Source organism: Ascaphus truei, chromosome 2 (genome assembly GCF_040206685.1).
Source record: "Ascaphus truei isolate aAscTru1 chromosome 2, aAscTru1.hap1, whole genome shotgun sequence".
NCBI lineage: Eukaryota > Metazoa > Chordata > Amphibia > Anura > Ascaphidae > Ascaphus > Ascaphus truei.
The window spans coordinates 214,245,617-214,317,705 of record NC_134484.1 but is presented as its reverse complement, the minus strand read 5'-3'; positions in this window follow the sequence as shown (position 1 = coordinate 214,317,705).

Genomic DNA, 72,089 nt, shown 5'->3' with positions numbered 1-72,089 from the left:
CTCTGTACTGTGTTTATACTAGCTGCATGCAATAAAGAGCTAGTTGTATCAGAACAAGTGTGAATCACTGTCTTGCTGCTGAGTGAAGAACAAAGGTGTCAGTATGGGCCATCCCCTGCTCATAACAGAGGATCCATACAGTCTGGAGGCACTGCATCGAGGAAGATCAAGGTAATCTGCACCTGTCCTGGTTCTCCCCACACCACCGTGGAGCACTCAGCCCTCCTGTTTGCCAAAAGGTACAGCACAACACCTAGAAAGTAGCCAGATAAAAAGGATACTCCCCCAATATCACTCAGGGTGGGGGTACAAGGGCTACATATAGTTAGGGTACACCGGGTGCACCCTACTTCTACTGTGCTGACAGTAAACTACCAGCCAGGTTTCTAATTGCTCCTGAGATCTTCAGATCAAAGAATATAGGTGCAAAAATGTAGAGCGCACTGCATTTGCTGGTAAACAATGTAGCCAGCTGATTCCTCGCTGGGAGCATTGGAATCATGTGCGTGCCCCAGAGATCTCGGGTGTTTGTGTACAGTCAAATGCAGCATGCGCTACATTTTTGCTCCTGTATGCTTTGACCCGATGATCTGATGAGCAATTAGGAACCTGGCTGGTAGTTTACTGTCAGCACCGTAGAAGTAGGGTGTACCCTAACTATATATATTATATATACAGAGAATTACAGTAGGTAACGCTCAAGTGCCTGGTCCTGTATTCATAATCAAAGTCCATCAACAAGAAAGGGTTGACAAAGCTGGGTACTGTTAGCAATAGATACTACAGATGACTATGGCGCTCCCTGGTGGATACAATGATCAATCTAATACACAATAATAAGGATGAAAACAATCTGTTGGTTGGAAGCTTGATCAGGTCAGGATCTTCCCTCGATCCTTTTGGAGTAGGGTAGGTAGGGTGTATGGTCAGCCATGTCCAAATGCAGTGATATCCAAGGCAATGTATGTGCAGCGCACAGCAAAAACAGAGAGCAGGTCTGGCAAAATTGACTAATTTATTGATTGTGCATAAAAAACGGAGAGTGCAAGCCTCCTATGCATTTTGTGCAGTTAGTGCACTTTATCAAGAAGATCCACACACTGAGACAAACATTCTATTTAAACACAGCTGACTGCCCGTTTTCGCGCCAAACCTGCTGACGTTTCTTTCCTTCTCACTCACAATTATTTTCTTTTGGAGCACGATTTTTACTTACACCTTTGGGGAATGGCAATGGGGACAAGTTTTGCCCCCTCCTATGCCAAATTATTTATGGGTTGGTGGGAAAATAAATGTATCTATAGTAGCACTAATATAAATATATATATATATATATATATATATATACACAATATTTTTTTTTATAAGCGATTTATTGATGATCTACTTATTATTTGTCACGGTGACACAGACACTTTAAATTCAATTTTTACTTATGTTAATAATAACACTTTTGATTTAAAATTCACGTATGGTTTCAATGTGCACCATATCAGCTTCCTGGACATTCTGTTATATATAGATACAAACCTCTAAATTCAAACAGATATATATAAGAAAACCAACTCGAGGAATTATTTTCTTAGAGCGGACAGCTGTCACCCCAGGTCAGTCATTGCAGGGATACCAAAAGGTCAATTCCTCAGACTGAGGAGAAATTGCTCTACCATTAGTGATTTCCGAACTCAGTCTGGGGAGCTGACCAAGTGATTCATAGAAAGAGGCTATGATCGTGAAACTCTCAAATTAACATTGGAAGAAGTTACAAACATTAGCAGAGATTCACTTCTCCCTGAAAAGGAGTCTGGAAGGAGAGAGGGGAGACATAAGAAACTATTTTAAAGGAAATTTAGGGGGACAGAAAGAGATGGGATTGAAGGGGAAGACAGAGAATGTCCCTTGTTTATTACACAATATAGCAAGGCGAGCAACCAAGTTAATAAGATTGTTAACAAGCATTGGGGATTGTTACACTTGGACCCTTTACTTTGTGATTACACGAGCAGGGGACCGAGAATTGTATATCGCAAAGCGAGGACACTAGCTACCTTTATTTCCCCTAGTGTAATATCTACCCGAATTGTGAATAGGGATACCTTTGCCACAAAGTTATCATTCAGATGCAAACATTGTAATACGTGCAAATTTATGAAGCCATCCAATTGTATCTATTCTCACAGTCCTCAGAAACGTTACAGGATTAATAGCTTTATTACTGTAATTGTAATATGACACGTTATTTATCTTGTGAGCTGTGGCTGTGGGAAGAGATACATAGGAAGAACAATGAGAGCTCTTAAGATCAGGATGCAGGAACACTTTAGACTTATTAAAAAGAGAGATTTACAGCATCCTGTATTTAAGCACTTCCCTGGGTGCGGGACAGGGGGTCCTGAGAACTTTTAATTCATTAGTATAGAGAGAATTATGAGAAGGGATAGGGGAGGAGATATTGTAAAAACCCTCAATTGTAGGGAATCCTACTGGATCTTTACTCTTAAGACTCGATATTCCGATGGGATTAACATAGAATGAACTATTAATCATTTTTTTTTAATAGAATATATTTTTCAACCTGTGCATAATATGCGAATATAATACATGGGATAGGGGAATATCATTTACAGTGTATATTATGTTTCCACCTATACTTTTTTCCATCCTTGTAGATGCTCTCTAACCTCCAGGTGTCAATATTCTGTAAGGTCTTACACGATTCAGACTGTCAGCACAACAGCATTTTGATATATTTATATATATTCGCATATGCTTTAAATATATGGATATTAATTTTCGAAGCATTTTTTAAGTATTGGTTGTGTTACAAAATTGGTGTATTTATCTCTCCTTATAATAGCATTGACTGCCTTATTATTATTATTTTTAGTCTTTATCTTCCATGATGTATAAAATCATACGTCTATCTATATACGGTGACATTAAGAGTATTTATTAACATAGAATCAGCTAAATATTATTACGTGATCTCCTTCATGTTAAAATAACTATAGGGAAGTTCTGAATATTAATATTGACAATATTTATACAGTATATACTTTCTTTTTTTCTGGTTGAAGAATATTTTATTTCCTATAATATTTATATATAAATATTATAGGAAATAAAATATTCTTCAACCAGAAAAAAAGAAAGTATATACTGTATAAATATTGTCAATATTAATATTCAGAACTTCCCTATAGTTATTTTAACATGAAGGAGATCACGTAATAATATTTAGCTGATTCTATGTTAATAAATACTCTTAATGTCACCGTATATAGATAGACGTATGATTTTATACATCATGGAAGATAAAGACTAAAAATAATAATAATTAGGCAGTCCCTGCTATTATAAGGATAGATAAATACACCAATTTTGTAACACAACCAATACTCAAAAAATGCTTCCAAAATTAATATCAATATATTTAAAGCATATGCGAATATATATAAATATATCAAAATGCTGTTGTGCTGACAGTCTGAATCGTGTAAGACCTTACAGAATATTGACACCTGGAGATTAGAGAGCATCTACAAGGATGGAAAATTGTATAGGTGGAAACATAATATACACTGTAAATGATATTCCCCTATCCCATGTATTATATTCACATACAGTAGAGGCAACTCTTATTCTAACAAAAACCAGTGGCAATTCCCCAAAAAACCCAGGAAACACCCAGGTACATTCTGAATACATGCCTTAAACTTTCCTTAAACTAGCCCCAGCATTTCTGCATTGATTAAAGGCCTATCAGATTAACAGCGGGGGTCCCTGGCAGTCCCATTCAAACTGAATTGGACTGCCAGGGATCCCTGCTGTGTTAATCCTATGGGTCGTTAGTCAATGCAGAAATGCCTTAAACGTGCCTCAAACTAGCCCAGAACATACCCAGCACATACCCAGCACATACCCAGAATGTAACCCGGCTAGTTTACCGCAAATGTTAGAATAAACGTTGCCTCTACTGTATTATGCACAGGTTGAAAAATATATTCTATTTAAAAAAAATGATTAATAGTTCATTCTATGTTAATCCCATCGGGATATCGAGTCTTAAGAGTAAAGATCCAGTAGGATTCCCCACAATTGAGGGTTTTTACAATATCTCCCCCCCTTTCCCTTCTCATAATTCTCTCTATACTAATGAATTAAAAGTTCTCAGGACCCCCTGTCCCGCACCCAGGGAAGTGCTTAAATACAGGATGCTGTAAATCTCTCTTTTTAATAAGTCTAAAGTGTTCCTGCATCCTGATCTTAAGAGCTCTCGTTGTTCTTCCTATGTATCTCTTCCCCCAGCCACAGCTCACAAGATAAATAATGTGTCGTATTACAATTAATAAAGCTATTAATCCTGTAACGTTTCTGCGGACTGTGAGAATAGATACAATTGGATGGCTTCATAAATTTGCACGTATTACAATGTTTGCATCTGAATGATAACTTTGTGGCAAAGGTATCCCTATTCACAATTCGGGTAGATATTACACTAGGGGAAATAAAGGTCGCTAGTATCCTCGCTTTGCGATATACAATTCTCGGTCCCCTGCACGTGTAATCACGAAGTAAAGGGTCCAAGTGTAACAATCATAAATCATACGTCATATCAAAAATAACTATAGGGAAGTTCTGAATATTAATATTGACAATATTTATACAGTATATACTTTCTTTTTTTCTGGTTGAAGAATATTTTATTTCCTATAATAATTATATATAAATATTATAGGAAATAAAATATTCTTCAACCAGAAAAAAAAGAAAGTATATACTGTATAAATATTGTCAATATTAATATTCAGAACTTCCCTATAGTTATTTTAACATGAAGGAGATCATGTAATAATATTTAGCCGATTCAATGTTAATAAATACTCTTAATGTCACCGTATATAGATAGACGTATGATTTTATACATCATATATTTACATTATAGGTGTTATTGACTTAATAGGTTGTTCTGATTTCTAGGAGTAATGTGCTTTTTTCACATACAAACATGATCAGATCACATGTTATATGTAATTTTCACTTAATGTATATGTATGTTTTTTTAATCTTTCTTAAATTTTTATGTTAGTTTAGGGTTTTAAGGGGATAGGTTAATAATATGTGTTATACAGCTGACTGTTTGTTTTCTACTGCATAGTTATTGCTTGCGCGTCCATCCCTCTCACATAGAGACGTTGCTGTAGTTTTGTGGATGCGCGCTCACTGGCTGGGAGGAGGTGCTCCGCCTCACTGAGTGGCTCAGTGCGTGCGCATGGCGGCAGGGGGGGAGATGATTCTTGGACACCGGACATCACGGACACTCTTGGAGGTATCGGTGGGCACTACAGAATCACATGATGCTCGGAAGTGTGGTTGGGAGTTCGGGTAGAGTGTCGTTTTGTCCTGCGGCTGTAGCGCATCCACGGGTGGTGCGAGCACTCGGAGGGGCATGATGGGATATGACGTCATCAGGTTTGGCACAAAAACGGGCAGTCAGCTGTGTTTAAATAGAATGTTTGTCTCAGTGTGTGGATCTTCTTGATAAAGTGCACTACCTGCACGAAACGCGTAGAAGGCTTGCACTCTCCATTTTTTATGCACAATCAATAAATTAATCAATTTTGCCAGACCTGCTCCCTGTTTTTGCTATGCGCTGCACATACATTGCCTTGTATATATATTATATACATTTACCTCCACAGAGTACTGATCTTTTATTGACCATTTCTGACAACAGAACTAGTGTTTGATCAGTACCAGTATTTACCTCTTCATTTGTGGTTATTCACTACTACTGCAGCAAAAGTAGGTTTGTAGGCGGGCACTGCAAATCAGGATCTCAACCATGTAGTGTAGATAAAATCAGCTTTATTTCGACATATTGCTGGACATCACAGAGACTCCTGTTTCTCTGACGCGTTTTGTTCCTAGTAGGAACTTTATCAAAGAGTAAATGGAGTCTCAACAGACAAATCTTAAATAGGCAGTTTTCTCTCTGCTATTGGCCAATGTTAAGTTGACACATGTGAATATACTTAATCAATAGCTGATTAGAAAATTGAAGCCTCATGCGTAGAGAGATCGTGCCTACAGTATTGTAAAGGTGTATTATACATACATATATAAGCAATGGATAACATACACAAAATACAAAAAATATGTTTAAAAAAATTAAAAACAACTGAATATGAAGTACAGCAATATAGATTTTTAAGAAAATATATATTATAATCCATAGCACAAAATGTTTTTAGCTTTTTGGTGAAAGAGTATGAATAATTCATATTAGATTAAATGTCATAACGTTTATATATATCACATATGAAAGCATAAATGTAGATATAACAACACAGAATATATCAGATGGATAATAGCTAAATTTGAAGCCTTATAGACTAACAAATCCTTAGAGTAATATATGCATGTTCTATACTTAGAAAGCATAAATATTATGATCCAATATATATTGCAAATGACCATACAATACAGTATATATTTCTTTGAACTAGACAATAAAGAGATTCATTTAAAGAAAAATACATGGATAGGTTTATCAACATTGCAAAGATATTGTTCTGAGTCAATAGTATATACTAACTTGTATACAAAAAACATATCTGTGGGCATATACCAACTCGTGTTCTAAGACACAGAACACAATTTCATATACACTTGATGTACACTTAGTGTGGCCCTCTCAAAATAATGAGTAGAGATGGATGGATATACACTCTCAAAGCTCCCACATCTTTTAACCCTGAAGGAAGTGTTTAAGCTCCCAGTCAAGGTTAATGCCAAATGGATGGAGTGTGTTGAGAGTGTATATCCAATACATCTCTTGTTTGTTCAAAACATTTTCCCTGTTGCCACCACGTGGGTGGCACGGTACATGTTCTATTGCAGAGAAAGAGAAATTATTAATTCCTCCCTTGGGACATTGAGCAAAGTGTCTTGGTACTGGATGGTTAAGGTCATTTCTTCTGATTAACCGTACATGCTCAGATATTCTTGTCCTTAGTGGTCTAATTGTGCGGCCAACATATTTTTTCCCGCACCCGCAAAAAAGAACGTAGATGACAAAAGCAATATTGCAATTGAGAAAATGTCTGATATAGTATTTCCTCTGTGCATCATCATACGTGATGAATTTGGTCTGAAATGTATACTGGCACATAGAGCAATTACCACATTGATAGAAACCTTTTGGAATGCCCCTTATCTTAGTAAAGTTAGATGTTGATTTAAACATACTTGGTGACAAGTGTGAAGCCAATGTTTTGGCTTTGCGATATGAGAACCTTGGTCCCTGTTGTACCATGGGATAGATATCTCTATCTAGTAGCAATGTGTGCCAGTGTTTGGATATTATTTTGCATATATCCTGAGACTGCGAACTATAAGTACTGATGAAAAAAGGACTTTTAGTATAACCAGACCTAAACAATGTTTCTTTTTCTTTCTTAGAAACATAGTTCCTGTTTTTCTTACACACAAGAGTCTTCCTGTCAATGATGTCTGCTTTGGTGAATGCTGCTTTAATATCTCTAGCTGAATAACCCCGCTCGACAAACCTGTCAGACATTTCTTTTGCGCGAGACAGAAACACCTCGTTATCTGAGCAAAGTTTTTTTAACCTGATAAATTGTGCTCCTGGTATGTTTTTAATCAAAGAACGTGGATGGGAACTTTGTGCACACAAAAGTGTGTTTCTCGAATTTTGCTTCCTATAAATGTCAGATTGTATAGTTCTGTTTCCGTCAATGTACAAGAATAAATCTAAAAAATGAATGTGATGAATATGGTGTTCAAACGTGAATTTGATATTGTAAGTGTTATTGTTTAAGAAATCAAAAAATAAATAAAGTGAAGTTTCATCCCCCTTCCAAATAAATATCAAATCGTCGATATATCGCCTATAAAAGACGATATTATGACGATAAAGATTAGTGCTGTGAAAAATAAAACGTGATTCCCATAAACCCATAAATAAATTTGCATATGAAGGTGCAAAGCTTGTGCCCATTGCAGTGCCCAAATTTTGTAAATAAAAAAGTGAATCAAATAAAAAATAATTGTGAGTTAATAAGAATAATATAGATTCTAATAGAAAAGTGCAATGTGATATAGAAAGAGTGGATTGATCTAAAAAGTGTTCGACGGCTTCCAAACCATGTTTGTGCTCGATTATGGAGTACAAGGAGGTCACATCCATAGTGACCCACCTGTACTCGTGTAGCCAAGGTAAGTCTTGTACACTGACGAGGAAGTCTGTGGTGTCCCTGATAAATGAAGGTAATTTGAAAACCAGGGGTTGCAGGAACCTGTCCACATACTGCGATAACCCATCTCCCAAAGATCCAATACTCGCAATAATAGGTCGACCAGGAGGGTCTACCAGCGACTTATGGATCTTTGGGAGATGGTGGAATACCGGAATCACGGGATGCGGACAGGAGAGAAATGCGAATTCCTTTGATGAAATAACATTGAGAATTTGACCCATCTCTAATAGTTTCATTAACTCTGAGCGATATTAAGATGTAGGATCGCCCCCTAAACTAAGATAGGTGTTTCTGTCTCTCAGTTGCCTAATAGCTTCAGAATGGTATTGTGATTTAGACAATATAACAAGTGCTCCACCTTTGTCAGCATTTTTGAGAACTATATCGTGTTCTCTTTTGATACATTCAATTTGCTGGACTTCTATGTGAGATAAATTCCCAGATTTAACATGTGAGCTTGTGAAACCTTTTGCTAAAATGCGTAGGTCTCGTTCAACCAATTGTTCGAACAAGGCAATGGACGGACCCCTATTAATATTTGGACAGAATAATGATTTAGGGCGATACCTTGAGTCTTCATGGCCAAAAAATGGCTGACTATATGTGGTAAGGGGTTCCCCTTGCATCTCTAATAGGGAGTCCATATCTGAGAGTGTACAATTCTCCTGAAAATTTAAAGGTGGAACATCAACAATGGGTGGTAATTCAACTGATTCTGCAGGTTCCTCTGAGGGGTCTATCACTTCAAATGTGTTTCTAGTTGACATCATTTTCTTTAGGGATAATTTTCTCGTGAATTTTTGTAAATCTATTACTGTCTGGAATAATTGAAAATGTTGGCTCGGAGCAAAACCCAAACCTTTATTGAGAATGGATAGTTGATCAAAACTTAAGGTAACCCCTGACAGATTAATGATATTATTTGCAGGGTTTAATCGTATTTCTTTCTTTTCGATCTCCCTCTGCCACCCTCGTTTTCTCTTAGATCTCCGCGTTCTCCCCGGCCTTTGTTGCCCATCTCTAAAAAAGCAGAAGATGGTTGCCCTGACCCACTAGAGTTTTTTGATGGAATAACCGGGGTGTGTATATTATCATTGTAATTGGATGCCCCCCGGTCTCTAGAATATTCTCGTGACCTATCAAAAAAGACTGATGGAGCTCTAGATTCTGATTCAGAAAAATCGGATTCAAAACTGGATGTTTCAACTCTTGAATTTTTTAAGATAGACTTATTTGGTAAATTTTCGGTGTTTCTTTTGGCGTATTTTTTGGCTTTGGGAGTACTAGAACCAATATTCTCTCGCACCATTATGGGTTTTTGCCAACAATAAACTTGGTTTTTTACATAATCAATGCGATCCCTTTCAAACTTTAGGTGTTTCTTATCACTAATTGTGTTCTCTGTTATTTCTACATTAGAGGAAAGTGTTTTATGGTTTTTTACAAATTGCTCTCTTCTATTGAATGGCTGCAGTTTTAACCTGAGATTATTAATCTCTATCATTAAACTGGATTTTTCAACAGTTTTTTGCTGGATGATTAGTTTCATCAATTTCACCGAACATGAATCAAGGATTTCAATCCAATCTTGTTCGAATTGTTTGGTCATAAAACCAAAAGATGGGACCTTTTTAATTCTTAAACCTCTTGGAATACGGTTACATCTTATATAATTCTCCAATGAGCAAATGTCCCACCAGAGCCTTATATTTTCAATCAACAATTTTTCTAGTTTCACAAAATGATGTGTCAAATCTGACGGTTCATCACAAATAACCTCTGATATACCATCAAATAGATGTGTGGCCTTTCTAGACCTCTTAGTATCATCCCCACAGGTATATACATATGTATTGTCTATTAGATCATCTGCAACATTCTCTTCCCCACTCAATTCATCCATTTTGTACCAAAATATATTGTAAAAAAATATATTAATGAAAAAACATAAATATATATAAATGTTCAAAGTCTTTGAAGTTAATAAAAAACCATGAAGTAAATAGTTGAGATCCTGAAGACATTCGTTTCTCCTAAGAGGTACAATTGTTCGTATATAATTTTCACCCACTTGTCAGTCCTTCCACTTTTTTTGCAGGTGCGGGAAAAAATATGTTGGCCGCACAATTAGACCACTAAGGACAAGAATATCTGAGCATGTACGGTTAATCAGAAGAAATGACCTTAACCATCCAGTACCAAGACACTTTGCTCAATGTCCCAAGGGAGGAATTAATAATTTCTCTTTCTCTGCAATAGAACATGTACCGTGCCACCCACGTGGTGGCAACAGGGAAAATGTTTTGAACAAACAAGAGATGTATTGGATATACACTCTCAACACACTCCATCCATTTGGCATTAACCTTGACTGGGAGCTTAAACACTTCCTTCAGGGTTAAAAGATGTGGGAGCTTTGAGAGTGTATATCCATCCATCTCTACTCATTATTTTGAGAGGGCCACACTAAGTGTACATCAAGTGTATATGAAATTGTGTTCTGTGTCTTAGAACACGAGTTGGTATATGCCCACAGATATGTTTTTTGTATACAAGTTAGTATATACTATTGACTCAGAACAATATCTTTGCAATGTTGATAAACCTATCCATGTATTTTTCTTTAAATGAATCTCTTTATTGTCTAGTTCAAAGAAATATATACTGTATTGTACGGTCATTTGCAATATATATTGGATCATAATATTTATGCTTTCTAAGTATAGAACATGCATATATTACTCTAAGGATTTGTTAGTCTATAAGGCTTCAAATTTAGCTATTATCCATCTGATATATTCTGTGTTGTTATATCTACATTTATGCTTTCATATGTGATATATATAAACGTTATGACATTTAATCTAATATGAATTATTCATACTCTTTCACCAAAAAGCTAAAAACATTTTGTGCTATGGATAATAATATATATTTTCTTAAAAATCTATATTGCTGTACTTCATATTCAGTTGTTTTTAATTTTTTTAAACATATTTTTTGTATTTTGTGTATGTTATCCATTGCTTATATATGTATGTATAATACACCTTTACAATAGGCACGATCTCTCTACGCATGAGGCTTCAATTTTCTAATCAGCTATTGATTAAGTATATTCACATGTGTCAACTTAACATTGGCCAATAGCAGAGAGAGAACTGCCTATTTAAGATTTGTCTGTTGAGACTCCATTTACTCTTTGATAAAGTTCCTACTAGGAACGAAACGCGTCAGAGAAACAGGAGTCTCTGTGATGTCCAGCAATTTGTCGAAATAAAGCTGATTTTATCTACACTACATGGTTGAGATCCTGATTTGCAGTGCCCGCCTACAAACCTACTTTTGCTGCTGTCTTAATACTCGGTTGGAGCACGCCAACGATCCCCTGTTTTGCAGTCTTCTGGCTACGAGGCTGTTTCCCCCTGCGGTGGTGAGGGTTCGCCACGGTTCGTGACGTATCCAGGAGGTCCCGGAGCAAGCAAGCCGGCGCCAGCGGTGACGTCATTCCGGAGCGCAGCCGCTGTGGAGCACAGACCGGGACGCCAACGAGGGAGCTACACAGACGCCAGGCGGGTAAGGGCAGCAGGCTTAGGTTACATTATCAATACATGACGGTAGTCCTACAGGGCTATATGTCTTGTATTTGGTTTCCTTCCTGCAAAACGGGCCCCCCTCCGTGGCTGTTTCAGTCTGTTTATATGCTTCCTCAGCGTTTTTAAAGCAATATGATATCTTATCAACAGGGGATCATTGTTTTCTTCTTGTTCATACACCTTTGAGGTTGCTAAAGTTCTACACCCAGCATTATACCTTGATTGAGCACCGGACTTCACGGGGTTTACTCCCCATACTAACTATAGACTTCACTACTACTGAGTTGTGGCAGATTTGGTCTCCAGTGTACCAACCACACATTAATTTTGAGGCATTTACTTTGGAGGCACACAAACGGACTACATACTTAGTCCACTCGTTTACCTACTTAGGGGGCTATGCACTTAGCTCCCAGCTTTCGCACCGGCCTGAAAAAAATTAGCACGTCCGATAAAAAATTAAGCCGGCGGCCCGATTCAGTAAGGCCCTGAGCCCATTTTCTATCGGACGTGCCCAAAACTGGCTTATCGTGCGTGCAAGGTTTTTTCCCTCAGCTAGCGCACTGAAACTTCACGTACGATAGCTGATAGAAAAAATACAGGTAAGCCGCCTGTAACATTTGCATGGAGATTCTGTATCTCCATGAAAGGCTGTTACAGGCGATCATACACAAAATAAATACATTTTAATAATAGTGTACGGAAGAAGACGGAGAAGACCCCAAAGAAGAAAAGAAGACCCCAAGACTGACGAAATGGATTACAAATGGAAGAAAGAAGACACAGACGTGGATTGTAATGGTTTATTATTTTATGGTTACCTTTGGATTGGTTCGAGAGCTTCTGGTTCACCTGGATTTCGGTGAATGGGCATCTAATGGTAAGTAAACAAAAGAAAAGTTTATTATTTTAACTTTTACAGGTTTTTTTTATTTTTTATTCATGTGTTTCCCCCCCCCCCCCCCATGTAATGCCCCTGAATTGATCTATGTCCCTATGGATATATATATATATATATTCAGGGACACTGAATGGGTGTATTGTATGTGATTTTTTATTTATAATTTAAATTTTTATTGAGTTTTACAGACGTAATATACAACAGAATAAGACATATAAGTATGTGATTTATTTTGATGGAAATGCATTCTTTTTTATACTCTTTTATTGCCCCTGTATGTAATGTGTATATATATGGATAGACATACAGGGATAACAAAAGATTGATTTGCTAATGTTTATGTTTTTTCATGTATTTCAAATGTATTTAGCTGCTTAATTTATACATTGTTGTCTGTGTACTGTAAATTTTATTTAGTTACATGTCATTATTAATGCTTCTTGCAGTAGTATATTCCAGGGGCTTGCTTTTTAATAATGGCTTATTTCTGGTAGTTAGATTTGTATGATGGTGGTTACTTTGAAGTATAATTATTTTGTCAATGGTTTGGATTTAGGAATTGAATAGTGAATTGTATAATTGATTTGGATTGCATTGTAATTGATTTAGGAAATTGATTAATTGATTGATGTTAAATGTATTTATGTTTACTTGCTTAGTTTCTATTTGATTTTGTAGATGGCATTGTATGTTGTTGTTCATAGTGTATTTTATTTTTAAATTGATTTGCATAGTGTTACATGATGCACAGATTAATTGCATCATGTACACACTCAATGCAATTGTGTGAAATGTGATATACATTTGTCTAGCTGCTGGTTTGTTGGGAGAGGAGGTATAATTTATTTGTAAAAGTGCTGCTGGTTTAATTGTAAGATGAAATGTGGTGATTTTCAGATTAAGATTTCATGTTTATATTTATGCATGTTTTATGTGTTTTATAATGGCCAAATAATCTATTATCCATATCTGGATAATAGTTATTTTACACATTACTGTACTGTATGTGTGTGTGGGGGGGGAGTATTTATGTACTTAAATGGATAGGACAGCTGAAGGTGTCCACGGGGGATACCTACGGGGAAGAACCGATGGCCCCACGTCTGTTAGGAGCACTGCGGACCCATACGGACCATCCGTGGGCCACCAGACACCTGTGGGAACCACCTAAGGCCCCTCAGACACCTGTGGGTCTGACCTGGGGCCCCCCAGACACCCACGGGCCTACCCGTGGAGACCCCATTGTGACCCAGGGTGACCCACGGAGACCAGCTGGTGGACCATGGCATCTGGTGGGGACCACCCGTAGGCCTCCAGACCCTTTTTGAAACCTTGTTCTGGGCTACTGTGAGGTCTACGGACACCCATCAGGGCCACCGGGGACTCCCGTGGGCCTGAGGTATTAACCTTGTATGTTAAAGAATAATTTAAAACCAGAGACATACAGTGGCGACACATTTTATTCTAACTCGGCTAGCTCCGCGAATTTCAGATTATCCCGGTTATGTGCGGTTTTGTGTCGTTTTCGCCCGGAGTGTATTGCGTTATTTTCGTGCCGTGATTTAAGCATTTTATTCCCGCTGTCTGCAATTCTGCAATGCTGTGTAAAAACGCATGGGGGCGTTTGCGAGCTGTTGTCTTTGAAGTCTAATACCTTCGCGGTTAAACCTACACAGTCTGTGCGTGAGCGACAGTAATAGTAAAATTGCATATTTAATTTATTTTAAAGTACAGTACTGTACATGCTCGGACCCTGTTGGGGTTAAGTGAGGGGGTTCCTAACATCTGGGGGAAAAATAAATTTTATTTCTAGGTGCCCTAGAACAGAAGATCCCACGCCAATTGTCCGTGAACTTGACCGAGGCCCTAAGTAGTTCCCACGCCAATTGCGCGAATATAATATAAAAATACCCATTCTGTGGGTCTGAGCGGGTTGAAATTCACCTGGTCCTCATGCGGAAGGACCCTTGCCATAGTGGCAAAATATCAGCCTTGCACGACCCCCAGAACCGGAGATACCAAAAGACAGTTTAAAAGAACATTACCAAAGTGGCTTTTTTTCTTGCCATGCAAGTCAATGGCAGAAACCTGAACTTTAACATTACCCTGACTCCGTTCTGTTGCCACCAGAGGGTCGCAATTTGCCATGCAATCCTGCCGCAACTAGGACTACATGGTGACCGAATCTGAGCCCTCTAGTTTGAACAGAACCGGAGTTGTGGGTTCCAGGTTTCTGCTCATTCTGACTTAGCCGGTTTAAAGCTTTCTCCGCCATTACACTCAATGGTAGGACCCTCCTCGCCGGCGTGACCCATTTTCGTCGCCATTACTGCTCGGACCCTGTTGGGGTGAAGTGGGGGGGTTCCTAACATCTAGGGGCAAAATGAATTTTATCTCTAGGTGCCCTAGAACAGAAGTTCCCACGCCAATTGACCTACTTCCCACGCCAATTGCGCTCTCATTCCTCTTTTTTTACAATGTTGCCGATCTTGCGGTTTTGCAGTCAGGCAGTAAAAAAACAGTGCAGCAAGCCTCGACATTTGTTACACTGTCAAAGGAGCAAATGGAAACAATGTGAGGCAATTCAACATGTTCTTTTATTGGTGGAGTCAGTACAAAAACATTTATTTACAAATACTGTACAATGTTGAAACATATAAAGTGCACAGCAATTCTAACCATCAACACACAATAATACACACTGCAGCCTTGATTACATTCTTCTGGCAGATTGAAATCGGAGAAACATTTACAAAACATTTGTAAAACATGGAGATACATGAAAAATGGACGTTTATGCTGTATGAATATTAATTTATAATACAGTATATATGCAGTATATATATATATACTGTATATAACATCTACTGTTTGTTTAGGTGCATGGGGCACAGGGAGTTAAAGTGACTTGCTTTTTATGTACTGTATTTGGGGGTTGTCTTTGGGGGTTTATTCATCAAATTATTATGATGAACTGCCTTTTGAAATTACAGTGCTGTTAACTATTTCAGCCACACACCTCCAAAGTTTTTAATCCCTCCCTAGCCAAGCGTCAATCGGCTGAGTCACCCTTTCCTACAACCCCCTCTCTCCACTGGGTCGATAATCTTTTGAATATTGCTATTGTGTTCTTAATCCACTCATAGCCGAGCTACAAAGACTCAGTACGCCTGCGTCTAATCACATCATCCCCCTCCCCAACCCTTAGAGGCCTGTTTTGTTAACGAATTTGAAATGTAAATCTGATGTGCACAGCACTGTGAGAATTGAGAGTAAACTGATACTGTATTTCATCAGGGTGTGAAAACATTTGTCAGTCAGTATGGTTTACAGTCACATGTTTTAAATACAATACAGTACATTCTTTAATATCTTTAAAATAAAAATATATAAATATATAAATATAATTTAAAATAACCCGTTCTGTGGGTCTGAGCGGGTTGAAATTCGCCTGGTCCTCATGCGGAAGGACCCTTGCCATAGTGGCAAAATATCAGCCTTGCACGACCTCCGGAACCGGAGATACCAAAAGACAGTTTAAACCACATTACCAAAGTGGCTTTTTTTCTGCCATGCAAGTCAATGGCAGAAACCTGAACTTTAACATTACCCCGACTCCGTTATGTTGCCACCAGAGGGTCACAATTTGCCATGCAATCCTGCCGCTACTAGGACTACATGGTGACCGAATCTGAGCCCTCTATGTTGAACAGAACCGGAGTTGTGGGTTCCAGGTTTCTGCTCATTCTGACTTAGCTGGTTCAAAGCTTTCTCCGCCATTACACTCAATGGTAGGACCCTCCTCGATGGCGTGACCCTTTCTCGCCACCATTACTGCTCGGACCCTGTTGGGGTCAAGTGAGGGGGTTCCTAACATCTAGGGGCAAAATGAATTTTATCTCTAGGTGCCCTAGAACAGAAGTTCCCACGCCAATTGACCTAGTTCCCACGCCAATTGCGCGCTCATTGCTCTTTTTTTACAATATTGCCGATCTTGCGGCTTTGCGGTCAGGCAGTAAAAAAACAGTGCAGCAAGCCTCGACATTTGATACACTGTCAAAGGAGCAAATGGAAACAATGTGAGGCAATTCAACATGTTCTTTTATTGGTGGAGTCAGTACAAAAACATTTATTTACAAATACTGTACAATGTTGAAACATATAAAGTGCACAGCAATTCTAACCATCAACACACAATAATACACACTGCAGCCTTGATTATATTCTTCTGGCAGATTGAAATCGGAGAAACATTTACAAAATATTTGTAAAACATGGAGATACATGAAAAATGGACGTTTATGCTGTATGAATATTAATTTATAATACAGTATATATGCAGTATATATATATATACTGTATATAAAATCTACTGTTTGTTTTTGGTGCATGGGGCACAGGGAGTTAAAGTGACTTGCTTTTTATGTACTGTATTTGGGGGTTGTCTTTGGGGGTTTATTCATCAAACTATTATGATGAACTGCCTTTTGAAATTACAGTGCTGTTAACTATTTCAGCCACACACCTCCAGAGTTTTTAATCCCTCCCTAGCCAAGCGTCAATCGGCTGAGTCACCCTATCCTACCAACCCCTTCTCTCCACTGGGTCGTTAATCTTCTGCATATTGCCATTGTGTTCTTAATCCACTCATAGCCGAGCTACAAAGACTCAGTATGCCTGCGCACCATCACCCACCCCCCTCCCCCAACCCTTAGAGGCCTGCTTTGGAAAATCCCTTTTCGAATTTGAAATGTAAATCTAATGTGCACAGCATTGTGAGAATTGAGAGTAAAAAAAACATTAACTGATTCATGTTGTTTTGTCATTCATTCCTATACTGTTGGGGGGGGGGTTGTGGTTGCTGTCAATGATTATGATTAGCAGGAAAGTAAATAAATATTTATTTTATTTTGTCAGGACCCAAAAAATACAAATATAAAAATAATCATGAATAATACATAATGCAGTATTTATTAAGTTCTTTTGGCAGATGGAAATTGGATTACCATTTAGAAAACATTTGTAAAACATGGGGAAACATGAATAATGCACATTTATAAGAATATTATTTAATAATATATACTGTAATGTACTGTTTAATGTATATATATATATATATATATATATATATATATATATATACTGTATACTGTATATACTGTATAGTAATATTATGTTTTCCGTCTTTATCTTTTCCTCATTCTGTCTGCAGTACAGTAGTTCATTGAGAGAGGAGAGGTTTTGTGTACATCATTACTGCTGTTGAAATACTGTACATTTGACTGTACAAGCATATTTGACTGAACACAATGCCCCCATCTCCCCCTAGGCCACCCTTTTTCCTGGAACGACAAGAAAACAAAAAATTAGTGCAGTTACTGTACTGTATGTGCGTACTGTACTGTATTATGGCAGAACTACTGTAGGTGGCTGGTGCAGCTTTCTCTGGAAAGAAAAAAATGGATACTGACTACTGATATATTCAATGTACTGTAACCTGATGGCTGGTGCTGCTCTCTCTGTAAAGAAAAAACTAACTACTGTATACTCTTACTATCTGGAAAGAAAAAATCTGTGCCATACTTACCTGTATCATACAGTACTTACAATACTACAGCACAGTACTACTTTCCTGATGCTTGCCCCTTACGCGCGATGACAATGGGCAACACAGTGGCAATATGGTCTATATATTTAATGCAGCTTTCCACGGTGAGTACATCGTTCCAAAAACTCATTATGCCTTTCAACAACTCGTCCTTTTTGGAGGGTTTCGCCACTTTCCGGATATGGTCCTTCAGCTGATGCCAGACCATTTCGATCGGATTGAAGTCTGGCGATCTGTCATTGGAAAGAAAGGACAATTGGTTTAAGAGCTAAAAACAGTGGGGAACAAAAATGGGGCACGGTCTACTGCACTTACTCCACTGGCGTCTTCACCCAGTTGATGCCGCGCTCAAGGATATGCGCCGTTGACGCGGTGTGCTTGGGATCGTTGTCCTGGTAGAAGAGGTGACCATTGGGGAAGTCGCGTGGGATGTATTGCACTATCTCGTGCACAATGTTGTCTTGGAAGAAAGTTTTATTCATGATTCCTATAGCAAGAAAAGAAAAGTGCTCAAAAAACTGCACAATAGTACAGTACAGTGCATACGGTAAGGCAACACTAGTCAAGTACAGTGCATTAGGCGACATTATATTTGATAAATTTTAACTTCAAAGATGACAATGCATCCCGGTCCACGCCTAGAGATGGTACCCCACACATGCAGCTTCACAGGGTGTTTTGGCCGCTGCTTCAAAGATATGCGGCCTTTTTTGTGGAACGCAAATCTTGCAAATCTCTCCAGCGACACAGTAGACTCATCAGTGAAGATGCAATCCTGGAAAGTCTCCCCGCTGTCGATCCATGCCTGGGTACGCTCGTAATGACAAGGAATAAAAAATTTAGCGGCACAGTGCAGTAAAGTTTGCGAAACAACACTTTTACCTCCTGTACTGTCCAGTACTAACCTCACACTTCCATATTTCCATCCAATGCTGCGTCTCATCTTCTTTATGCTGCTCTCGGATACAGTCAGATTGTGCTTTTCCTGCAGTGTTTTTAACCCTTAATGCACTCCTCTCATCATTCTCCTCACTTATTTTGTCCACCAGAAGAGTTGTCTCCTTACAATGTAAAGAAATTATATTGTTTTATTAATATGCAGCAATACTGTTGTACTATAAATATAAATATACAAAATAAATATACTGTTGTAATATAAATATAAATATACATCCTATATATACCGTTGTAAGATTAATTGAAATATACAAAAAATGTATACTGCTGTACTATAAATATAAATAGACAAACTATGTTGTAATATAAATCAACAGAAATAACAACAGTATTACTGTAGATACAGAACTGTACTGTAGATGTACTGTACTGTATGAACAGAACAGTACAGTACGTACAGTTTTCTATATTTTATTTTTGTTAAGTTTTATAAATATACTGTACTTACGCGTTAGTTACCATTGGTGCCTTTTCCGGTCTCTGTTTTTTTCCGTATGCATGATAGCACACGGTGGTTAATGGCACAACGAGGCCAGAAGTAGCTAACCAGCATTGGATAGCAGCGAATCCGTGTCTGCTCGTGTACATCTCCTTAATTCGCATGCTGAGATCCTTTGAAATCTTTTTAACAGGCATTGCTGCGAGTAGAAAGAAATACAAACACAAGGATGTATATTCGATGTTTAGTCGATGTGTATTCTATGTGCAGTCAATCCACAAAATGGATGGTGTATTTATACGGTAATGACTCACATTAGAGTACGCCCACTTTCAACACCTGTACCTGGTCGCCATGCATAAAAGGTCACACACTTTGCATAGCCCACCACTCCATGATCTTTTTTCTGAACTTGCCCTTGTCCAGATACTGTACTGCATTGTGCCACCTGCTTCCATGGAACATCCCCGGTTCTATGGACCCAAGAACCCACTCACCTCTGCCGTGCCTGTCATGCTGAAAAAGCGAAAGGCGGTTGCCGTTTCCACGCCAAGGGCAAAGCGACGGGCTAAGGCAAATAAAGAAAACCTTCTGCTGACCCCAAAAGTTAAGGGTTTTCTTAGACGTAAGCCTCATTATGTGAAGAAGATATACGGTGATGTACTCTCGACACAAAACGATTGGCAGCCAACCCATCGGATCCGCAGACCACTTCCTCACATATGCTTCGACGACTCTGATGTAGCTGGCCCGGAAATCTTCATCCCGTCTTCTCCACCCCCATCTTCTCCGGTTCCATCTGCCGATGCTGCCGCCTCAGAAATCCACGGGTCACTGTCTCCTTTACGCTTAGACGACTCTGCTTCTCGTCCGGAAATCCAAAAGGTCACTTTCTCCATCCCTCTTCGAGGACGCTGCCGCTTCTCCTCTACTGGGTATCCACAGGTCACCTCCTCCACTCTCCATCGATGCCGCTTCTGTCCATGGAACCCCCATCTCATCCTCCGTTGCACCCATCCCCCCAGATGTCCAGACGCCATGCACAAGAAGCAGCTCGTTAGACCGGATGCTGAATGGGATAAGTGTGGATCTCCCCGGGAATTCTATTGTGCTGGCAAAGATAGATCTGCTTCTGGAGACCATGTTAAATGTGGAGCAACGGATGCTACAAATGGAACAATGGATGGATCAACGGATGGAGAAGATAGAGGCTGACATTGCGGGCATACATTATTTGCTCGGTGCTAATGCCCCTGTTTCCCCGACGCCGGAGCAGGGGGGTGACATGGATGTGATGAATGGGACCTTCGACCCCCTTCCATCACCAAGCGCACCCCCTCCACCAGAAGATGTAGTGTACATGTATGCCATTGAGGAGGACATGACAACCCCGTCAAGACCACGCCAGGAGACAACACGGCGACCACGACCGGACGAAAGATTCCTCCCAGACAACCTACCATCGCCCGTCGCCTCAAGCATACCCGTTCCCAAAAGACCTACACCCGCTCGCATCGAAACAGTGCCCGACATCACCCTGTTGGATCTGCCACCGGCGCTCAGGGAGAAGTATAGGGTGAGGAGTGCTGGTGTACCCCACAAGTATGCCTTGATCATTTTTAAGCATCATGTTCCCTACACGTTGTACTGCGACTGGGCCTTCAAAGTGAACTACGAAGGAAATCGCGTTAAAAAGGCGCTTCCTTTCAATTTAAGGAAAAACATTGTGGAAGAAATGCAGCGCTTTTATGCAGTTACAGATCCTGTAATGAAAGGCGTTAGAGACTGCATTAATGGCGTTTTGCGCCATGCAAGGAATCGACCATGGATGGACAATGTGGAGGACTTTCAGTGAGACCATACTGTTGTGCTGAACTGTATTGTACTGTACATATTTTGCCCTACAGTACCCGCTGTACTTAAACAAAGGAGATGTTGTTGTGTGTTTTTATACACAGGACATGCACAACTCCAGTCCCTGAGGGCCGCAAACAGTCACGGTTTTCAAAGTTGCCCTGAAAACCTGCAATGTTTGCTGCCCTCTAGGACTGAACTGGTGCAGGTCTGACTGACAGTGTTGCGCACCACCCCACTGTACTGTACTGTATACAGTACTGGGTTTCTTTAATATAGGAGATGTTATTTAAAATGCTTCAACATTGTATTTGTAAATAAATGTTTTTGAACTGACTGCACCAATAAAAGAACATGTTGATTTGTCTTACTGTACTGTGCATTGTTTCAATTTGCTCCTTTGATAGTACTGTATAACAAAATACAGAGTAACAAATGTCGAGACTTGCTGCACTGTTTTTTTACTGCCTGGTCGTGCAATTGGCATGGGATCTAGGGCAATTGGCGTGGGAACTAGGTCAATTGGCGTGGGATCTTCTTTTCTAGGGCACCTAGAGATAAAATTCATTTTGCCCCTAGATGTTAGGAACCCCCTCACTTCACCCCAACAGGGTCCGAGCAGTAATGGCGACGAGAAAGGGTCACGCCGTCGAGGACGGTCCTACCATTTAGCGTAATGGCGGAGAAAGCTTTGAACTGGCTAAGTCAGAATGAGCAGAAACCTGGAACCCACAACTCCGGTTCTGTTCAACCTAGAGGGCTCAGATTCGGTCACCATGTAGTCCTAGTTGCGGCAGGATTGCATGGCAAATTGCGACCCTCTGGTGGCAACATAACGGAGTCAGGGTAATGTTAAAGTTCAGGTTTCTGCCATTGACTTGCATGGCAGAAAAAAAGCCACTTTGGTAATGTGCTTTTAAACTGTCTTTGGTATCTCCGGTTCCGGGGGTCGTGCAAGGCTGATATTTTGCCACTATGGCAAGGGTCCTTCCGCATGAGGACCAGCCGAATTTCAACCTGCTCAGACCCACAGAACGGGTTATTTTAAATTATATTTATATATTTTTATTTTAAAGATATTAAAGAATGTACTCTATTGTATTTAAAACATGTGACTGTAAACCATACTGACTGACAAATGTTTTCACACCCTTATGAAATACAGTATCAGTTTACTCTCAATTCTCACAGTGCTGTGCACATCAGATTTACATTTAAAATTCGTTAACAAAACAGGCCTCTAAGGGTTGGGGGAGGGGGATGTTGTGATTAGACGCAGGCTTACTGAGTCTTTGTAGCTCGGCTATGGGTGGATTAAAAACACAATGGCAATATGCAGAAGATTAACGACCCAGTGGAGAGAGGGGGTTGGTAGGATAGGGTGACTCAGCCGATTGACGCTTGGCTAGGGAGGGATTAAAACCTCTGGAGGTGTGTGGCTGAAATAGTTAACAGCACTGTAATTTCAAAAGGCAGTTCATCATAATAATTTGATGAATAAACCCCCAATGACAACCCCCAAATACAGTACTTAAAAAGCAAGTCACTTTAACTCCCTGTGCCCCATGCACCAAAAACAAACAGTAGATTTTATATACAGTATAAATATACACTGCATACATACTGTATTATAAATTAATATTCATACAGCATAAACGTCCATTTTCATGTATGGAACATTTACAAAATGTTTTGAAAATGTTTCTCCGATTTCAATCTGCCAGAAGAATGTAATCAAAGCTGCAGTATATATTATTGTGTGTTGATGGTTAGAATTGCTTTGCACTTTAAATGTTTCAACATTGTACAGTATTTGTAAATAAATGTTTTTGTACTGACTCCACCAATAAAAAAACATGTTGAGTTGCCTCACATTGTTTCCATTTGCTCCTTTGACAGTGCAACAAATGTCGAGGCTTGCTGCACTATTTTTTTACTGCCTGACCGCAAAGCCGCAAGATAGGCAACATTGTAAAAAAAGAGCAATGAGCGCGCAATTGGCGTCGGAAGTAGGTCAATTGGCGTGGGAACTTCTGTTCTAGGGCACCTAGAGATAAAATTCATTTTGCCCCTAGATGTTAGGAACCCCCTCACTTCACCCCAACAGGGTCCGAGCAGTAATGGCGACGAAAATGGGTCACGCCAGCGAGGAGGGTCCTACCATTGAGTGTAATGGCGGAGAAAGCTTTAAATCGGCTAAGTCAGAATGAGCAGAAACCTGGAACCCACAACTCCGGTTCTGTTCAACCTAGAGGGCTCAAATTCGGTCACCATGTAGTCCTAGTTGCGGCAGGATTGCATGGCAAATTGTGACCCTCTGGTGGCAACAGAACGGAGTCAGGGTAATGTTAAAGTTCAGGTTTCTGCCATTGACTTGCATGGCAGAAAAAAAGCCACTTTGGTAATGTGCTTTTAAACTGTCTTTGGTATCTCCGGTTCCGGGGGTCGTGCAAGGCTGATATTTTGCCACTATGGCAAGGGTCCTTCCGCATGAGGACCAGCCGAATTTCAACCTGCTCAGACCCACAGAACGGGTTATTTTAAATTATATTTATATATTTTTATTTTAAAGATATTAAAGAATGTACTCTATTGTATTTAAAACATGTGACTGTAAACCATACTGACTGACAAATGTTTTCACACCCTTATGAAATACAGTATCAGTTTACTCTCAATTCTCACAGTGCTGTGCACATCAGATTTACATGTGCTTTTAAACTGTCTTTTGGTATCTCCGGTTCCGGGGGTCGTGGAAGGCTGATATTTTGTCACTATAGCAAGGGTCATTCCCAGGTTAATAAGAATCTATATTAGTGTAGGGACCCTTGAAACATGGTCTGCCGTGCAGTTGGCTCAAGGGCTTACAACAATTTGGCCAAAATGTTAAACTAAAAGACCATTTTATTTATTAGTTATTTATACATGTATATTTAGGCACTGTGCCTTATATAAGTTTTTCTGGATGTGCACTGAGCTTTATCTGTGTTTTATGTTATTTATTTATTTATTTATAAAATATTTTACCAGGAAGTAATACATTGAGAGTTGCCTCTCGTTTTCAAGTATGTCCTGGGCACAGAGTAAAACAAAATAATACATGGTTACAAATACAGTTACATAAATGAACAAGGTATACATTATATACAAGACATTGCATGCACAGTTAAAGAAAATATATATTATGAGCGTATGAAACAGTTACAGACCAGATTAAAGTGTGAGACAGCCTTAGATTTGAAAGAATTTAAGCTGGTGGTGGATATTAGAGTCTCTGGTAGGTTGTTCCAGTTTTGGGGTGCACGGAAGGAGAAGGAGGAACGTCCGGATACTTTGTTGAGTCTTGGGACCATGAATAGTCTTTTGGAGTCTGATCTCAGGTGATAGGTACTGCATGTGGTAGGGGTGAGGAGCTTGTTCAGGTAGCTGGGTAGCTTGCCCAGAAAGTATTTGAGGGTGAGACAGGAAAGGTGAACTTTGCGCCTAGACTCTAGTGATGACCAATCTAGTTCTTTGACCATTTCACAGTGATGTGTGTTGTAGTTGCATTGGAGAACAAAATGACAAATTGAATTGTAGAGGGTGTCAAGTTTGCTAAGGTGGGTTTGAGGAGCCGAGCCATATACTATGTCTCCATAGTCAGCATCTGCTGTGCAATACGCTTTCTGACCAGGTGACTTAGGGAGGATTTGTTCCTGTAAAGTACCCCTAGTTTGGCATAGGTCTTGGTTGTCAGGGTATCAATGTGCATCCCGAATGTTAAGTGGGAGTCAAACCATAAGCCCAGGTATTTAAAACTAGTGACAGGTGTTAGGGTGGTGGTAGCGTTGGTTCTAATCAGGAGCTCAGTCACAGGAAGCTTTACAAATTTAGTCTTGGTCCCAAATACCATTGTTACAGTCTTGTCAGTGTTTAAAAATAGTTTGTTTTGGGAAATCCAGTTTTCGAGTCTCAAAAAGTCAGACTGAAGTATGTGTTGAAGGTCAGAGAGGCTATGGCTGTGTGCATACAGGATTGTGTCATCTGCATACATGTGTATTGAGGCTTCCTTACAAACTGTGGGAAGATCATTAATGAACACTGAGAAGAGTAGGGGCCCCAGAACAGAGCCTTGCGGTACACCACAGGTGATATCCAGGGGGTTGGAGTTAGAGCCTGAGATGGACACATGTTGGGATCTTCCTGATAGGTAGGACTGAAACCAGTTTAAAGCATGTTTCCCTATTCCAGAGCTCTGGAGTTTGTTAAGCAGGATAACATGATCAACTGTGTAAAAAGCCTTTGCAAAATCTAGGAATACTACACCAGTGAGTTGTCCCCGTTCCATTCCACACTGGATTTCATTGCAAACTTTTAGCAGGGTAGTTACGGTGGAGTGTTTGGGATGAAACCCAGACTGGAATTGGCTAGGGAAATTTGTCTTGGTGTAGAAATCGCTTAATTGGGAGTGGACACATTTTTCCATAACTTTGGATAGAATTGGGAGAAGTGAGATTGACCTGTAGTTTGAGACAGTGTTTTTGTCTCCACTTTTGAAGATTGGGACAACTCTGGCAGTTTTCCAGGTCTTAGGGATATGGCCTGCAGACAGGATAGAGTTGACTATGGACGCAATTGGTTTGGCAATGGCTGGGGCACCAAGTCGTAGGAACCTAGATTGTAGTAAGTCGGGTCCACATTGGCTGCTTAGTTTTAGTTTGAGGAGCGCTTGTGTAATCTCCTCTTCAGATACTGGGCTAAATTGAAAATTGTGGGCAGTGTTGGGAGGGGGTGGGACTGTAGGGATACTCCCAGGATGAGATTCATGTTTGGGGTTTGTGCTGCGTTTCGCTAATAAGTTAGTGGCACACCCCACAAAGTAATCATTGAATGCATTTGCAATGTCAGTGAGGTTTGTCAGAGTAATATCCCCCTTAGTGATATTACTTGGTTGTTGATGGTTAGGAGCCTGGAATATATTGTTGATAACCTTCCAGAAGTTAGCTGGGTTTGATGTATTTTGGTGGAGATTGTCAGAGTAATATTGTGCTTTTGCATACCTTGTTTGCCTTGTGCACACGTTCCGCAGGCATCTGTAGTGATTGAGTTCCTGGTAGTGCCAGTTACTTTGTAGCTTTTCCACAAGGCATCCCTGAACTGGTAGAGTGCTATAAGGTCAGGTGTAACCCATGGAAGGTGGGCCCCCCGTACCCTTATTCTGCGTAGTGGAGCATGGGTATCGCAGAGTTTTAAGAACTCGGATTGGAAATAGTCGAGCGCAGAATCAGGGTCGGGAATTAAATCGATTCTGTGCCATGGGCAGTTGGTAAGGTCATCCAGAAACTGTTGTGGGTTAAAGTTTTTAAATGTTCTAGTGAGGAGAACTTTAGGGCTTGAATGGGGCGGTTTAATTTTCCTTACACAGTACACTATTGCATGGTCACTGAAAATATCAGGAAGGATGCCAAAGGATTGGATTCTGCTGGGGTTGGAGGAGAGAATCCAGTCTAGCAAGGAATGGTTATGCGACTTCAGGTTTATTCCTTTTGTGTTGGGAAATGAGTTGCGATAGGTTAAGTGACTTGAGTTGTATCTGGATTTTGTGGTTTTTAGGGTCAAGCCAATTGAAGTTGTGTCTCTGGTTTTAAATATATATATTGCCATGCTCAGTAGCACTCCTCTGTGAAACTTATATGCTTATATATATGTTGTGGGTATTTTGGGGTGCAATATGAGCTTGTAGGTGTTCTGTATGTTTTATAATTCTTGTTCAGCTAGTCTTAGCTGATTGGAGGGTGGCAACCTCCTACCTAATTGAAGCTCACTCCCTCCCACATTTAAATGGTTAAAAGCTCACTCCATAGCATCTCCCACTCTCAGGGGAACTTGCCTTCTTACAGTGTGATTGTGACAAATCTATTACAGAGTGCTTTTCCTGGAATGTACAGGTTAATAAAAGCTTCTCTGGTTTTAAATATATATTGCCATGCTCAGTAGCACTCCTCTGTGAAACTTATATGCTTATATATATGTTGTGGGTATTTTGGGGGTTCAATATGAGCTTGTAGGTGTTCTGTACAACCTACAAGATAGGTAGGTGCCTACAAGCTTGTAGGTGTTCTGTACAACCTACAATAAATCAGGTATTTATGGGGGGGCACAAGGGGTGGGTTATGTAGTGTTTATTAAATATAGTGCTGTTTATTGTGTTTAACGGGTGTGGGGGAAGTGGGTAATGTCCCCAAGCCAGGCTGGGTAGGCCTCTTTGTGGGTAGTGGGTGGTTAGACCTCACAGGGTGGGTAGTGGGGAGGGTATATAGGCCTCCCAAGTGGTGGGTGAGGGTGGGTTAACCCCTTAATGATTATAGCGGTTAATGACCGCTAAGGTGATTAAGGGGTTAGGGGACATTACATTGGCTATTTTGATTGTTTTGTATGTTTTGCAGCTTAGGGGGGGACATGGGCAGGATGAAGATGAGGATGAAGACGGCCTTCATCGTGAGTGCCTGGAAAAGGTAAGTGTAATATGTATTTATTGTGATTTATATGTATTTTAAATGGCCAAATGCATTATTATCCATATGTGGATAATAGTAATTTTGCCCATTACTGTATTGTATGTATTAGGGGGGGGTGTATTTAGTTAGAAATATTAATAATTTTTTTGGAGGCACAACATTGGTACTGCAGGCCCGCGGGGACCCCGGGACGGCCGTGGGGACCCCCGTTTGGTCAGCCGGGGACACCCGCGGGACCGTGGGACCTCCGGCCTCCCTTGGGGACCCCTGCGGAGTCAGCCGGGGACACCCACCAGCCTGTTGTATGGGTGTTACGCCTGCAAAAATGTAAACAAATAAATTTTTCAAAGTCCTGCTTTTTTTATCACCTCCCTTTAGCTGATGAGCTTTATTCAGCGCAACGTTCGCGTATGATAAGTTTGCGTTGCTTAGTGAATCCCGAAAAAGGGCAGGATTCAGCGCAAACAGCTGATCGTATGAGCAAAGTTGGAATTTGAAAAATTTCTTGGAAAAAGTCAGTTTTAGAGCGCAAAGTGCCTGTTTGCGCGGCTTAGTGAATAGCGCTCGGCGGAACTTCACGTTCTAAAAGTACTTTGCGCTCTTAAAACGACTTATTACTGCTTAGTGCATAGCAACCTTAGGGCCTCATTCAGAGAGGGTTGATAAAAAATATCGCCAGGGAATTTAAAATGACTGTTTTTTGGGTGTTGCTATCACGGTATTCAGAAAGTCTCGATTACCAGTGATAGCAAAATTCCCAAAACGGGCGAGTTGCTGCCAGCGAGAGCATCGAGCCTCTGAAAAGGCCTAAACCGGCGATTCATTTCTGCTGCAGAGAGAGCGGCTCTGAGAGAGCCGCCTCTCACAGCTGAATTGTTGCCCGAAAATTATTTAAATATACATTTCTTTCATAGTGTAGAGGTGCAGGGGGTCTTCGGAGCTGAACCACGTTGGTTTTATGTCCGGGGACCCCCTGCTTCCCGAGATACAGGCACCTTTATTGGGTGCCGGTATCTCCTATGCAAGGAAATGTCCCGGTCACATGACGCGGGACATTTCAATGCAGAGGGATACCGGCACCCCATAAAAGTGCCTGTATCTCGGGAAGCAGGGGGTCCCCGGACATAAAACCAACGTGGTTCAGCTCCGGAGATCCCCTGCACCTCTACACTATTAAAGAAATGTATATTAATAAATATTTTAATAAAAATTAATACACGCCCCTTCCCCCCCCCCCTCCACCCAAACCCATACGGTACAGTAATGGGCCAAATAACTATTATCCAGATATGGATAATAGATTATTTGCCCATTATTAAACACTGCATTAGCATACAAAAATAAAGTAAATAAATACAGTTATACTTATCACAACAGCAGGTGCCTCTGTCCTCCGTAGCAAGACAGCATATACAGTATACAGTACATAATAAAGACATTCTAATGGCCGCTAACCCCTTAATCACCTAGAAGTTACTAACCGCTATAGTCATTAAGGGGTTAACACACCCTGACCCGATACCAACCCGGAAGGCCTAAGCACCCACCCTGACTGACTATACCCACCCTATACCCATTGAGTAGTATAGTGGTACATCATACCCATGTAATAATAATATGGGCATGATAAGCCTCTATAGCACTCAATGGGCACCCTAATTACAATACAGTAATACACAAGACACACAATAATAAAACCTAACTAAACTCCAAAAAACACACACTTCACTAAATATAAACAGTAGCCAGCTAATCCAATGAATACAAGCAATAACAACATCAACAATGAATTAATTAAACCATTAACCAATCAAACCAATTAATTCCTAAGCCAACTCAAAATGAATAGTAACACTAACCAATCCAAACAATGAATTACTCCAACATTAATGAATGTAACCATGAAAAGACAAAGAAATAAATTCAAACAATCTCTGAAGTAACCATAAAAAACATTAGCTAACATAATATAACATTAAGAACAAGCGAACACCAATCGCAAACCTTTTAATACATTAAGCATGAACAAACAAACAATCACATCCACATAATAAACTGAAACGAAAAAAAGCAACAGCAATAACAAGCGAGAAATGCCCCCCAAATATTGGCATAATAATGTATTAATCTGTACCCTAAAGAGATACAGATTAATATATTATCAGTCAATGTGCCTTCCCCCAAAAAAATAAAAAAACACATCCAAAGAATAAACCTGTAAAAAGACACATTAACAAACATTGAATATATTACTTACCATTAGAAGCGGTGGCCCTCTGAGTCCCGGAGTAACAGGAAGCTCACGTACCTTGAAGCCCTCCAACAGCATCCGATGCCATGAGGATCCAAATCAGGTACCCCAATCTTCTTTTTTCTTTCTTTAATCACCTTCTTCTATCTTCATCTGTAACCATTTCTTTGTCTTCTTTATCTTCTTTCTTCATCTGTCAATCCAAAATACCCCATGTTAAATCCCAACCGATGTTGTCTCGTCGGCTTCTTGGGCTCAAATGAGGCGTCACGGCCTTAAATAGGGCTTGTGACGTCACATTTACCCTCAAAATGGTTAACAGCCACCTGATTGGCTGTTAAAACCATGTTCCAACTTAATTTTTTTTTTTGGACATGACATCACTTAAAGGGAATGATGCCAGCCAATCAGAATGGCTGTGTTTAATTTGCCTTTAAGATGACGTCACGAAGCCGGCGTCCCATGGTATTTCAGCCAATCAGATCGTGGGAACCAATTCCACACTCTGATTGGCTGAAATACCTTGTGACACAGCGGCCATCTTGGATTTTGTGATGTCATCTTAAAGAAAAATTAGGCGGTTAGCCGCTAAGGTATTGAAGTTGCTGTACATGCATTTTTCCTGCATTGGATGCATGCCGGGGGGTCCGGAGATGCTATTAAAAGCTATCAGCTCCAGAGAACCCCGGCATCAATCCGAGGCAGGAAAAGGGCCTGATTTTTTCTAAGTCTTGACACATCGCAGCTCATCAAGGCCATCTCCCCACCAATTTACCAAAAGTTTGAGGTGAATTGGATTTGGGGAGAAGAACGCCTTTTAGGGCTGCGATGGGCTGCGATAGGCCGCAACAGCCGACTCGCGGGTATCTGAATCGCGCGAGTTTATGATCCTTCAGAAAATGGTCGATAAGCGGCTAATCGCCGCTCAATTGGCGAATTTCTGTTGGTGATAAAATTTTGTGTCGTTACAGGCCGTTATCGAGCACTTATCGAGGCTTTCTGAATACGAGTAGCCATTTTGGTTGATAAGTGCTCGATAAGGGCCTTATCGAGGCTTTCTGAATGAGGCCCTTAGTGTTTTAGTGGTGTTGATAAGTGTCATTATTTTGGACTGAGAGGTTTTATCTACGGGGCAGCCTTGTCTGTCCCGAGCTCCAGCCTATACTAAAGGGGTTGACATACCAATTACAACTGAGTCACATCTGCATCAGTTCTCCCTTGTATTGCTACGCTTACACTAATCAGTAGTGTGAGCCTTACACCTTACCCTGCCCAGTGTGAACACCCTTTCTACTCAAGTGAGACAAGGGCTCCCCTTTCTTTACTATACAGCAGTACCATTACCTGCTGAGTTGGCGAGATATTGTGTGATCATGTGTGCTGTACAAACTCGACAGACCAGGCTAGGGTCTGGGTTGATACATACCACTATATTGATTGTAGCTCTAGGGATCTCCTGGGGGAGGACACAAAGCGCAAAAACTTCCTCTCCAGGGTGGACAAAATCACATGGAATCATAAACCGATGTAGACAGCATATGTAGGGAAAAAAGAAGAAAAAATATAGTGCAACACAGTTTTAATTAATATAAAATACTAGAGCAAGGAGCTCCAATACACTCACATGCTCCAGAACAAATTAGTACATTATAACCACTCTGGGTTCAGACGCAGCTTGGTAAGGCTCTAGTCAGCTACAACACGTCCTCTACTTCTGCACTCGGGCGGCGTCTGACGTCACGGACCTGCTCCTCCAAATCGTCCAGCAGTGGGAGAAGGTTCGTCTGGCTCCGTGGTAGTCAGCAGCGATGCAGGCTGTGTGGGCAGGAAGACGCGAAGGAGACACAGCGAGATGTCACGGCAGAGAGTCCGCAAAGAATCTCACTTCTTCACAGGTCAGAGCGCACAGGTAACCGTACGCGTTTCATCCGGTAGTTCGGTCTTCTTCAGGGGTGTAGGGATACAGCGCGATGGCTCCAAATTAAATAGTCCCCAAAATGGGAGGAGAATACTGACGTCACGGCGCAAACTGAGTATGAAAGGCTCAGTATATCACTACAATATGCCACAAATCATAAACATTGATAAAGCAATAGGAACACTTAAGGATAACTCTAAACAAGAGGGAGGGATAGTTAATAATGATAGCATACATGATATATTTATATAATAAAAATGCATTATAAATTTACACAATAAAAATCATGAAAGATATCATAAAAATCCCAAATTACAAAGACGAAGAATCTAAATGGAGACAAGAAAAAAGATCAGTGCATATGAACAATTACATTAAAAACCATATATTATAAAAAACAGACCTTCATTAAAATGGAGATATGGAGATTAATGTGTATCTTATAAAATTGCACTCTAAAAATATCAGTATAAAAAGGAGGCTAAATCTATATCAATATTGAGGCCTAAAGGTTTAAGTGTACGCAATTTGTGTATCCAGAATGTCTCCTTTTGAGAGACCTCCTGGATACGATTACCTCCTCTCCAGTTTAAAGTGACCAAATCAATGCCTATATACAGTAGCTCAAACCCTCCAGATTCGAGTCATGGAACTGTTTAAAATGTAAAGGAACACTGTGGTTTTCCAATCCATTTACAATGTTCCTTATAAGCTCCAGAAATCTAACCCGGAGAGGTCTGATAGTGCGGCCCACATATTGCAGACCGCAAGGGTATTGTAATTGATTTAGGAAATTGATTAATTGATTGATGGTAAATGTATTTATGTTTACTTGCTTAGTTTCTATTTGATTTTGTAGATGGCATTGTATATTGTTGTTCATAGTGTATTTTATTTTTAAATTGATTTTGCATAGTGTTACATGATGCACAGATTAATTGCATCATGTACACACTCAATGCAATTGTGTGACATTTAATATACATTTGTCTAGCTGCTGGTTTGTTGGGAGAGGAGATATAATTATTTGTAAAAGTGCTGCTGGTTAAATTGTAAGATGCAATGTGGTGATTTCAGATTAAGATTTCATGTTTTTATTTATGCATGTTTTATGTGTTTTATAATGGCCAAAAAATCTTTTATCCATATCTGGATAATAGTTATTTTGCACATTACTGTACTGTATGTGTGTGTGTGGGGGGGGAGTATTTATGTATTTAAATGGATAGGACAGCTGAAGGTGTCCACGAGGGATACCTATGGGAAAGAACCGGTGGCCCCACATCTGTTAGGAGCACTGTGGACCCGTACGGACCATCCGTGGGCCACCAGACACCCGTGGGAACCACCCGATGCCCCTCAGACACCTGTGGGTCTGACCCGGTGCCCCCCAGACACCCACGGCCTACCTGTGGAGACCCCATTGTGATCCAGGGTGACCCACGGAGACCAGCTGGTGGACCACAGCATCTGGAGGGGAACACCCATAGGCCTCCAGACCCTGTTTGAAACATTGTGCTTGGCTACTGTGACGTCTACGGACACCCGTCAGGGCCACCGGGGACTCCCGTGGGCCTGAGGTATTAACCTTGTATGTTAAAGAATAAATTAGGTATTTATGGGGGGGGCACAGGGGGTGTGTTATGTTGTGTTTATTAAATATAGTGCTGTTTATTGTGTTTAACGGGGGTGGGGGAAGTGGGTAATGTCCCCAATTCAGGCTGGGTAGGCCTCCTTGTGGGTAGTGGTTGGTTAGGCCTCACAGGGTAGTAGTGGGGGAGGGTATATAGGCCTCCCGAGTGGTGGGTGAGGGTGGGTTAACCCCTTAATGACTATAGCGGTTAATGACCGCTAAGGTAATTAAGGGGTTAGGGGACATTACATTGGCTATTTTTATTGTTTTGTATGTTTTGCATCTTAGGAGGGGACATGGGCAGGATGAAGATGAGGATGAAGACGGCCTTCATCGTGAGTGCCTGGAAAAGGTAAATGTAATATGTATTTATTGTAATTTATATGTATTTTAAATGGGCAAATGCATTATTATCCATATGTGGATAATAGTAATTTTGCCCATTACTGTATTGTATGTATTAGGGGGCGGGGGGATGTTTAGTTAGAAATATTGTTTATTATTTGGAGGCACAACATTGGTATTGCAGGCCCGCCGGGACACCGGGACTTCCGCGGGGACTCCCGCGGACACCAGCGGGGACCCCGGGAAGGCCGCGGGGACCCCCGGACTCCCGCGGGGACCCCCGCTTGGTCAGCCGGGAACACCCGCCAGCCTGTTGTATGGGTGTCACGCCTGCAAAAATGTAAACAAAGAAATTTTTTATCACCTGACTTTAGCTAGTGAACTTTATTCAACGCAACTTTCGCGTACGATAAATTTGCGTTGCTTAGTGAATCCCGCAGAAGGGCAGGATTCAGCGCAAACAGCTGATCAAATTTGGACTTTGAAAAATTTCTTGGAAAAAGTCAGTTTTAGAGCGCAAAGTTGTAAAACATACTGGACACCTAACAAGCTCCTATTAAACCCCCAAAATAACCACAACATATATAAAATAAAACTTTGCAACTAATATTGACAGATTTACTATAAACTACAACAATTTTGGCCAAAAATGTCAAACTAAAAGACCATTTACTTATTAGATATTTATACATATATATTTAGGCACTGTACCGTGTATGAGTCTCACTGGATGTGCTAAAACTGAGCTTTGTCTGTGTTTTATGTTCTGTGTCTGGTTTTAAATATATATTGCCATGCTCAGTAGCACTCCTCTGTGACACTCATATGCTTATATATATGTTGTGGTTATTTTGGGGGTTTAATAGGAGCTTGTTAGGTGTCCAGTATGTTTTACAATTCTTGTCCAGCTAGTCATGGCTGATTGGAGGTTGGCAACCTCCTTCCTAATTGAAGCTCACCCCCTCCCACATTTAAATGGTTATGGGCTCACTCCATAGCATCTTCCACTCAGGGGAACTTGCCTGCTTGCAGTTTGGCTGTGACATCTCTAATACAGAGTGCTTTTCCTGGTAATGTACAGGTTAATAAAAGCTTCAGTCAGACTTAGAACTTTGCAACTAATATTGACAGATTTACTATAAATCATTCTTCCTGTTATTACACAGGTTATTAAGAATTTATATTAGCGTTAGGGACCCCTGATATGTGGTCTGCCGTGCCGTTGGCTCAGGGGCTTACAACAATTTTGGCCAAAAATGTCAAACTAAAAGACCATTTACTTATTAGATATTTATACATATATATTTAGGCACTGTACCGTGTATGAGTCTCACTGGATGTGCTAAAACTGAGCTTTGTCTGTGTTTTATGTTCTGTGTCTGGTTTTAAATTTAGAGCGCAAAGTGCCTGTTTGCGCGGCTTAGGGAATAGCGCTCGGCGGAACTTCACGTTCTAAGAGTACTTTGCGCTCTTAAAACGACTTATCACTGCTTAGTGCATAGCACCCTGACTGTTTTAGTGGTGTTATAAGTGTCATTATTTTGGACTGAGAGGTTTTATCTATGGGGCAGCCTAGTCTGTCCCTAGCTCCACCTATACTAACAGGGTTAACATACCAATTACAGCTGAGTCATATCTGCATCAGTTCTCCCTTGTATTGCTACGCTTACACTAATCAGTAGTGTGAGCCTTACACCTTACCCTGCCCAGTGTGAACACCCTTTCTACTCAAGTGAGACAAGGGCTCCCCTTTCTTTACTATACAGCAGTACCATTACCTGCTGAGTTGGAGAGATTTCAAGCGATCTCGTGTGCTGTAAAAACTCGACAGACCAGGCTAGGGTCTGGGTTGATACATACCACTATATTGATTGTAGCTCTAGGGATATCAATTTACCTCACACAACCTTAGCACAGTTACTACCTGACCTTGGTTCCCCTGGAACAGTGGTTGATTCATCCATCTTTCACTACCGCTTGATACACATTTAAGTTCATTTGCAGTTATAATTATTTGATCCAGACATTCGTTTTAATACCCATTATTTTAGTTTGGCTAATAAAGAGTTTACATTTTAACTATTTCACTTACCATCCATTTGGCGTATGAGTGCCCGTACTAGGTTTCTTCTCCTTGCTTGTTCTCATATATTCAAATACCTTCAGTTACAACATTTTGTGAACACAATATCACACACTGCAACTTTTCCTGAGATTACCAGCTTTCAGTCATACTGTCAAGGGGGAGTATACCAGAAGGGCTGATTAGGAAAATGTACCTCGGAATGGAGTTGTCAGGTGAATCCTCTGACCATAATTACATGCTTAAATGGGTCGAAGATCTACAGGTCACTATAGACAGCGATGAATGGGTGGATATACAGTATGGGAGTACGCAGCTAAAACGTCAATCTGCACCACGACAAAGGAAAAAATATATATATAATTCTATTCCACTGGTACCTAACTCCAGACAGACTTAGACAAATATACCAAGAAGTCCCGGATCTGTGTTGGAGGGGCTGCGGACAGAAAGGGGATATGGCAACATATGGTGGTAATGCCCCGCAAAACAGAAATGTTGGCTTATGGTTCAAGAAATCATAAGAGACGTCACAGAAGAAACAAATCCTGTAGATCCCCTTGTATACTTAATGATAAAGCCAATAGCAGATATAAACCACCCACTGAGATGGCTGATCTCACACATATTGACATCAGCCAGATGCTCAATTGCGACATCGTGAAAAAAATAGCCCCATCCTCAAGACGCACAGTAGAGAAATGGATTAACGAGGTTAAGACCATCGAGAAATTAACGGCATACATGAAACAATCAACAATCAACCTTCTATAGAAAATGGGAACCATGGATTGAACATTAAAATAGATAGAAAAGAAACAGCGGATTGCCGCTTGGCTGGGGAAGCCTCCGTCCCCCTACCCTCCCTTCCTTCCCATGACTGTCTTTTCGTAATATTATTATTATTTTTTTTATTGTATGTCCCGCAGTTTGGGTTTAACAGGTAGCAAGAGTATAACTCAGCTGTTTAGATCAACCAAGAAGATCACAAAGACCACGTTTACGAATATACTGATTAGTGGAAATACGGAATGCTGAATGAAGATGATTGGTGTCGATTATTTTCAACTGTATTTGAGGTATGCTGTAAGGTTGCGATCTGACATATGCTGTAAAACACAATAAAATTATTTGAAACAAAAAAAAAACTTTTTAGTATTTTCATTAGTCAGGAAAATAGTTCTCTATTTTCTAACCCGTCGCAGATGCAAACATTTACACATAGACATAATCCAATTTTAACACATTCCTTGTTTAAATGTAGATTTTTATTAAACAAACCTAAAATGTATTAATAATGAGTGATTTTTAAACCCATTTGACAGAATAATATGCCTAAGAATTATGTTAATGTCTCTACTCCAGACATTTCAGATTTAAAACAATTCTATGCATTTTATTAAGAATGAAATACAGTACTGACCATATTTATTCATAGATGTGTGGGTACTTCAGATAACAGGAAGACTAACAGGTCAGCTTCTTGGAATACAGTGAATCTATAAAAGAGAAATATTGGATATTAACTACAGACATTATTAAACAAATTTATTCAAACTTGGATTGCAATTTTTTTTATTTCATATCTAAATCTCTTTGCTTTGGGTACAAGGGTTTGGAAGATTTTCAGTGCTGCACATGCATTTAGCTTCAGAAACTCAGTCATCTAAATGTTGTGATAACCTTGAAACCTTCAGGCATATTGCTATTTGAAAGCGCCTCGTAAAAAGCTAGAAAATATTTTACATTCTCATCATAGGTATTTGTACTAAAACAACAATTTAGTATATATTTGATATTAATTGAGAAACCTGCAAAATACACAGAAACACCAATTATCAGCCAAGTATACTGTTGCGGCACACTTTATTCTAACAAATCACCGGTTTGTCCCTGGCATGTTCCTGGAATGCCACAGTGTTCACCCGGAGCATGCCGCGTTCCCAGCCAGGGGTCATGCCCGGCTGACGTGTGGTTGATGTGTTGATTGATAATGGTTCAGGATTTACTAGGCAGCAATGCTTCGCGTGTCCGCCAGATGGCATAAATTCATGAATTGTAATGCAGTGTATATATATATATATATATATATATATATATATATATATATATATATACTGTATAACAACAACCCCTATAACCCCTAACATACACATACAGTACTGTATATGCACATCAATGATACTATAGGCCGGTGGGGGCGAGATGTGTTTGCAGCAGAGAGAGATCCGCTGCTCTCTCTGCGCAAACATCGGCACATTAAAAATTATTTAAAATACATTTTTATTCATAGTGTAGATGTGCAGGGGGTCTCCGGAGCTGAACCGCGTTGGTTTCAGGCCCGGGGACCCCCTGCTTCCCGAGATACAGCCCCCTTTATGGGGTGCCGGTATCCCCATGTTAAAATCCTGTGGGTTACGTGACCATGGGATCTAATCAAAGCAGAGGGATACCGGCACCCCATACCAGGGCCTGTATCTCGGGGAAGTAGGGGGTCCCCAAGGCTGAATTCAACTATGTTCAGCTAATGAGGTATCCACGGGTGTCTGGTGGTCATCCCTGCTGGCGCTGTGGGCCTGCATGTTGTCACTGTGGGTCACCACAGGCCCCAATAGGGTCCACGGTTGGTTTCACGGGTGTCTGGGGGTCCCAGGGTCATCCCCACAGGTGCCTGGGGCACTCGGGTTGTACCCACAGGGGTATGGGGCCCTCAGGTATTCCCTTTGGGTCCGCGGGGCCATTATAGCTGTGGGGCCCCTAGTTAGTCCCTGCAGGTGTCCCCCGTGGGTCTGTAGATGTTACCTGTGGGCATACTGGGGTCCTCGGGTGGTCTCCATGGGTCCCCGTAGCCTTGTAGTACCAATCCTGTATGTAAAAAAATAAAACATGTCCTACACTTAAATAAATTCATCCCCACTCCAAACACATATAGTACAGTAATGGGCAAAATAACTATTATCCAGATATGGATAATAGATTATCTGCCCATTATAAAAAAGAACATTAGCCTGCATACATAAATCAAGTAAATAAATACAGTTCTACTTACCCCTACAATATGATGGGCATCCTCATCAGGATATTTGGAATTAACCCTGACTATAGCGCTTAACCTATAATGTGTGACTTACACGTGGAACAAACAATGTGCAATATTAAACAATGTGCAATATTAAACAATAAAAACCAGTTGTGATAACAAGAGGCCAAAGCTGCCAAAGGCTTCCCATAATGCAAATTATCTCAAACCTGCATATAATGATACAATGATGGAAAAGGATACCTGGCGCTTAGAATAACACTGTGTCCATAAGAAACAAAATAAGTCTTTTGAAAATCTCCCAGAGTCCAAAACTTGAAGTTGATGTCTGTGGTTTTTCTTCACTGCTGCAGCCTCCCAATTTACCTGGAAATGATAAAGGGGCACACCATTGCGCAGTACTACTGATTTCTAGTGGTTTCCCCTTACATAACGTTCCCAATGTAGACTGAGTCTACTTACAGGAGTGTCTCTTTCAGGATACAGTGGAGACAATCTGTGCTTTAATCCCTTCACAGTCCACCTGTGCCACGAATCCCCCGGTTACTTCCTATAACTCTTAAAACTCCGTGATTCCAGAATCACCCAAAACACACGGACCCCCAGAGAAGGAGAATGGACAATTGCAAAAGGTGATCACAAATTTAATAAAAAAACAGCTTCAACAAGCCTAAACAGCACGGCTAAAACAAGCCTAAAACAAATGTAAAATTACTCACATGTACTCACATCACTTTATTTTGTACACCAACTTCTTGTGTGGAACCGTAACAAAAGCTTTTGAAAAATCTAAGTAGACCACATAAACTGCATTACCCTTGTCTAAGTTTTAACTCACCTCCTCAAAGAAACAAAACAGGTTAGTTTGGCATGATCTATCCTTCATAAATCCATGCTGACTATTACTAATAATTTTGTTTTCCATTAGGTATTCCTGAATATTATCCTGTATTAAACCTTCAAGTAGTTTCCCCACTATTGAAGTCAGGCTTACAGGTCTGTAATTCCCTGGTTTTGATCTAGCTCCCTTTTTAAATATAGGCACTACATCTGCTTTACGCCAATCTTGTGGTGCTGAGCCTGTGGAAATGGAGTCCTTGAATATTAAATATAATGGTTTGGCTATTACTGAACTTAACTCCTTGAGAGCTCTTGGATGTATATGATTGGGGCCAGGTACCTTATTTACTTTAATTTTTTCAAGTCGCTTATGAACTTCTTCCACAGTTAAGCAATTGTTCATTAATGTGGAAGTTGTGGCTTCCTCCTGCGGCACTACTATTGAAATTGAATCTTCCCTGTTAAACACAGAGGCAAATAATTTGTTTAATACCTCTGCTTTTTCCTTATCTCCAATAATCTGCCTGCCCATCTCACACTGAAAGGGTCTATGTTTTCTTTTCTCATTTTTTTGTTATTAAGGTACTTAAAGCACTTTTTAGGGTTGATCTTACTTTCTATTGCAATCCTTTTTTCATTATCAATTTTTGCTAATTTGATGGCACTTTTGCAATTTTTGTTACATTCCTTATAATTCTGATACGATGCCTCCGTCCCTTCTGACTTAAAAAATCTAAACGCCTTCCTCTTCTTGTTCATTTCCTCCCCTACCTGTTTATTTAGCCACATTGGTTTCGACTTATTTCTTTTATACTTATTACCCACTGATAAGTGTGCTTTTCTAACAATGTTTTAAAGACTGCCCATTTATCTTCTACATTTTAACCTGCAAAAACATCACCCCAATTTATTACTTGTAGATTAGCCATCAGTTTATTAAAATCTGCTTTTCTAAAATGTAAGGTCTTTGTTGAACCCAAGTAATCTGTTTTTTTGATAATTTATTTCAAATGAGACCATGTTATGATTACTGTTACCCAAATGTTCCAGGAACATTGAATATTTGTTATTACTTCTACATTGTTTGATATTACCAAATCCAGTATTGCCCCTCTCCTGGTTGGTTCCTCAATCATTTGGGTCTTTAAGCACCCCCCAAAAACCTGTTTCCCTTTGTTGTTATGCTAATCTCATTGCTCCAGTCTATGTCTGGATAATAAAATTACCCATTATAAAAATATGACCAAGTTTTGATGCCTTCTCCAATTGCAAAGTGTTTTTTTAGCTTCCTCAATCTCACATATACTGTATTTGGTGGTTTAAAGCAGATCCCTACAAAAAATTTCTTTATACTTTTACCTCCACTGCTAAATTCTATCCACAAGGTCCCTACATTTTCATAATTCCCTTCATAAATATCTTCCCTTATTATAGGCTTTAGATCAGGTTTAACATATAAACATACTCCACCTCTTCTATTTGCTCGATCCTTCCAAAAAAGGGAATAAACCTCTAAATTAACTGCAAAGTCATGAGTTTCATCCCACCATGTTTCAGTAATGCCTATGATATCATACTGCTCCCTTGCAGCTATTCATTCAAGATCCCCGATTTTATCTGTCAGGCTTCTTGCATTAGCAAGCATGCATTTCAGGTTTTTTTCAGCCTGTACTATTATTTTATCTGCTCCTTCTTTTCTGCGCCATCTTGGTTTAGTCTTTATACGTTTTCTATTTTTATCTCTTTGTACTATTGTTGTCTCACTGCTTTTCAAACTCGCACTTGCCCATATTCTTCCTCGAAAACCCCTTGTTTCCTCTTCTACTGTATTTAGTTTGTTATCTGTTTCATTTCCCTCCCCTCAATCCTAGTTTAAACTCTCCTCCAACCTTTTTAACATTCTCCCCCACAGAAGATCCGTCTTCATTGAGGTCCAATCCGTCCCTAGAATATAGATGTCACCTCTCAGAAAAGGAGTTCCAGTGCTCTAAAAAAAATAAAACCCTCCTTCCTACACCAATTTCTTAGCCATGCATTAACATTCCTAATCTCTGACTGTCTCCCTGTGGTAGCGTATGGCACTGGTAGTATTTCAGAAAATACTACCTTGGAGGTCCTTGCCTTAAGCTTTTGGCCTAGATCCCTGAAATCATTTTTAGGACCCTCCATCTTTCTCTAACTTTGTCATTGGTGCCAACATGCGCGAAGACCACCAGGTCAATCCCAGCCCCCTCACCCCCACCCAACAATCTGTCTACCTGATCTGCAATGTGCCAAACCCGAGCACCCGGGAGACAACAAACTGTTCGGTTTATGCGGTCATGGCAACTGATTGCCCTATCTACCTTCCTAATAATGGAGTCCCCTACCACCACAATCTTTTTTAGTATCTGAGCATCCTGAGCTTTCCTTGCTGGAGGAACTATTGCCTCTTGCTGGAGGAACTATTCCCCTAGCTGCTAGAGGAATAAATCTCCCCCAGCCTTGCCATTTCTGCCATGACACTCCCAATATCTTTACTCAATATGGCAAATCTATTGTTGTGGGTCAACTCAGAAATTACCTGCCTCTCCCTATTGCCCGTGCTTCCCCTTCTAACTGTTACCCAGCTACCTACCTGCTCCTCAGTAACAGCAACAAAGCTACCTACACTACCGACACACTTTATTGAAGTGTGGTCGGTACCGCAAGCCGGGAAATCTCCCGGCTTGCTAGTGGCCGCCCCTCGGCGTGCCGCGCGTCATAGACGCGCGGTCACGCATCATCGGGAGCGTGCGCCCCCTGCACGCGTGTCCAGGGGCTCCCCGAGGGAGCCCTGGTGTCCCGCGATCGCGGGACAGCGGCAGGGGGTTCCGGGGGACCCGGCGGACCCGGCAGCGGTAGGGAGAGCGCCCCGATCGGAGGGCGCTCTTCCGCTGCTTCGGCGTGCGCCCGTCACACTCGGGCGCGCGCCAGGCTACTGCTGCGGCACAGAACGGGCAAATGCTCGAATAAACTGTGCCGCAGCAGTACCTGCTCCTCACTAACAGCCCTACCATCTGCACCACTAGTCAAAGCAAGGGCCTGCTCAGTGAGCTCTAAACCCCTTTCAAGTTTGCCAATGTCCCTCAATATTGCAAGTTGCCTCTTCAGATCAGCAATCTCTGACTCTAAAGAGACCACACGCTCATACATGTGGCAAGATTTGCATTGCAATTTTCAATCTAGCTCATTATAGCAACTATGAAGTTTTTAAGTATTAATAATAAACTGTACTCCAATATACTATATCTTGTTTAACCGTTTTCTTGTTCAAACTGTTTCTGGATCTAACTGTACACTTCAACAGCCAGCATTTAAATTAACCATACAGATAAGTATACGCAAGCTCAGAATTCGTTAGACGCCTCTGTTTAAATAGGGACACCCACCAGGTGTGTTAGGTTTGCAATCAACTAATGAGTTCAATACTGCAGATAGAGGTGACCAGCGCTTCAAAAACAGGTAGAATCCTTTTATACTGCAGAGCCTATTCTCCCTTGTTTCTGATGACCTGTTTTTCTACATGCACCTAGATCCACAGTCACAATCTTCACTGTTTGCTGAGCAGGAGTTGTTCTCTGAATCATTCAGACTAAGTTATTAAAATGAATGTCCATTTTTCAATAAATCATGTTCACATTGCTCTACAATTGTGGTAGTACCAAGGAAAGGCCACATTATCATATTAATATCTCACTAATTAATTTGTATTCCCTTCATTAAATAACAATAACTATATTTCTCTCACTGTATGGGACTGAGCACAGGACTCCAAAAGGCAAATACAGAATTATTGTACAGTATATAATGTTATTTGCAGAGTACTGCGTGATCACAAAAATGTGGTGTGTTAAAATGTAAACATTCCGCCATAACTATATCTAAAATTAGAAGCTGATTTAGTGTTTTTACAAAATAATTAGCAGCTGGTGTTATAATATGATAATAAGGTTCTAGATAGCACCTTGGCAAACATGCTATGCATAATTTTAATATACAGCTGCAGCCGCCTTTATCCTAATGCGGCCGTAGACGCGTCGCTCTGATAACCGCGGCCAGATGCGGTCTGTTTTGTTTTTTTCCGGAGCGGTTTGCGATATGTTAGCGATATGTTAGCGCTCGGATTTGTAGCGCTGTCTGCAATACTGCAATACCGTCTAAAAACACAGGTGGGCATTTGCAAGCTGTTGTCTTAAAAGTCTAATAGAAATTCAACCAACTGTACAGCACAAGTCTGTGTGTGCGTGCGCAGTAATTGTAAATTGGAAGATTTATACAGTATTACAAAAATATAACTTTGCGTCTTCTTCGACTATAAAATTATCACATTTTTATATGTATTATTTAGTAATCAATACTTTTACTTCTTTTCACACTGTTTTTATATTATGCGCATGCATGTACTGTACAGTATGCCTCATTTGAACATTGTTGAAAGGCATAGGCGTGTTACAGTATCACATTTCGGTGCATTAAACATTATGATGATGTTTTGAAAATATTTCTTTGAACTGATAATCCATTATACAGAGGTCTCCCCCTCGCCTCTGCACACACACAAGGCTTAAGGATTTCAACTTCTTATCTACACCTCTCCCACACCATTCATTTGTAATGGATAGCTTTCTGGCTTGAATCTTTCTGAGCGTGGCCTTACATTCCTGCGCATGGGACCTTGTATTAATGCGCATGCGTGAATAACTTCCCATTCAATTAGAAGCTCTACAGTAGTCTGAAAATAAAAGTATTTTTTTTCTCGACATGGGCATGCATAACAATTCTTGATATTCTGAGAATCAAGTTTTACAAATATATATTTTTTCGATTATCAACATGGGCTTGCATAGCATCTCTGGATACTATGAGAATCAATTTTTACAAATATCTATTTTTTTCGTTTATCGACATGGGCTTGCATAGCAATTCTGGATATGAGAATCAATCAGTACTGTTGCTTTTAATTCTACACTAGTCATGCACGTTCTTTATGAGGTGGGTGGCATAGTACTGTAATTTTTATTTGGGGTGTGGGGATCAAAACATTATGCTGACCTGTTGAAAATATGTCTTTGAACTACAGGTAATCCTTCATACAGCTTCCCCCCTCCCCCCACACACATACAAGGCTCAAGGATTTTAACTTCTTATCGACACCTTTCACAAACCATTCATTTTCAAATGGTTGGCTTTGTGGCTTTAATCTTCCCGAGCCTGCTCTCACAGTTCTGCGCCTGCGTATAATTCTCTTTGGGACCTGGGACCTTGTTGATTATTAATGCGCATGCGTGTATAACTTCCCATTCAATTAGAAGTTCAAGGCTCAAGGATTTCAACTTCTTATCGACACCTCTCACAAACCATAAGAATGACTTCTCCATCCACCCCCCCCCCAACCCTTTGAGGCTTTGTTTATGGTAATGCATGCGCACATGTGATAATCCCTTCCCGAATGTAATATGTTAATCTGATTAGCCCTTCTGGGCCCTTCAACCACTCCCCCCACACCCCACCACTTCACACACAAGTCTTACAAAGTGAATAGAAATGTTTATCCACACCTTCCCGAATCTTCCTGAATGACCCAGAAGGACTAATCTGATTAGTCCTTCTGGGTCATTCAACCACCCACCAGGGGAGGGGGGTGTTTCAATGATTATGATTATGGTGAATGTAAATAAATATTTATTTTATTTTATCAGGAATAAAAAATACAAATAATCACGAATAATACAAATGTCAGTCTTTATCTTCTTTGTACTGTAGTTCTTCTGTCAGTTGAAAATTGAGGGCCGGTGGATAATCATGGAAGAATGAAAAATACAAATAATCATGAATAATGCAAATTTATAATAATAAAAACAATAATACAAATTTTTAATCTTTCTCTTCTTCGTCATGGCCACATTGCATTCTGTAGTTCATTGAGAGAGGGTTTTTTTGTGTAAATCATGACTGTGGATACACTATACACTATTTACACATGCAACCCCCCTCCCCCCGCCCATCCTTTTTTTGTGGAGATCTCTCTGAAAAGTAAAGAAAAAAATGAGTGCAGTTAAGTTCATATAATGGCATTGTGTACAGTATTACTACTCCATATTGGACTAGGCATTTACTACTGTCAAACTGCTGTACACTGGAACTCATTATACATTATACTGATGGAGCGGCCGTTATTCGAATGGATCTCGAATCAGTTTTCGTGTTGACCGCTGTATTCCATTCGGTATTTCCGCGTTTTGACCACTATTCATGCCGCATTCGTCCAATCCAGCACCGGGCAGCCACACGCGGTTTATTTGTTTAATTTAATGGTTTATTGTTTCTTTGGATGCAATTCTTTGCATATCCACCATGTGACAGAAGTTAATGAATTATAATTTGGTTGCTATTCTTTGCATATCCGCCATGTGGCAGAAATTAATGCATTTAATGAATTGTATTGAATTGTAATGTGCATGGTACAGTGCTATACTTTGCTACTACTGCACCGACACACTTTATTCCAGCAAATACCCAGTATGTACCTGGCAGATACCTGGAATGCGCCGCTCCTCACCTCTGACAAGCCCCGTTGCGTTTGCCTTCCCAGCCTGGGTTCATGCCTGGCTGACGGGCGGCTGATCTGTTAAATGATAATGATTAGAATTTAATAGGCTGCAATGCTTCGCGTGTCTACCAGATGGCATAAATTCATGAATTGTAATGCAGTATATATATATATATACTGTGCAGTATTGCAGCCAGCGGGAATAAAATGCTTAAATCCCTGCCTGGAAAATAACCCAATGCACTCGGGCAGAAAACAGTCACAAACCTCAATACACCCGGGTATACCCGAATTCGTGGGACTAGCCGAGCTCGAATAAAGTGTGTCGCCAGTGTATGTAAGGGTGCAGGTGTTTAAAACAGATAGCACCCATGTCTATACTGGTACATACGTACAGTGGCCCATTGTGAATTGACCTTGATTTTTTGAAGACGTTATCAAATTAGGCATTCTTAATAAAAAGCTTTAAATACTCAATGTGTGCCTTTTTTTACATTTTTTCCCCGCACACAATTGCTGAGTGGACATTATGGCTACACCACAGACGTATAAAAAACCTGAGTGTAGTTATGCATTTTTAATATATTCAGCAATAAATGCTACAGCAGATAAGATGGCGACTGTATCTGAAATATATGAATATTTAATTTCGAACTACGATTTTTACAAGTTTTCACCAGACGTTCATGGGTGGAAGATGGAGGTGACAAGGGGGTGGCCAGGAGAACAGCTTCGAGGATTGTTGGTTGAGCTGGTGACCAGGGGGTTGGCAGGAGAACAGCCTCAATGATGGGTTGTGGAGAAGGTCAGCAGGGGGTTGACAGGAGAGCAGCCTCAATGAAGGGTTGTGGAGCAGGTTGGCGGGGGTTGACAGGAGAGCAGCCTCAATGGTGGGTTGTGGAGCAGGTCAGCAGGGGGATGACAGGAGAGCAGCCTCAATGATTGGTTGTGTAGCAGGTCGGCAGGGGGTTGACAGGAGAGCAGCCTCAATGATGGGTTATGGAGCAGGTCGGCAGGGGGTTGACAGGAGATCTGCAGCATCGAGGATGGGTTGTGGAGCAGGTGAGCGGGGGGGGGTGCAAGGAGAGGATTGGGACTCCACTTGACTTGCACTGTGTATGGTCACCGTATTTTTTCTTTACATAATAAGGCCCAGGGGTCTTAACCTTTGGAGCCTTCGGAACATTTTCTTTATTCTGCTTTGGTTTTTGCTTAGGTTTTGGTTGGGAAACAGCTTCCACCTCTCACTTGGCTGGCATGGCAGAAGCAAGGTAGTTCCTGTGTCTGTAGAATCGGGGGTGATCCATGGAAACAGAAGGACGAATGCACAATGCAGTATCTGGACAAGAGCAAGTTCAGATAGAGATCAGTGTGTGAGAGTGTAGGCGGACGCTCACAGAGGTATGCAAGGGAGACTGATTATAGTGAAATTAAATAAGCCTTTTATTGCGCCTGTTTCCTTAACATCAGGAAACCATCCAAACAAGGGCTAAACAAAGCTTCTATTCACTTGGGAGTATTTCTAGTGAAATACTATGCAGTTCACAACTCCCTTAGATAAATAAGCATGTCCCTGGTTGCAACCTTTTCTTCAGGGTTTGTCTGCATTCAGGTTTAGAAGTTTCCCCTGTGTCTTGAAAGCAGCTCTGCTGTTTCTTCTGGCAGGGCTCAAGACAAGTGTCTCCAAGTTCAGCTCAGGTGTGAGCTAAGGAGTCTCTCTTCCTGTCTCAAAAGACAGGCTTTTCTTAGCCATCTAATCATCCAGGTGGTGTTTGTTAATTGACTACCAGCAGTTAACCACCACACTGCTGGATTGGAGGCACATTACCTGAACAGGAATAACTCCCCTGTTACAGAGAGTCTATGCAATTTGTCTCAACTTTTATTTGAATTTTTTTGCGGGCATGGACATGAGGTGCAGGTGTTAAAAGTGGGCGTACTGTGTACTAAACCTGTCGAGTGACATTGAGGCACATTAAATTAAAGTATAAATACACCATACATTTCGTGTATTCAATGCACATTCAATGCACATCGAATTCACATCAAATTGCTCTGTGTGTGCTCGCATTTATTTTCTAACAGCAGCGATGCCAAAGAAAAGGATTTCAAAAGATCTCAGATGAGAATAAAGGATATGTACCAGAATGGACACCGCATTTTACAGATCCAATGCTGGTTACTTGCTTCGGGCTTCATTTTAGCAAAAAGCACTCTTAGTTATCATGCGCATGGAAGCGTGCGATATGAAAAACCTTAAGTAACGATCAGTGGTTTTTTTGCATTGCCCCTCCTGCCGGAGAGATTTGCGGGTATTGGGGTGTCATGCCAGAATTTGACAGTATGTTTGATCATAGCAATTTCAAAAGAAGAAAGGTCGGTTTTAACCCATATAAGAATCGTCAATCCCAATCCAGCAATGTGCTGGCAACAGCACCAGCACCGGCCAGTCCAACCGTCTGTGATAACCTGGTTAACGGCAATCCTTTGTACCTGTCCCCGCCTGAATACCTGGGAAATTTCCAGCCTGAGCATGATTTTGCGTACAGGTACCAGCAAGCTTGCATTTATCAGTACCAAAATGATTTCCAGCTTCATCAGCTGTCAACTACAAGTGTACCAGTTCAGCTGTCACCTGTCAACTATAATGCAGACTTGAGGAGTCACAGTGAGTCATCACCTCCCGTTTTGCAATGTTTATAATGAAGGTAAATATACAGTACAGTAATGTACTAAACTGTATTACACTATACTGTACTGTACATGACAGTATTACTGTGACTTTAGAGCTACAGTTCAAGCTGCCGTGTGTCAAAACAAAATTATTTTTTAAACAATACTGTACGTACTTTACAGTACTGTATGTGCATCAATACAATACTGTATGCGAGTTGAGGGGATGTTTCTCTGTTGAGTGCACTTTGAAGAATGATTTGACTGGCTGTCGAAGTACGAGACGCTGCTGCAGCTTAAAAATGTAGGGATAGGGTGGGGCTAAAGAGTCAGAGCCAATCAGAAGTTTGTTCTCATCCTACAGACACAGATGTAGGATATTGCTTGAACGGCTGCTTTAATTCCCAATGACGCGACTTGACGCATGCGCAATATCGGCAATAATAGCATGTTTGTTTGTTTTTCCCCCAAAAAGAAACTTTGACATCAAGCGGAAAAAGACAAAAGAAGGGATTTGGATGGACCTCCAATATCGCTTTTTTAAAAGTTGCTTGCGCATTGTTTGCCAAGTAGGCAAACCTTTAGAGAGAGTGCATTTTTATTGATTGAACAATTGTGAGCTTTATAGAAAACCTTATACGGTACAGTATGCTGCTTTTGTAATCTTCAAATCTTTTTTTTACATTGTATAGTTCTGTCATCATCACAACTTTTTTCATAAACACCAAAAATAAAAATATATATCTTTTATTCTATACAGTATGTATTATTTATTATTCAATGCTTTCAACTTTTGCAACAGTACTACTGTTTTTCTTTTACTGGTTTGCGCATGTGTGTACAGTACTGTACTGTGCTGTACTGTACTGTGCTGTATGTCTCATTTTGACATTTTTTTAATAACAGGTAAGAGAAATGCCCTTGCATTACATTACAGTATGTGAAGTGCAATGCTTTGTTGAACTGTTCATAAGAATTTCAGGTCTGCAATAGGGGCTCGGTCAAAAAATACATTTTTATTTTTTAATTCAAGTTTTACAAATACAGTATATATTTTGGGGGGTTATCGCCATGGGCTTGCATAGCAATTATGGATATTATGAGAATCAAACAGTACTGTTGCTTTTTAATTCCACACTAGTCATGTACATTCTTTCTGAGGTGAGTGGCATACTGTAGTACTGTGATTTTTATTTGGAGGTGTGGAGATCAAAACATTATGATGACCTGTTGAGAATATGTCTTTGAACTACAGTACAGGTAATCCTTCATATAGCTGCCCCCTCCCCCACCCGCACACACACAAGGCTCCAGGATTTCAACTTATTATCAACACCTCTCACAAACCATGCCACGCATGCACAAGTGCGATAAGCTAAGCCCTTCTAAACTTGCCTTTTCTAAAACACAACACTCCCCACCCCACTAGTAATAAGATTAACATGTTGTGTGAGATACAGGCTGAGCTAAGCCCTTCTATAACTGCTATTGTACTGTAACAAAACAAGTCAACTTGAAGTTCAAAGCTTATCAACAACACAACAACAGAGCCCTCCAAAAGAGCCATTCAGGTAAATGTAATGTAGCGTGATTATCATGAACTGGGCAGAAGACATGTTGGATAATCCTTAATGCCGGAAAATAGTATTTTTCTATAGAATTTTTTTGCATTACTAACAGAAATGATTGATTAAACAATAAAAATATAATAATTTTTATAAAACATTTTTTATTTTTATATATTTATTTTTTCCCAAACTAATGTGAAGTGCAATGCTTTGTTTGTTGAACTGTTCATAAGAATTTCAGGTCTGCAATATGGGGTTGGTTTAAAAAATAGATTTTATTTTTTAATGCATAATACAATACAAAAATACAGTACAGTAGCTCTTATCTTTCTCTTCGTTATGGCATTGTGAGATGGGGGGAGATCGGTGAGAGAGGGGGCTGAAGCTCTGAAAATACAGTATTTCAAAAGATTTTTTTAAAAACATTTTTTTTTTGGCAAAAACGAATTTCTATACAGTAACTACTGAGAGAGGGTGGGAGAGGGGGGTTTGTGTATGATACAGGCTGGTTTGTACATGAACACCGTACTATTATCTTACACATCCCCCCTTCCTTTTTTCACTGCTGCAGTTCTGAAAATGAAAAGATACAATAAATGCAGACATGGTTAGTTTGAGTGTACTTACAGTGCTGTAAAGTACCTGTATCATACTGTACTTACCTGTGCCTGATTAACTGAAATAAACTATTAATCAATAACAATACAGTATTTATTTCAAAAGATTTTTTTAAAAACACTTTTTTTTGCAAAAACGAATTTATATTTACCTGTGCCTGATTAACAGAAATAAATGATTAAACAATAACAATATTTAAAAACAATAAAAATAAAACAGAAAATGATTAAACGCATTAAACAATAAATCAATGTAAAAAAATTTTTTTCGTAAACTTTTGCACTACATTTACACTTTGGGTCCAACGGCTGTACAACGGCTGTACATCTCAAAACTGACGTGGTGTTTAAATATTGACAGGGCAAATTTATGGGCTACACCAGCACATCCAGTCTTGCATTTCTCCTGGGCGTGCTGGGTCAGGTCGGTCAAGATGAGGTCCGGCAGCATTACAATCCTGGGTGCTGGTGTACTTCTGGCAGCTGGCGAGGGTAGGCGTCTGGGAGGATGCTTTCCTCCTGTCGTGGCCTTACCGGAGTTGTCATCTCATCCTCAAAGGCATACAAATGATCTTCTGATGGATGGGATGAATGTGGGGGGCTTGGTGAGGGAAGCGTGATGGTCACATCATGCAGGTCACCCTCCTGCTCCTGCGTCGGACATACACGGACAGGGACAGGAACTCGCAAGAAAGAATACATCCCCACAATCTTCCTTTCCATCTTCTCCATGTTCCTTTCCATCTTCTCCATGTTCCTTTCCATCTTCTCCATGTTACTTTCCATTTTCTCCATGCGCATTTCCATACTCAACATGGTCTCCAAAGGAAGATCAACTTTTTGCGCCGTGCTTTAGACAACTGCCTAGGTGGGTGGTGGAGGAGGTGACAAGGGGGTGGCCAGGAGAACAGCTTTGAGGATTGTTGGTGGAGCTGGTGACCAGGGGGTTGGCAGGAGAACCGCCTCAATGATGGGGTGTGGAGCAGGTCAGCAGGGGGTTGACAGGAGAGCAGCCTCAATAATGGGTTGTGGAGCAGGTCGGCAGGGGGTTGACAGGTGAGCATCCTCAATGATGGGTTGTGGAGCAGGTCGGCAGGGGGTTGACAGGAGAGCAGCCTCAATGATGGGTTGTGGAGCAGGTCGGCATGGGGTTGACAGGAGAGCAGCAGCGTCGAGGATGGGTTGTGGAGCAGGTGAGCGGGGGGGGGGGTGCAAGGAGAGGATTGGGACTCCACTTGACTTGCACTGTGCTATGGTCACCGTATTTCTTCTTTACATAATAAGGCCCAGTGGTCTTTACCTTTGGAGCCTTCGGAACATTTTCTTTATTCTGCTTTGGTTTTCGTTGGGAAACAGCTTCCGCCTTTCGCTTGGCAGGCACGGCAGAAGCAAGGTGGTTCCTGCATCCGTAGAATCGGGGGCGATCCATGGAAACAGAAGGACGAATGCACAATGCAGAATCTGGACAAGAGCAAGTTCAGATAGAGATCAGTGTGTGAGAGTCTATGCAATTTGTCTCAACTTTTATTTGAAAATTTTCGCGGGCATGGACATGAGGTGCAGGTGTTAAAAGTGGGCGTACTGTGTACTAAACCTGTCGAGTGACATTGAGGCACATTAAATTAAAGTATAAATACACCATACATTTCGTGTATTCAATGCACATTCAATACACATCGAATTCACATCAAATTGCTCTGTGTGTGCTCGCATTTTTTTTCTAACAGCAGCGATGCCAAAGAAAAGGATTTCAAAAGATCTCAGCTTGAGAATAAAGGATATGTACCAGAATGGACACAGCATTTTACAGATCCAACGCTGGTTACTTGCTTCGGGCTTCATTTTAGCAAAAAGCACTGTTAGTTATCATGCGCATGGGAAGACCAATAACGTCAAAAGAAATCCGACCGTCACTACTGAGTAAGTACAGTACTAATACAGTAGTACTTATTGTCCTCCATACTGTAAATCTAACAACGTCTTGTACTGATCTGTATGCCTGTGTTTAACTGTGGTAACTAATAATCCTGCATTTACTGTACACACACACCCACAAAGCATCAACAGTACAGTACTGTATGTCACCAGCTTTTATGCCAGTGATTGGGTGATACAGTAGGAGTGACTGAGTGTGTGACAGTGCAGTCTATGGGATGCTTTATTTGAGGGAGGTGCAAATTATTTAATATACTGTATTCATATACTGTACAGTAGCGCTATAATCAGACAATAGGAAATCAGTGCGCTATTGGGATTCTTAATTTGCCAACTGTAACAAATTGTTCTGTTTTTCTTTACACTGTAGGGTGACAACACTTCTGGTGGACCAAATAAGTGAACAGAATGATGAGATGTGTGCCACAAGGGTAAAGAATGCACTAGAGGCAACTCACAAAATAAAAGCATCTGAGACCATCGTCAGGCAGATGAGACGAAAATTGGGATGGAAATATGGGCGTGTTAAGTAAGTACTGTACTGTATAATGTGTGTCACCCATGTTTTCCTCTTTTTAGTCTCCTGCTTTTTCTTTTTACACTATGGTTGTTATTCCCCACGTTCCCCCCCCATCTCCCTCCCTCCCTCTCCAGACTTGTGATTTCTTTTTTAGCCCTCTATTTTCATGTTAGGCTCCCTCCTAGCCTACTGTACAATAGGGTTGGCCAACTGTACTGTATGTAATACTGTACATATTGTATACTGTATTGTTTCAATACATTACTGTTAGTTTCCCATACAGTAGATGTCTTTGACTTATTTTTTCATTTTTTGTATTTAGTACCTCTAACATTATTCCTTGTCATTCCAGAGCGTATTCTATGATAAGGGAAGCCAACAAAATAAAAAGAGTGGACCAGGCACGGGCATGGATCGAAAGTGGCGAGACTTTCCAGGATGTTATCTTTACTGATGAGACAACTGTAGCGCTTGAGAGATTTGCCCGTTTTGCATTCTAAAAAAAAGGACGCCTATCTCTGAAGCCGCGTCCCAAGCACCCAGTGAAGATGCATGTGTGGGGTGCCATCTCTAGACAAGGACCAGGATGCATCATTATCTTTGAGGGTAAAATAATGCACAAATACACATGCTGTGCCTGTGGCCTTGCCTTATGCACTGGACAGCTGTACTGTACAGTATTTTGCACCCTAATGTTACTGTACATTTTTCTTTTCTTGTTCCAGGAATCATGAATAAAGTGTTCTCCAAGATCACATAATTACACATGTTGTCGAATGCATTAGGAATGATTTCCCATCTGGTCACCGGTTCTTCCAGGACAATGATCCGGAACACACCGCGTCAAAAGCTCACATTCTTGCCAGTGGTATAAACTGGGTTAAGACGCCAGCGGAGTAAATTGGGTAACCATTTCTCATTGTTTTAGACAGTTTATATCTCCTTACAGTAAGTAATACACCTTTTTTCACCCCTCCAACTGTATTCCAGATCACCAGATTTTAATCCCATCGAAATGGTATGGCATGAGTTGAAGGATTATATATGAAAATTGGGGAAACCGTAAAAAAAGGATGAATTGGAGAAAGGGATACTGAATTTCTGGAACAACTTACTCACCGTAGCCAGATGTAATAAATTTATCGATCATATTGCGACTGTGTTGCCTATTGTTATACAACATAATGGCCCGGCTTCGGGAAAGTAATAAGGCACAGGTAAGAATGTTACAGGTAAGTATTGTCTTAAAAATAACCATGTCTGCATTTATTGTTTCTTTTCATTTTCAGAACTGCAGCAGTGAAAAAAGGAAGGGGGGATGTGTAAGATAATAGTACGGTGTTCATGTACAAAACAGCCTGTATCTTACACAAACCCCCCTCTCCCATCCTCTCTCAGTAGTTACTGTATAGAAATTCATTTTTGCCAAAAAAAAAAAATGTGTTTAAATGTTTTTTTGTTGAAATACTCTATTGTTATTGTTTAATCATTTATTTCAGTTAATCAGGCACAGGAAGGTACTGGTACAGGTACTTTACAGCACTGTAAGTACTGTATGGCCCTAAAAATAACCATGTCTGCATTTATTGTTTGTTTTCATTTTCAAAACTGCATCAGTGAAAAAAGAAAGGGGGGGGGGTTGTAAGATAATAGTACGGTGTTCATGTACAAACCAGCCTGTATCTTACACAAACCCCCCTCTCCCACTAACTCTCAGTAGTTACTGTATAGAAATCTGTTTTTGCCCAAAATTTAAAAAAAAAAAAAAATCTTTTGAAATACTGTATTTTCAGAGCTGCAGCCCCCTCTCTCCCCGATCTCCCCCCATCTCGCAATGCCATAACGAAGAGAAAGACAAGAGCTACTGTACTGTATTTTTGTACTGTATTATGCATTAAAAAATAAAATCTATTTTTTAAACCGACCCCCTATATACATACATATTCTCAACGGGTGAACATAATGTTTTGATCCCCACATCCCCAAATAAAAATCACAGTACTACAGTATGCCTCCCACCTCAGAAAGAACGTACATGACTAGTGTGGAATTAAAAAGCAACAGTACTGCTTGATTCTCATAATATCCATAATTGCTATGCAAGCCCATGTCGAGAAAAGAAAAATAAATACTGTAACAAAAAAAAAACTTTTTTTCAGACTTGAACTTCTACTGGGAAGTCATATACGCATGCGCAGGAATGTACTATAAGGCCACGCTCGGGAAGGTTCAAGCCAGAAAGCCATCCATTACAAATCAATGGTGTGGGAGAGGTGTACAGTAGACAAGAAGTTGAAATCCTTGAGCCTTGTGTGTGTGCATGGGCGAGAGCGCTGAATGATGAATTATCAGTTCAAATAAATATTTTCAAAAGGTCATCATAAAGTTTAATGTGCAGAAATATGATACTGTGACACGCCAATGCATTTCACGCTGCTCTGCGTACTCTATACTAGAGTTACTGTACAGTACAGTACACACGCTGCTCTGTGTATAATACAGACATTGAATTGCTATTGGATTTTTATGACAACAACTCGCGATTGCCCACTTGAGTTTCTCAACGGTATTGCAGGCAATGCTAAAATGCCCTTTTCTGATCCAGACAAAACGATAAACAAGCCGCATGTTTAAGTCGGCACGATTCAAATAAATTGCGCGCCATCGCATGGGTATTCAGATCTACACAGCGCGTTAAATGTTCGAATAGCGGCCGCTCAATCAGTAACTACTGTATAACTACTGTATAACTACTGTAAAATACTTTGTAACAAGATTGGTAATGCAGCTCTCTCTGAAAAGAAATAATGAGTGCAGTTAAGTGCATATAATGGCATTGTGTACAGTATAACTACTCCATATTGGACTATGCAGTTACTACTGTCAAACTGCTGTATACTGGAACTCATTATACATTATAACTACTGTATAACTACAGTATTGTCAAATACTTTGTAACAAGATTGGTAGTGCAGCTCTATCTGAAAAGAAATAATGAGTGCAGTTAAGTGCATGCTGTATACTGTAAAACATTCTGTGCCATACTTACCTGTATCATACTGTACTTGGTGTGACTGTACTTACCATACTACAGTACAGTACTGTACCATACTACCTTCCTGATGCATGCCCATTACACTCTATGACAATGGGCAACACAGTCGCAATATGGTCGATATATTTATTACATCGTTCCATGGTGAGTACATCATTCCAAAAACTCAGTATGCCATTCGCCAACTCATCCTTTTTTGAGGGTTTCACCACTTTTCGAATATGATCCTTCAGCTGATGCCAGACCATTTCGATAGGATTGAAGTCTGGCAATCTGTCATTGGAGGGGGAAAAAAGCGAGAATTAGTTAAAGAGATACACAGTAAACAGTGGGAAAATTGAGACACGGTTACCGTACTTACTCCGCTGGTGTCTTCACCCAGTTGATACCACAGGCGCGTTGATACCAAATATGCGCATTTGACGCAGTGTGTTTGGGATCGTTGTCCTGGTAGAAACGGTGACCATCTGGGAATTCACGTGTGATGTATTCCACAATCTCAGGCACTATTTTCTTTTGAAAAAAACTTTATTCATGATTCTTGTAACAAGAAAAGAAAAGTGCTCAAAATAATGCACACTACAGTAGTACAGTACAGAGCATAAGGCTACAGCATGTGACTTTGTACATTATTTTACCATCAAAGATGACGATGCATCCTGGTAAACGCCTAGGGTACGCTCTGTAATGACAAGGAATAATTTTATAGGTACAGTACAGTTTCTTAAACCACACTTGTCCCTCCAGTACTGTCCAGTACTAACCTCACACGTCCATATTTCCATCCAATTCTGCGTCTCATCTTCTTGATGCTGGTCTCTGATACGGTTACATTGTGATTTTTATGCACAGTGTCTTTGACCCTTAAGGCACGTTTCTCATCATTTTCTTCACTTATTTGGTTATCAAAAGATTTGTCTCGCTAATGTGTAAAGGAAAAACAACAATACGTTACAGTAGGCCACAAGTACAGTACATCATTTATTCTCAGGCCTACAGTATGGCTAAATATATATATATATAATACTGTATACTGTAGTTATATAAATATACAGCGATATAAGTAATAATATATATATATATATATATATATATATATACAGTAATATAGTCATATAAATATACAGCGATAACAATTATAATAGATATATACTGTATATAATATATTTATATAAATATACTGGTACTTTAGGTGGGTGTGTCATACTGTTTACAGTGTAATGAAATGGGGGGTTGTGAGTGCATGATTCATAATGAGTAATAATGAAGTGAGTTATAAATAAGGAAAGAGGCGCAGCTCACTTTAAAATAGAATTGATTATAAGAATGCAAGAATGCAATTATGATAATTGAGGAAGGAGGTGCAACACAAAAACAAATTGTACAGTACAGTATATAGTATCTAATAATTGCTAGGAAAATGCTTCTGCTAAAAACAACAAGCCATCTAAACAATAAAAGTGCTATTGCAGTACTGCACGGTAAAGAAAACATATTCAAAATACTTTACAGTACGTGTATTTACGCGATAGTTACTGTTGCTGTCCTCGTGATTTTTTTGGTCTTACCGTGGGCATGATAGCTCATGGTGGCTGCTGGCACAACGAGGCCAGAGTATTAACCGGTGTTGAATATCTGAAATTCGTTGTCCTCTCGTGTACATCTCCTTTATTCTCATGCTTAGATCCTCAGAAATCTTTTTATCAGGCATCGCTGCGTGTAGAAAGAAATACAAGCACAAGAATTTATATTCGATGTTTAGTCGATGTGTATTCAATGTGCAGTGAATCAACAAACTGGATGGTGTATTTATACATTAATGTGTCAAATTAGAGTACGTCCACTTTTAACACCTGCACCTCGTCGCCATGCATAAAAGGTGGCACACATTGCATAGCCTACCACTCGATGATCTGTATCTGAACTTGCCCTTGTCTAGATAGTGCATTGTGCCATCTGCTCCCATGGATCAACCCCGATTCTACAGACGCACGAATTTGCTTGCTTCTGCCGTGCTGAAAAAGCAAAAGGCGGGAGCCGTTTCCAAACCAAGGCCAAAGATACAGGCTAAGGCTAATAAAGAAAACCTCCTGATGACCCCAAAGGCTAAGGCTTTTAAGAAGCCTTATTATGTCTAGAAGACATTGGGCCTCATGCAGTAAGCGTCGATTAAGTGAAATCGGCAAGTTTACCGATTAGTCATGTTAATGGCGATTTTTCCTCTCCGTATGCAGTAAGTGCCGAATACATTCAAAATCAACCCGAAAACAAATCCGCCCACTCTCACGATGATTATCCGATCACACACAGGTGTATCGGCGTGCGTGGCGGGGTGCTGATAGGTTGCCCAATCACAAATCTTGCTGAATCAGGCGAAACAAGCATGTATTGGATTGCGCGCCATATTTAAAGGCAACGTGTACTGCTAATCATTCTCTGTGTTGTTGGGAGTGAGAGAGAGAGAGACGCACAGAGCTGGCTGATTGAACATTTGCATATTGACGGAGAGACTTGTTGTGTATTGGGTGAGCTTTGTCCATTGTTGTTTTGTTTACATCTTTGTCTTGTTTTATATGTGGAAGTGTTTCGTGTGATTGGCTGTACATTAGTTGTCTGTTTTTTGTGAGTGCTGGAAGTATGCCCGCAAAGCGTGGGAAGATTGATGCTGGTGGGAGTGGGAGTGCTACTCGTGCGAGTAAGCGTCGGAGTGAACGTACTGTTCAGGGGAGTGATGTTGCTGGTGCACCGAGTGGTGTTGCTGGGAGTGGGAGTGCTGTTGCTGGGAGTGCTGTTGCTGTGAGTGGGAGTGCTGTTGCTGGGAGTGGGAGTGCTGTTGCTGGGAGTGGGAGTGCTGGTGCTAGGAGTGGGAGTGCTGGTGCTAGGAGTGGGAGTGCTGGTGCTAGGAGTGGGAGTGCTGGTGCTGTGAGTGCTGCTGGTGGCGCAGTTGCTGATGGGGTGTCTGGTGGTGGCGTGCTTGCTGGTGGGCAGCTTTTGGAGGCTCTTCCATTGGAAGAAGGAGAGTCCAGTCAGCACCAGCCAAGCTCTGACCCTAAACCTGCTCGGAAGAAACGTGTGGAGAAGCCACGTAATCCTCGCTTCAATGACCAGGAAAATACAGCTCTTGTCACTGGCATTCTGGAGCACTATGACAGTATATATGGACATTTACTAGGTAAGTGTACCTTTACATTTATTATTCAAATACATGTAATCCTAGGTCATCTGAGTTTTGTTCATATGCAAATATGGGTTCAGAATATCTTTCTATGTTAATTAGTCTGGAAACACAGCTTTTTATCATGCCTTACAAGGACAACTAATCACAGGCGGTCAATTTGCCATAACTGCATACAATATGAATGCAACCTTGCTTACATGTATAGGTTTAGTAGTGAATGCTCATGTGCTTCACATATTACACCTAAAACAGCATGTTTGCTATCTCTTGGAACAGCTAGCAGTGTAGGAAACTGGTGCTTCTATTATTATTAATTTACCTCATATATTTTATATGTTTTTCAAGGGCGGACAAGTTCAGCAAGCAGAAAAGAAATGTGGGACACAATAGTCATTGGTGTCAATGCGTGTGGGAATCATGTGAGGGACAAGCGGAATTGTCACAAGAGATTTGATGATATTAGGTCCAAATTGAAAAAGAAAATACAACACCAACGCGTGCATGCTACTGGCACTGGAGGTGGGCCGACACCACAACATCTCATATTAAGTCCATTGGAGGAGCTGCTTCGGGCAAAATTACTTCCCGTCGTCGTGGAAGGCTTACCTGGTGACCGTGATATAGGAATTTATCCCTCACAATTTCCACCAGGTGAGAAATATTAATGTATTATTAATTATTAATTAAATATTAATGTGTCGTTGCTTACAGTTATTTTGCATATTTACACTGCTTTTTATACTGTCTTCACAATATAAGCATACCTGCATCTATATATGTATATGTCTGATTCTGTATATATATATATATCAAAATAGACATATATGTTGTAGTCCTACTAAAAGCAGTAACTAATATAGCACGTGCCATTGTGTGCTCATTTACATGTGAATTCCCAAAATGCATTGCTGCAGTGGAAGCAATTGATGGTGGGCGAAGATGGGGAACAACAGGGTAGTACACATGTGTAACACATGTTAATGAGAAATTATTACTAGCTACAGGTACAGAACATAAATATGTATAATATTATTGTGTATTTTATTTATTTTACTCCGACAAACATGACATTACTGCCTATTTTAAGCATGCATCAAATATATTGCATGCAACGGCCTACAAACATCACTTGCACTAACACATCTATAGTTGTTTATGAAAAGGTCCATTTTTGCTTTAACTCATATACAGACAGCATAATGAGGCACACGTATCATATTTTATGTCATTGTTTTCATAACTTAAAAACTGCACACGACTATTTAGCTCATCTACCATTGTGTTAAAGCAGCTGCAATTAATATCTCATCACAGCATACACTTTACAGGGGGGGTGGGGTTCAGCACACACACTAATTACAGCCTCATTTTAGGGTCAACTTAGTTCACACCATTTTCACCTGTTTCAAGTAATTGAAAGGTGTGGCTGATTAGGCTTTTTGGGGAAGGGAATACCGTTATTACAACCTGACTAGCACAACTGAAGTTAATCACACTCATTTGAAAGCTTCACTTTAGCTACTAAATGCCCCAACAACTCATTACTTATCAAAGCGTACCTCACACATTAGTTCACTCATATCTATAGTTGAACTACTACTATCAACGACACATTATCACACACTGCATGTGTTGTCTTGTTGAGTCACAGCCACATTCAGGTGTGCCACATCTTATATTAATGTACCACACATATCCTGTACCAACAACAAAACTTTTTGCAATATGACCACCTTCATGATAACCATTGTGAATGGTCATCTCATGATAGTTATGTACATTATGATACTGATATCACTACACAACATATGATTTTTATGTACACTGGCGACACACTTTATTCGAGCTCGGCTAGTCCCACGAATTCGGGTATACCCGGGTGTATTGAGGTTTGTGACTGTTTTCTGCCCGAGTGCATTGAGTTATTTTCCAGACAGGGATTGAAGCATTTTATTCCCCCTGGCTGCAATACTGCACAGTACATATATATATACTGCATTACAATTCATGAATTTATGCCATCTGGTAGACACGCGAAGCATTGCAGCCTATTAAATCCTAATCATTATCATTTAACAGATCAGCCGCCCATCAGCCAGGCATGAACCCAGGCTGGGAAGGCAAACGCAACGGGGCTTGTCAGAGGTGAGGAGCGGCGCATTCCAGGTATCTGCCAGGTACATACTGGGTATTTGCTCGAATAAAGTGTGTCGCAGCAGTACAAATTTTATCTATTTATTCTCACGCATTACTGCAGAAACATAGTATGTTTTATGTTAGGGAACTCAAAAGTTCTAAGTACACAGGCATGTACATTGTTATTACAACTATTTATGTTCACTTTCACACACAAATTTTGGGTTAAGGAACTGATGCTGTTACGTACTCATAAATACAGAACATACAATAACTGTTTGTTCAATATTTACACATGTAAATGTAAAACTTATGTTATTGTTATATATAGTTGCTCCTGAAGGACATGTGTCACCTGAGAGGGAACAAGTGTCTTCACCTGGGTCAGCCAGCACAACACACCTAGAAGGTGAGTGTATCAGTTGGTGGCCATATAATATGTGCTCTTCTATATGTTATGTTGTCATGTTCATTAATTGTTTTGCACATGTTCTTTAAATACGATTACTTAGTGTATGTGAAAATGAAGTGTAAGGCAACATGTATTGTGTTAGTGATGTTAACTATCATGTAGGAGTTGTGAGTTTACAGCAAGTTTTCATTCACTCATATTTCATACTGAGTCCAAACATTATTCTTAATTCAAGGTAGTTTTTAATGTGAGGTTATAAAACGTATGGAAACATGTTAGTTGTTACTTTTGACACAGTAGAATTACATAGTAACACAGCAGAGATTAACATGCCATTTAATAATGTGTACATTTATTTGTAGAACATGATGAAGAGGATGATGATGATGATGATGATGATGATGATGATGATGATGATGATGATGATGATGATGATGATGATGATGATGATGATGATGATGATGATGATGATGATGATGATGATGATGCCGCCGCCGCCGCCGCCATAGACACACAAATACAAGCAAGTGACCATGAAGAGGTTCCAATTGAAACTGTTTTACCGCCAAAACGTCCAGCAAATACCACATATGATGCAATTGCAGCTTCTGAGGGAAAAATTGTGGAAGCAGAAAATCGTCGCCATTCTGACCTGATGACAGTGCTGGAAAGGATGATTGCACTGCAGGAAGAAACAGTTTCACAATTGGCACATCTCCACAGAGTCTTCATTGAAGTGCCTAAACAGTTGCAAAAAATTAACACCTCATTCGAAGCATTAGTTGTTCAGCAAACACAAGCTAATTACTGGAGAATGACTAATGTACCACAATTCAACACCTCACAGGCAGGATCTGTTCATGCAGGTCAGTTTTCACCACATTCATCTGATATTCATTCACCAGGCCCAAATGTTACCGGTCAAGTAGCAGACATTGCTGTGCAGGTTCCTGATGACATCCTACCGCTGCCATCTGTACAAATTCAGCAGCAGACACCTACAAAGGAGGCGACAAAAACAAAACAAGACACACATGAAACAGACCAACCATCACTTGTGCAGTGTCTACCAACTTGCTCACATGTGTCAGTGGGCACAAGCCCTGTCCGTGAACAGTCACTACCCAAAAGCCCTGTAGGTGAGTCACTGCCCAAAAGCCCTGTAGGTGAATCGCTGCCCAAAAGCCCTGTAGGTGAATCGCTGCCCAAAAGACCTGTAGGTGAATCGCTGCCCAAAAGCCCTCTAGGTGAATCACTGCCCAAAAGCCCTGTAGGTGAGTCACTGGCCACAAGCCCTGTAGGTGAGTCACTGGCCACAAGCCCTGTAGGTGAACAGTCACTACCCAAAAGCCCTGTAGGTGAGTCACTGCCCAAAAGCCCTGTAGGTGAGTCACTGGCCACAAGCCCTGCCCGTGAAGTGCCAGAGGCCACTCAAAGTGGCTCTGTTGTGCCTAAAGTTGGTGGCAAAAGAAAAAGGAAAATTCAAGAGACAACAAGCAGGCCTGTTACTCGCTCGCAAAAGGAACAAAAAAAATAAATTTTAAAATTCACAAAATATGTCTTTGGCCTTGTTTTGTTGACTTCAGATTATCTAATTACTATTGTATGTATGCTGAAGACTGTGTTGTTTCCAAACTTTCAAGTATGTTCTTGTACACGTGAAGTTTTGGAAATGTTAACACTCCTAATTAATGAATAGTGTTATAAATATTGATGTATTAATCGTCTGTTCAGTAATGGTCCACCAGGAGCCAGTTGCTAAGTTTAGAGAAGCTGCCATTGACTTTGCAGCAAAACATTGCATTTGGGTGTGTTAATTGATGTAATCATTGCATGTGCATATTATTTTCATGTAATTATAAAAGCACCTATTTAACTGCAAACATCTTTCTTGTACGTGTACAGCAGGATTTTGTGTTAAATATTACTTACCTTTGGTGGCCATTGTAATGTTGTCCTTTAATCATTTATGTGTTCTTGTTTCAAGAACATCTCTGAATTTATACTAAAATATATGTAGTATGTATTGATATATGCACACACACACAGACACACACTGTGTGTGTGTGTGTGTGTGTGTGTGTGTATATATAGTACTATCTAAACTGGTATAGATGTATTTACAAAAAACATACACTTCATGCTTCCTTGTGAAAACACACTATTTTAATAATACAGGCCTAATGTTTGACAACTATACTATGTGTGAGCCTCTAACATTATTGGGTGCAAACAAATGTTTATTACTTAATTCACTCATGTTTATCACCATTTAAATAGGTTTCATACAAGGCCTACTTACTGCCATCAATATGTTGTGTGTACTCCTGCAATATATATATAAAAAAAAAAGATACATTATATATATATATATATATATATATATATATATACATATATACACACACACACACACACACACTATACATATAGTACAATATACACTTTATATATATATATTGTGACAAACGGCTTACTCCGGGGCTCCGTCGTTTGTCCGGGACTGTTTAGAACACGGTCTTTTAGGGTAGGTTAAATGATGAGGCGTCACGTACTGTTCCTTTAAACAGGCTATGCCTGGTTTATTCAGTCCCAGGCACTGAAACTGCCACAGTGCATACAACAGAAAACAGATCAAAACAAAAGCTGCTCACCTGAGCGATAACTTAACTTAGATATCCCTGACTCAGGGTTGGAAGTGGCTTTTCCACTTCCAACATCAAAACACGGTACTTTTGCAGTCTTACACAAATGAACAGAAAGATTGAACCTGTTTGGGGAAGAGGCTTCTCCCCTCTGTAGTTCAGCAGCCTTCCAGCCTCCTGGCTCTTGTGGGGAGACCAGAGCAAACAGGAAATCAGTCTTTCATACCTGATTCCTAATTAGCATGACAGGTGACAGAAATCAGGCAGCAGACAAACTCTGGTCTGGATCTCTCATCCCTCAGTTCCAGCGCTTGCCAAACTGTGGGATGGAGTGTATGTATTATAAGGCTGCACTCCCAGGCCAAACAGGATAGAAACTGTCTAGTATCCTGGGAGCCCTATATAAGGAATTTATTACCATCCCCTGGTTTCTGTCACATATCCTCCCCCCCAGCTCAGACCTCGAGGGATGAGCGACCATGGATATTAGGGAGTGCATCCTTGACAACCCGTCAGCATTGCCATGTTTGTGCCCTGACCTGTGTTCCACAGAAAATTTAAAGGGTTGTAGGCTTAGGAACCACCTGGTCACTCTAGCATTCTTTTCCCTGTTTTGACACATCCAGGTAAGGGGTGCATGATCTGTGACCAACCGGAATTTTCTCCCCAACAGGTAGTATTTGAGCGTCTCTACAGCCCACTTTATTGCGAGACACTCTTTCTCTACTATGGAGTAATTTTTCTCCTGGGGATTTAGTTTCCTACTTAAATAAAGGATGGGGTGCTCCTCACCTTGAGACTCCTGGGAGAGTACCGCCCCCAGCCCTACCTCAGATGCGTCGGTTTGGACTACGAACTCTTTGGAGAAGTCAGGTGTGACCAACACTGGTTGGGCACAGAGAGCTTCTTTCAGGCTTCTAAAGGCCTGTTCGGTTTCGGGGGACCACTTTACCATTAGCGGTCCTCTTGCTTTTGTGAAGTCAGTTAGTGGGGTTGCCTTAGTTGCAAAATTGGGAATAAACCTTCTATAGTACCCAATTAACCCCAAAAATGTCCTTACTTGTTTTTTTGTAACTGGCCTTGGCCAATTTTGTATCGCCTCCACTTTGAGTGTTTGGGGTTTGAGTAAACCTCTGCCAATAGAATATCCCAGATACTTGGCCTCCTCCAGACCAATAGTGCATTTAGCGGGGTTAGCAGTTAGTCCAGCAGACCGGACTGCGTCAAGCACAGCTTGGACCTTTGGAAGGTGGGATTGCCAATCTTCACTATGGATTACCACATCATCCAGGTAGGCGGCAGCATACCGAGCATGTGGTTTTAAAATTTTATCCATCATTCTTTGGAATGTGGCGGGAGCTCCATGTAAGCCAAAAGGCAACACCTTATACTGAAAGAGGCCGTCTGGGGTTGAGAAGGCTGTCTTTTCTTTTGCCCTTTCTGTGAGGGGAACCTGCCAGTACCCTTTTGTTAGGTCTAGGGTTGTGAGATATCGGGCTTTGCCCAGTCTCTCTACAAGTTCATCTACCCTGGGCATAGGATAAGTATCAAATTTTGACACCGCGTTTAGTTTCCGGTAGTCATTACAAAACCTTGTTGTACCATCTGGCTTTGGGACTAAGACTATAGGGCTGTTCCACCCACTTTGGGATTCCTCAATTACACCTAGTTTTAGCATTTTTTTAACCTCTAAACTTATAGCCTTTCTTTTGGCCTCTGGGATTCGGTACGGTTTAAGGTTAACTCGGACCCCCGGTTCAGAGACTAGGTCATGTTCAATTACGCTAGTTCTACCTGGCCGTATAGAGAAGATTTCTTTGTTTCTTTTCACTAAATTCTGAACCTCTCGTTTCTGATGAACAGACAGGGTTTCAGCTATGCTAACCTCTGGGTCAGTTTCTTGATTCTCTGACGGACCTGGGGGTACTAGGGTTAACAAGACTTCTCTATCTTTCCAGGGCTTGAGTAGGTTTATATGGTAAATTTGCTCAGGTTTCCTCCTACCTGGCTGTCTTACCTTATAATTTACTTCTCCCACTCTTTCCAAGACCTCATATGGCCCATGCCATTTAGCAAGGAATTTACTCTCCACGGTGGGAACCAGAACTAGTACCCTATCACCTGGAGAAAAAATTCTGACCCTAGCACCCTTATTATATGTATTCCTCTGTGCTTCTTGAGCTTTCTCCATGTGTTCCCTCACTATGGGTAGGACTGCAGCAATGCGGTCCTGCATCTGGGCAACATGCTCTATTACACTTCTGTAAGGGGTAACCTCGTGTTCCCAAGTCTCTTTGGCTATATCCAGTAAGCCCCTTGGGTGTCGGCCATACAATAGTTCAAACGGGGAGAAGCCAGTGGATGATTGGGGAACTTCCCTAATGGCAAATAACAGGTACGGTAACAAACAATCCCAGTTTTTCCCATCTTTATCAACCGCCCGCCGTAACATGCTCTTTAAGGTTTTATTGAACCTTTCCACTAAACCATCTGTTTGTGGATGATAGACTGAGGTTCTGAGATGCTTGATTTTTAGGAGTTTACATAGCTCTTTTGTTACTTGGGACATAAATGGTGTTCCCTGGTCAGATAGAATCTCTTTAGGAATCCCGACCCGGGAAAACAGAACTACTAACTCTTTTGCTATGTTTTTAGCTGAGGTGCTACGTAGGGGAACTGCCTCCGGATATCGGGTGGCATAATCTAATATTACCAATATATGCTGATGTCCCCTAGCAGACTTTATTAGGGGTCCTACTAGATCCATAGCAATCCGGTCAAATGGTACCTCTATTATGGGAAGGGGTACCAATGGGCTGCGGTACGCCTTGAACGGGGCGGTGATCTGACATTCTGGGCATGAGGAACAATAATTCGTAATTTCTGCCAGAACCCCAGGCCAATAGAAGCTTCGGAGAACCTTTTCTTTTGTCTTTTCCACCCCTAGGTGTCCCCCCAATGGATGACTATGTGCGAGGTGTAATACTACGTTACGGAATGTCCGTGGTACCAACAATTGTTTAGTTGTAACTGATTTCCTTTTATCAACCCGATATACTAGGTCGTTCTCTACCTCGAAGTAGGGGTAAGCAAGTGACCTATCTGGTTGGCCAGGAGTACTATTCTGGTCCCGTATATTTCCCCTTGCTACCGCTAATGTGGGGTCCTCCCACTGGGCCTTCTTAAAACTCCCAGGACTGACCTCTAGGTCAGCGAGGGTCTTATCCGGTTCTGGGGTGGTAAGTGTCTGCTCAACATCTTGATTTGGGGTATTCCCTACCAAAGTAGTGATGTGGAAGGGAATTTTACAGCACTCCTCCTTTTCCCCCTTCTTATTTGGGCCCTCGTCAACCTCCATTTCTGAAAAAGGGAAAGGATTTGTTTCTTCTAATACTTCGTTATGGTCCGCTATTGAACTCTGGGCGCTATTCTGAGCGGGGGACCACATTTTTAGAAAATGGGGAAAGTCGGTCCCTATTAACACATCATGTGCCAGTTTGGGTACAATACCCACCTTGAAATCTAAAGAACCAAACTCTGTTTCAAAAAAAACATCAACAGTGGAATATTCATGATTATCCCCATGTATACAACAAATTGCCACTCTTTGTGAACTGTTTCCCTGTTTCTTCTTAATGGGCAAGAGGTATTCGGACACTAGTGTGACCATGCTCCCAGAGTCAAGAAGTGCCCGAACCCTCTTACCATTAACCTTTACAAATGCCCACAGATGGTTATTCAAGGGGTCCTCTGGGCTAGGGCCCATACATTGGGACAACAGCGAATAAGGTTCCACGCTGTTGCATTGCATGGGCTCATCATTTAGTGGGCAGATTTTTGCTGTGTGGCCCCTCTCATGACAATTTACACATTTAGGTACATAGTCTGTGTCCCATTTAGAGCCTTTTCCCGGCTCCCCATGTTGGCTATTGCCCTTAGTGTGCGAACCACTGTTGCTGGTGCTGCGTGAAGGTGGTCGCCGCTCTTCAGCGCCCCTTAACCCCGGTACCCTTTTACCGTCTCTGGAAGAGTCCTGGAACCTCGGGAAGTGGGGTTGCTCCACGACTGTGGGTTGCGGGTGCTCTTCTGCTGCATTGTACCTTTCTACGAGGGCCACAAGCTCATCCGCATTGTGGGGGTCACTCCGACTGACCCAACGGCGTAAGGCAGAGGGAAGTTTCCTCAAGAACTGGTCCATGACCAACCGTTCCACGATGTGGCTGGCTGAGTTGATCTCGGGTTGTAGCCACTTCTGGGCGAGGTGGATGAGGTCATACATCTGGCTTCGGGTGGCTTTATCCATCGTGAAGGACCATGCGTGAAACCTTTGGGCGCGAACAGCCGTGGTTACGCCGAGGCGGGCGAGGATCTCGAACTTCAATTTTGCATAGACGTTAGCTTCGGCTGGCTCTAGATCAAAGTAAGCCTTCTGGGGTTCGCCGCTTAGGAAGGGTGCGATTAGACCAGCCCACTCAGCTTCTGGCCATCCCTCTCTCTGTGCCGTGCGTTCAAACGTGAGAAGATAGGCTTCCACATCATCCGAGGGTCCCATCTTCTGAAGGTAGTGGCTTGCCCTGGTCATTTTCGGTACTGGGGCTGCCGCTGCCAGTGGAAGGTTACTGATAGTCCCCCTCAGGATCTCGTGTTCCTGCTGTAAGCCCTGAGCGAACCGCTGTTGCTCCTCTCTCAGCAAGCGGTTTGTCTCTTGCTGGTTTGCATTCGCGTTTTGCAGGGCTTCATTCGTCTGTTGCTGGTTTGCATTCGCCTGTTGCTGGTTGGCATTCGCCTGTTGCTGGTTGGCATTAATCTCTTGCTGGGCTATTAGCAGCTGTTGCTGGGCTGCATTCGTCTGCTGCTGGTTTGCATTAGTTTCTTGCTGGGCTATTAACAGCTGTTGCTGGGTTTCATTCGCGTCTTTCTGGGCAGCGACATTGCGTACCAGCGCACCCACCACGTCTTCCATCTTGTTTGCAGAGGATGAAAAAACCTTTTTTTTTTTTTTTTTCAAAATTCTTCAACCCGCAGACCCCCTAGTGCTCTGCCCGCATTCTCCACCATATGTGACAAACGGCTTACTCCGGGGCTCCGTCGTTTGTCCGGGACTGTTTAGAACACGGTCTTTTAGGGTAGGTTAAATGATGAGGCGTCACGTACTGTTCCTTTAAACAGGCTATGCCTGGTTTATTCAGTCCCAGGCACTGAAACTGCCACAGTGCATACAACAGAAAACAGATCAAAACAAAAGCTGCTCACCTGAGCGATAACTTAACTTAGATATCCCTGACTCAGGGTTGGAAGTGGCTTTTCCACTTCCAACATCAAAACACGGTACTTTTGCAGTCTTACACAAATGAACAGAAAGATTGAACCTGTTTGGGGAAGAGGCTTCTCCCCTCTGTAGTTCAGCAGCCTTCCAGCCTCCTGGCTCTTGTGGGGAGACCAGAGCAAACAGGAAATCAGTCTTTCATACCTGATTCCTAATTAGCATGACAGGTGACAGAAATCAGGCAGCAGACAAACTCTGGTCTGGATCTCTCATCCCTCAGTTCCAGCGCTTGCCAAACTGTGGGATGGAGTGTATGTATTATAAGGCTGCACTCCCAGGCCAAACAGGATAGAAACTGTCTAGTATCCTGGGAGCCCTATATACGGAATTTATTACCATCCCCTGGTTTCTGTCACAATATATATATATATATATTTTTATGAGAGAGATATATTTATATATATATAGATACACACGTATTTAAACTCATGCAGACAGGTAGTTAACCAGACTTTCAAATACACACAGAAATGTATGTGGGAAAAAAACATTTCATTTTGCAGGTGTGTGTATTTACTGATATGGCTGTCTAAGCACTATTTTCACACAGTGCTCTTTGTTATTTTTCTAGAAAACTCAATGTTACTGAAATAAGTGTAGGAATGTTTTCACAAACGAGATAAAAAAATGATACATGTTTTTCCCACATTCGCCTATCACTAACCACAAAAGTTAAACCAATTAAAAGGACACATCCAATTGGCGTTTGAAATAAGGAGTAAAAGTAGTTACTTTTGATGACCTTGAAAACGAAACACAGGAATTTGTTAGCCATTGAGCAGAATCATTTTGATGAGCAAAGAAGACAGAACTGCACACATCTTTTGTGCTACTCTGACATGGCTGATGAATTCGTTAACCATATGAATCCCCTCTTAGGTTATAAGTACATGGTTTCAGAAGCAATTTTGAACAGTCGCGGACACAAAGCAAGCACACGCCAAATCTATGATTTGATTCGAGCTAAATATCCTTATTACCAAGACCGTAGGCATGCGCGGAATTTTAATTCCTCAATAAGATTCACTTTATCAACTAATGACTTTTTTGAACGTGTGCAGGATAAGCTAGAACACACCTATGGTTTCTGGAAGATTGCAAAGGAAAAGCATTTTACCCTGAAAGAGGGCACATATATTGTTGTGAAAGGCATATTTATTCCTAATGCCAATAGCAATGGATCCGCTACTACTGTTCCGTGTGAATCGA